Below are 72,089 nucleotides of genomic sequence, written 5' to 3'. Positions count from 1 at the left end.
AACAACCGGTACCGATTTTGCGCAGCGCAAAAAAAATTGTATTTCCGATTGTTAAAGAGCGTAAATCGTGTTCGGTCAATTAACATGGTTCCTTTAGTTTTCTTACAAAAATATTATCGAACAGTTGATGTGTAGAAAATATAAAGAGTGTATGGAGTAGAAAAATCACACAACTGATTTTTATCATGGTTCGAATCAAAAGATTATACGTCTAGTTGTTAATCACTATAAATAGTGATTAACCTTTTCACTAAAATACTGTTCACAGATTACAATAAGATAAAATACAAATAAGAACATAAAGAACCTTCCTTCGACAAACAAACCAGAAGTAAAACTACTCAGCCAACTTGAAGAGAATCGCTCCGACCTTAGACACACTAAGCGCGAGCTTCTCTTATTCACATAACTTGAGAAGAGCACAATATCACTTGGAACTTCCTCAGACAAACTGCATTATCGGAAGTGGCATAGATAATTAACTTTAGAGGGTTTGACAAACATATTAAAACCTACTGGTCTGAAACTGAAGAGACATATTACAACTGGCAGTGATAGTCGATTATTATAATTGAAAATCGATTATCTGCGGGACTTGGAACAGTTTGAATATTAACTCTTCGAACAATCAGCTTCAGTTCTTCAACTCCTTCTACCATTCAGCTCTATTTCTTACAGCCTTTCATCGTTCGGTTCCTTCTTCTTTCTTACAGCTTTCCACCATTCGATGCTCTTCTTCTTCTTTTTACCACTGTTCACCGTTTGGCTAAACTTCTCTCTGTCTTCCAATTCCTAACATTTTATGGTACAGTGTTAGTTGGACATAATATCATTCGGCTTGTGTTCAGCTAGTGTTCAACCTTCATCTGTTAGTGACCCTTCAATCTCGGTCATGCCTCTACTCGGTTGCCAGGACTCAATTCTTCCTACCATCATTTCACTATCCAACCGCTTTGTCTCGTTCATGCCTCGCTTTGTCTTGGTACCTTCCACTGCTCGGTCTTAGTCATGCCTCGCTTGGTCTCGGTCATGCCTTCCACTGCTTAGTCCTAACTACTCGGTCTTGGTCATACCTCGCTTGGTCTCAGTCCTGCCTTCCACTGCTCGGTCCTAACTACTCGGTCTTTGTCATACCTTCCACTGCTCGGTCCTAACTACTTGGTCCTAGTATCTTCTGTTATATAGGAATGCTTTTAAACTTAATACAACAAGGGTATTCATATTCTTCACTTTGTAACATCATCAAAATCATTATCTTCAAGACACCAATGCTTCCACATTGGTAACATATAGCTCTCAATGATCATGAGAGAGAATGCACTACAGGAAAAACGTTATTTTTCGAAGGAATAATACCGACGGCCTCTGTGGCCTTCGGTAAAGTTGATTTACCGAAGGATGTACCGACGGTCATGTAAGTGATTGATTACCGAAGGTTTTTTAAGTTTACCGAAGGCCCCATAGGCCGTCGGTATATTGATCGACCTAATGAAATGAATATTTGGGATTTCCCTCTCCGATTCTCTAAATTTTAGTTTGCACAGAAGCTTTCCCCCAATTTTTTGTCTCTGACCTCTGAACCCCAAGCATCTTCCTCTTTCGTTCTGAAATCAAACTTTACCCCTTTTTTGCTGCAATTGTTCTGTCGACATGAGGATAGGGCCGGTGAGGAGGGTGGTGTTTGAGGGAGTACATTATTCCGAGGGGGCTGTTCGAAGGTGGTGGTCGCGGCGTGACGACGGTGTTGTGGCGACCTCAGGACAGTGTGCTCAGAACTTGAAGGAACTAGGTTGAGGGACTTTGTTGGAGGGGTCGTTGTGGTCTTGTGTGGCTGTCATGCTGTACAAAGGTTGCCATCGTCATGGGCTTTCTTGGTTGAGGTAAGTTGTGCGTTTAATAATTCATTATGAGTTACAATGTTCTTGAATCTGTTTGATGTTCTTGTGGCATTAGTGTATGATGTTGTTCTGTTGCCTTTGCTTTTAATGCGTGCAACTGTGTGCTCTAACTACGCAAAACTTCAACTACGAAGTGAACCTTTCAACCTCTAACTTCCCCTTGACCTACTTCCAATCAACGTACACATAATGTTATATATTGTAAATGTTTGATACTATAACTTTCCTAATCAAAAGTAATTTCTAGGTTTCTGACTTGATAACCTCTAGATGCACCAAATTGTATGAATTCCATGATGATGAAAGAACCAACAGTAGGTAGCGGTCCAAACTACAACTCCTAGCAGCAAGTCACCTTATATGACTTAGGTACACAAATAGTCCCGGTTTCATACATAGCTCCTAAACCAAGAGCCTCTACTTCAAACATGGATGGTCCAATAGTCATGATATAGAGTTTGAACTTTCAACCACATAGAACTTGTCATATATAAGAATCAAAGGAATGAAGCTTTAAAAAACATTGAAATCCACCTGCAACACTCAGGTTTACATGTGTTAAAATTTGATGATCAAAAATTGAAAAGGAGGGAAGGAGATAGTAACACTGACCAATAGAGTTCTTCCAGAGACGTGAATCCCTCGAGAGATTGCAAAATGTCATTAGTCAAATAGTTCCAACTTATGTCAAGGACTTCTAATCTAAGAAACTTCGATGACAGAGTTTCAAAATCTAAAGGAATGCACATGTGTTAATACTCAAAGGTAGTAGAAGAAGCCAACCAATTTTGAAGTAAAAATTAAAAAGATGCTTATCACACATCATCATCATTATAATATATATCCTTACCGTTGAATACATTGAACCTGTTGTGTGATAAATACCTGTTGGATGATAAATATAAAGACTTGAGAGATGGAAGGAAATTCAAACAAACTAGGATAACAGTGAAACTATCCAGCTCTGTCTTCGCACTGAAGTCAAGGACTTCCAGATTTTCTAACCCTGCAAAGTATTAAAATTAAATGGAAATAATTATTAATGTTTAACATAGTGATCAAGAAATAGAATGTGTAGAATAACCTTCACTGTCTGCATAATCTAATGCCCAATCACTATAGCTCAAGTTGAGATTCTTGAAATCTTTGAAGACAACAAGATCAACCAAACTTAAACTTAAATTCTGATCTGTTTGGCCATCAAAATCACTATAGCTTCCCAAAATTTTGCTACTTAGACCTAAAAAGTGTACTTAGTAGGTTACAAAATGGGAATTGACCTAAAGTTACCTAAGACTATGTATTCTAAACATCCTAACAAGTTTAAAGTTGTTAAAGGAAGCTAAGAAACATGACACAATAGATGAATTAGTGAAAATTGATGGTTTAAGAAGTGATTTTGCATAATTGGCTGGAAAAAGACCAATTGAACAGTGCACAGAAGTTTCAAATGGTAAAATAGATGTGCACAAACATTGAAACTTCACAAAAATACATAGAATCAACAATTGATAGTGGCAGTTCCCATAAATATAGAAAATTTCACTAATAATTGTTGCAGAATGGAGAAACAGCAGAGTCAAGGCTGGGTGGTTCAATTAAATGCATAAGAAGGTCCTAATAAACTAGACCTAGCTACAGACTATCAACTAGGAGATATGAAGTGACCTAAAACCACTCAAAGACTAAAGCACGGTGCAAAGCTCTACAAAAAACATAAACAATGATAAAACTAGCAAAATGTTGAACTGAACTACTCTTTTTGAGATTCAGTGATAATTTCTGATTGTTAGCACTTCAAACATGTATGAATGTATCAAATACACTTGTCTCAAGCATTACAATCAATAAATTTTTGCGAAAAAGAGGGTGCTCAGGATGAAACCATTAGAGTAAATTCCTTTTAGCATCTGTATAATATTTCTTTTTCATATCACAACCTAGCTTTTGTTACAACCCAAACCAATTACAATTGCACAAATTCAAAAATCAGAGTTGGATTCAACTTTGCACTAGAAAAAATGAGCTGTAAATTGAGGTTTTGAGTTGTGAAATTGCACAACAGTGGTTATAAGTGAAATTAGAATTTTAGAACAACTTTAAATCATCAAAACAAAGTCTTTTGAGCTATTATTTGGCACATAAATAGTAGATTCCAAAATTTGACCTTATAACAGCTAATAATGTAACAAATTAAACAACTACACACCTCATTCTAAGTTATAATGATTAAAACAGGTAGCTATCAATGCAAATGACTGTAGAAAGTGTAAATACACTAAACTAAGCTTGAAAACAACAACTACGCATGATCAAATTCAAACTGGACATTGCAAGGACATTTAACACGGTGAAAACCATCACTTTTTGAGTTAAAATAGAAGTGGAGTAGTGATTTTGAGTTGCAGTCTGTTTATAACTCATTTTAGAGTTTAAAGACAATTAAAATCATCAAATAAAGTTACCTAAACATTCAGTTGTGTGTTTAAATCTGTTGCATATGTTTTTTAGTATCAAACCACCAAACTACGGACTTTTTATAGTGCATAATTTTTTTTCCAGCTAAGGTTTGATTCTTTTCTCTAGTTGCAGTGCATTTATAGTCAGCAGGGTGGTCCGTTAACATCATGGTGTGTGGACGTTGCTGTCAAGAGGGTGCTTGTTTTCGTCAAGGAAGGCTCTTGGGAGACCATTGCATCGAGGTATGTTCTCTGTGTTTGTCTAAGCCTTATATTTATTTTTACAATTAGATTCGATGAAGCGATTCTCCTAGATGTGCAAAATAGTTTACTACTGTCAGGAATTTGTTTTTCATTATGCTTATATGATGGAACCACTGTTAATAAATTGAAGTTAAAGAGGAACATTTTATATTTCATTGTGTGCATTTTCTGCCTTAAATAAGCATGGATATGAGTAATAATTTGTTAATTGTATTATAAGATAAGCATAGGTAGGGTAGTATTCTTCTACCTGATTCCTCTTTGGCAGATGTCGATTAGAACAAAGTTGGTATTGCAATGTAACTTGTTTTTGTCTCAATTCTCCTCAATTATTCACGTTGTTGGCTAGGCTAGTAGGTCGTCCTTCCTTCTCTAAATATTTATTTGAAGACTTCAAACTAACCAATGTTGGTCATCCCTCTAGTCATGGCTTGGCTTTCATTATTCCTTATAATCAATATTTTTTTTATGACTAATCCATGATTATAGACGGACCCAATTCAAAGTGGGCTTATGATCTAGAGAACTGTGGCCTCCTATTCTAGTTTTCACGTTAGATGGTTGAAGTTTGGGATAGCTTTGTCCTTGGTTTTGTCTCCACTCAAAAATGTATGGTGACCTTCCTCATTTGTCACTCTTATTAGTTGGTTCAGTTGTTTGAAGGAGCCTCCTTAGTCTGTATTTTTTCAGATATTTTCATAACGAAAACCAAGCTTTTCTACATTTCTCTTTTCTTTTAAAATCGTGGCCTTGTGAGCATGAATATACGTAGGAATTAGTTGGCACCAAAGACACCTTTGCTCATTAAATTGTATTCCAATCTGATGAGGGTGAATGAAGCCAAAACAGATTTATGAGATTTGAATCAGTAATTACAAAGCTTTAGTAGCCGAGAGTGAATTTGTTGTATTAAAATCCTTCTTCTCTTTTAGTGTGGATTTTTCATGGTTTTCCTTAATGAGCAGACTTGTTTTCGGCCTTGAGATGCAGAGCTATTACCCTTAGTCATTTTAAATCCATGAACATAATTGCTCATGAAATCAGTAGCTTAATCCAATGGAAACTAAAACAAGGACTCGCTGAACGTTTTAGTATTTCAACATTTGAATCTGGTTTTGATTTTTAATAATCTGATATATGCAAAGGAATTTTTGTTTGGACTATCTCCTGCATGAGCTTTGAGGTCATGAGTTACTCTTCCTTGTAGTATAATTGCACAAGAGTTGTAACTGGGATAGTTATGTTCCTTCTTTGATAGCTAACCTATTACATTCAAATTATAACCTTCTTTACCGGTTTAGAACTAGAACAATGATAATGTAACCGTAAAGGTTTACCTTTGGCCAAAATACTTAACATACTGATGTGCAAACATATTTAAGGTTGTATGCCCTCTATGTGTAGAGTCGTCGTTGCTATCATATCTCCTCCCTCTTGATTACGTTTCCACAGTACTAAGTCTTCTATTGGTATGATTTAGATTCTGAAATCTAATTAGAAATCTTTAAATAAATTGTGAAAATATTTATATCAATAAGTTGATGTTAAAAAGTGAAAAATGCTACACATAATGTATTTAAAATGAAATAATGAGGTGTGGTTAGAGTAAATAATGAGAAAATGCAGTATAGGTTAAAGAGCAAAAGAGCAAATGACTTAATGTCTCTGAATTGGACGTTATATGATTAAGTAAATGATTCATGGATAAAATATTAGAGGAAAGACCATCTTATCCTTATTTTGTTATTTCTCTTCCACAAATTATTAAAGTGTTTTATTTAATTAAAGGGCTTGATTAATTGGTTAACAATACAACATACTAGGAGCTAAATTCGAGACCTTTCAAAAAGTAGCTGAACTAGTTTTATTATCATTTGAAATGGTGGACTACAAGTCTCATTGTGTTGGTGTAGAAATCTCTGCATATGACAGTCAAGTAATATTAGCCACCATGGAATCTGAATAAATATATATAATATGAAGTGGTAATTGTGTATGATGAAGAAGTAAGTAGCTTTGTTTATAATCTGACCGTGAGTGGACAATAGAATTATGTTATATGACAAAACCAAATGGACAAGGCTCATGGACCAAATTAATTCACGGACAGAGTTAGTGGAAACACATGTTACTTTGCAAGTCAACTGTTTGCATAAGTAGATTCTGGTAAATATTGTCAGAAACCTTAAAGTTAAAGTTGTTTAGGTTTGGGATGGATATAGGGTGTTTGATGATTAATTTTTTGTTGTTGTTGCGTTTTGCTAATTAAAATTTTCCATTATTGTACAAGGTTTTGGGGTTTCAATTAGGAGCACATAACGTTTGGAAGCTTCAAACGGAGTAGGTTAAAGTTAGTTGCAAAAGTGTCATTGTTTAAGGGCTACACTCAAGTGTCGAAGACTTCATCATTTCCAGGTAGGTAAATGATGTCTTATTCTGTTTGCCTTGCTTTATTTTGCTCCTGATTGATCTGTCTAAAAGCCTATAGCCATGCAACAATTTGATAAATAAACATGTTGACCCCTCCTTATGGTAAATAAAATTTTGTTTGCCTTTTATCTCTCTTTCTCTTTTGCCTTTTGTCTTCTCTCTGTTGTGTTGTCTGTGTTGCATATTTTTCTTATATATAATCTCCACACCTTGTTCCCCACCCTTCAACCGAAATTCCCTCTTGGAAAAAGACCATGACAACACCCTTAAAAATTTCTTTCAATACAGGGTAAGACTTAAAATGAGTAACTATAAGGATGAAGTAGAGTACAAGGACAAACCAACATGCATATATGTTGGTTATACACTATCTTGAATCCTCCCAAGTTGCCAAACTAGAAGGAGGAACCAAAGTTATAACTTTGGCCTTCAACATGTTAAAAGATACGTCTCTTAAAGTCTCCAACAACCTGTACATGAATATGGACTTTAATTGTGAAAGTAAAGTCTAAAGTCGAAGTTCAACATATGATTTTGGACTTCAATTGTGAAGTCTCAAAATTGAAGTACTTAAAACATAAAAAGTGTTCTAAAAATAGGTGACAATTTCGAAATTCACCTAATATAACCAAAGAAAGTATATTGTTGTTATCCTAACAAGTTTAAAGTACTTAAATGAAGCTAATAGAGATGTCAAATTGGATCAAGTAGCAAAATCTCAAAATTTGAGTACCTATACCGTAAAAAGAGTACTACTATATTTAACATCATAATAAGTTTAAACTAGTAGAATGAAGCTAGAAAATTTGTCAAAAGCAAAGAATTACCTCAACTTCAAAGTTTGAGTATGTAGAACCTAAAAAAGTCTACTAAAAGGGTGAGAAAGAGGCAATTCACCTAAAGTAGACTAACAATAACTAATGTTAATATCCTAACAAGTCTAAAGTAGTGAAATGACACTAGGAAACTACTCAAAACCAAACAATTACCTAAAACTCAAATTTTGAGTAGTTAGAACCTAAAAAAGTGTACTAAAAAGGTGAGAAATTGGTTTAAATCGTCTTTGTACTTGTTGTGCTTGTACTTCCAGTGTTCCTTAGTTTTACTTCATCATTTTAATCAGTGAATTTGGTTTGCTTGAGTTGAATTCCAACTTGCATATTCATTTTCTAGTTTTGTCTAAAGTCATGTGCCTTATGTGTAGTGTTATTACTGTCATGAAGTGTTGATTCTGTTGTAGCCTTTATTTTCTGTGTTTTCTTTGCAAATCTATGTTTAGATGCATGTCTAGCAATATATCAATCCATAAAAGGCAATGTCTAGCTTGGATGATATAAGCTAAAGCATAAAAACAGTTCTGGTTTTCATAGTCTGCACATAATTTTCAAATTTGGTGCAATATTGAAAACCTATTCCAGGGCACATTTTGTTGTTCTCAAGATTTGAACACGTTCATTTGATGTTATTACACATGTCTCAAGTAGTGGCAACTTGTATTAATCCATAAAATGTAAAAAGCATATCTAAGTTGCTTCAAATCCATTACCAAAGTGCTGTCGCAGATTGTAATCAATCTTTTGACCGTGATTGATATCCTTGCATGTGTTTTGTGACTTTAAACATCTCGTACCTAATATTCTGCAGGTAGATGTAGTGAATTAAGACTTCCATAAGCTTTGTTTGTGCTGTCCAGTTTGATTGTAGTATTTGTTTTCAATTATGGTGCAAATATGGTGTACAAAATGCTGCATAATTGGCTGTAGAAGGGGTGATTTGATGAATCTGATTGTTTCAGCGCATTTTTACCATTAATGCAAGTTTATTTTGTCATTTGGAACTTGTATGAACTGTTCATTTGGTCAAATTTGAGCCATTGTGCAAAATCACTTCCTAAACCATAACTTTTGCCTCAAAATGGAAGTGAACTAGTGATTTTCTGCTGCAGTGTGTTTGTTGGTTGTTTCAGTGTTTAAACACATCCAAATTGATGATACAAAGTTGCTCAAAACATCAAATTATGTGTCCAAACGTGTTTGTGCAAAATCACCCTTTAAACCACCAAATTTTGCTAAAATTGGAAGTAGACCACTGATTTTCTGGTGTAGTCTTTATCTTTATTGTTTAAGTGATTGCACACCTTCAAATTGATGATATAAACTTGCTTGAAGCATCACTTTAGCTGTTGAAACACTTCCAAGAATTTTTGGCCTTGAAACCACCATTTTCAAAGTCATTTTCTGGTGCAGTGTGCATTTCATGTGTTGTTTGAAATTTGCCAAACATTATTCTTTATTTCTGGATTGCCAAAAGCTGGTATGATGTTTCCAGATGGAATTATATGATCGAAAACAGTATTGAACATCCATAAAGAAGTCTAACTACAAACTCACACTACAAAAACAACCTAGAACTCAAAATATGACACCCTATAACCTAAAAAGTGTACTAAATAGGTGACAATTTCGAAATTCACCTAAACTAACTTAAGAATGTGTAATGTTCTTATCCTAACAAGTTTAAAGTACTTAAATAAAGTTAATAAATATGTCAAATTGGATCAAGTACCAAAATCTCAAAATTTGGCTACTTAGACCTAAAAAGTGTACTAAGTATGTTACAAAATGGGAATTGACCTAAACTAACCTAAGACTGTGTATTCTACACATCCTAACAATTTTAAAGTTGTTAAAGGAAGCTAAGAAACATGACACAAGATGACCTAGCTATATGTCAAAGTTTGCGTACTTGACACCTAAAAAAGTAGATGAAATAGCTAAAAATCACTACTCAAACCTCTAAAAAATTGTACTACAATTGCAAACTGCACTAAAGTAGGAAAATATACTACAAGTAAACTATCCTAACAAGTTAAGAATGGTAGAACCTAGCTAATTAAGAACTCACACTACAAAAAATAACTAAAACTCTAAAATTTTCAACTTAAAAACCTAAAAGTAGTACCTAAAATACACTAAAAGTGCAAAGAATGCAAAGTCTATTAATGTACTCACCAAAACAGTAAACTAACTATCTGCACCACTTTTAAAAGATAAAAGAAAGATAAAAATGAAGTCTCAATTGAAAAATAAAAAGAAAAACAGAATTTGACTATTGAATACCTATAAATAGAGCAAAGTAGGTGAGAATTTTATTTCCTTGCAGAAATTTGTTATCAAACCTACATTTAGACCATGAGTGAATGTTCATGTATATGTTTTATGTTTATGTATATATTGTTTGTTCCTCCATATTCTATGCTCATTTATTAGGCTATAACTTGATTAAGTTAAGTAGTCTTTTAAAGTCCTATCGTACTACACACATTCTCAATGGAATGAGAAGGGTGAAAGTACCTTAAACACTTACAATGTACAAAATATGTGGAAGTACTCTATAAAAGAGAACTTCAGTAATGTCAGAAAATTGACTCCCCCAAATTTAATACACAACCACTTAGGATGTCAAAGACAGTTCAATACTGACGACTTTTCTTTGCATGCCCTTATTGAATGCCTATGACAATAGTGTTGAGAAATTGCCTTCCATGTTCGACTTGAGTAGTATTAGGTTTATTACTTATTTCACATGGAGTGTTGCTGTTTTGGCTAAGTTTTGATTTCTTTGGCTTGTCACAGAACATGGCCCATTTTCCCAACCATTGTGGATGGATGTACGACCGTTGTTATAGTGGAAGGAGAGGTTTGAAGGAATCTTTTGTCATCGGAGTTGAAGAGTTCGTGGAGACGGCCCGACGATATCAATATTATGCCCTTGATGGAGGGATTCGATGTCCATGCATCAAGTGCGAATGTACAAGGATTTTGAAAGATGAAGTCGTCAAACTTCACCTTTACCAAAAAGGTTTCATGCCTAATTACACGGTTTGGACATTTCATGGTGAAGAAATTCCTTCGACCTCCACTACAGCTGAAAAACGGCTTGCATCAGGTTCGAATGCTATTGTACATACATCTGAGATAGATCAATTTGCCTATATGCAAGAGATGGTCGACAATGCTCTTCGTCACCATGCTGAACAAGCAGACGATAGTCATGATGAAGAGCCTCCAAATGAAACGACGCAGAGGTTTTACAATTTACTGACAGAGGCAAATCTACCTGTATTTGAAGGTTCATCTGAGTCAAAATTGTCAGTGTGCATTAGACTCATGGCTGGGAAATCTAATTGGAACGTTCTCATTCAAGCAGTGGACTTCTATACAAAATTGATGTTAGATTTGACACCACCAAACAATTTCATGCCGAAGAATTATTACCAAGCCAAAAAATGTGTTTCAAAGTTGGGATTGGATGTCAAAAAGATTGATTGTTGTGTTAATGGATGTATGTTATTCTATGACAATGACAGTGGCAAAAATGATGCATTATTGGTTGAATGCAAGTTTTGTGGCTCACCTCGATATCATACAATGCCTGCTGGACAGAGGCAAAAAAAACCAATTCCCTTAAAGTCCATGTTCTACTTGCCTATAATTCCAAGATTACAAAGATTGTTTACTTCAATGCAAACATCAGAACACATGACATGGCATGATTGTAACAAAACTCCGGGATTTTTGCGTCATCCTTCTGATGGTGAAGCTTGGAAGCACTTCAATCGTAAACATCCATCCTTTGCTAGTGAACCACGTAACGTCAGACTTGGTCTATGGTCTGATGGGTTTACCCCGTACATTCAGGCGTCTGCATCACCATATTCATGTTGGCCCGTGATAGTTACCCCATACAATCTACTACCTAAGATGTGTATGACAAAGCCTTACATGTTTTTATCGTGTATAATACCAGGTCCATCCAATCCCAAATCATTGATTGATGTTTATTTGGAGCCTTTGATTGATGATTTTAAGAAGTTATGGAATGGTGTTTGGACGTATGACGTTTCAAGGAAGCAAAATTTCCTTATGATGGCAGCCTTGATGTGGACTATTAATGACTTTCCAGCGTACGGCATGTTATCTGGTTGGAGCACGCATGGTTGATTAGCTTGTGCACATTGCATGGAACATACAAAGTCATTCCAATTGACTTATGGCCGGAAAAGTAGTTGGTTTGACTGCCATCGATGGTTCTTGCCCATTGATCACCCCTTTAGAAGAAACAAAAAGGCATTTCGCAAAGGGCAAGTTGAAACGGATATGCTTCTGTCGAAGTTGACTGGATCACACGTTTGGAGAAGAGTGAAAGATTATCCAAAAGTCACTGAATCTGGTCAGAATAGGATAGAAGGGTTTGGAGAATGGCATAATTGGACTAAAAGAAGCATATTCTGGGAACTTCCCTATTGGAAAGACAACTTGCTAAGACACAACCTCGATGTCATGCACACAGAAAAAAATTTCTTTGACAATGTCTTCAACACAGTTATGAATGTTATAGGTAAGACAAAAGATAATGAGAAAGAAAGAAAAGATTTACCTTTGTATTGTGGACGAAAAGACTTAGAGTTGAAGGCGCAAGGTAACGACTGATTATTTAAACCAAAAGCAAATTACACCATGTCAAAAGACGAGGCAAGAATAGTGTGTGGATGGATCAAGGAGCTTAGAATGCCAGATGGATATGCTTCTAACTTGTCCAGATGTGCCAATGTTCAGAACGATACTATTCAAGGGTTGAAGAGTCATGATTGTCATGTATTCATGGAGACTTTCATCCCTCTTGCGTTCAGTTGTTTGCCAATGCACGTGTTAAATCCATTGATAGAAATCAGTAACTTCTTTAAAGATTTGTGTTGCACGACACTAAAGGAGAATTCCCTAAAAAAGATGGATGAAAATATCCCAATTATTCTCTGCAAATTAGAAAGAATATTCCCTCTTGCATTTTTTGATTCAATGGAGCATATTCCAATTCATCTTGCATATGAAGCTTGGCTTGGGGGACCTGTGCAATACAGGTGGATGTATCCATTTGAAAGGTTTATGGGAGAATCCAAACGTTCAGTTAAAAATAAAGCTAGAGTAGAAGGCTAAATTTGTGCAGCTTACTTGCACATAGAGACAACGTATTTATTTTCACATTATTTCAAAAACTTCATGTTGTCCCCCACTCATGTCAGAAATGAAATGCAATGGCAAGTTGAACCACGTGAAGGTGCATTATCAGTTTTCCGACAAACAAGCCGTCACGCAGGGAAAGAATTCACTCATTGGTTAACTGATGCTGAATTCAACTCTGCTCATGTCCATGTCTTGATCAATTGCAGTGAAGTAAAGTCGTACCTTGAGTATGTCATCATCCATCTCTTATCTTAGTAACTTCTTTAATTGTTATACAATAATGAATTTCATTTGTACCAGCTCATTTATTGTGGCTGAGCAAGTCGCAGAAGGAAATACTTCTGCTAGAATACACTCAGAGTTTCCCCATTGGTTTAGAAATCAGGTCCGTACTTTTTCCTACATTTAGAGCAAGGTTAATTTGACTCTTGCTTTTATAATTTTGTTAGTACCTTTGTAGGTTTTTAATCAGGCATTAACTCCCACGGTTCAAGAGTTAAGACATCTCTCGAATTGGCCAATGAGATGTGTCAAAGAATGGCACACTTACTTCACCAATGGTTACAAATTCCATACACATGAATGGTCTAAAGGAAAGAAAACATCAAATTGTGGTGTGTATGTGAAGGGCCTAACAGAGGGTTGTTATGATGATTTCTACGGCATCATTCATAAAATATATGAGTTAGAGTACAACAGCACTACTTCTCCAAACAGAGTAGTACTTTTTTATTGTGAATGGTTTGATCCTTCTAGAGCTGGTACTAGAGTCGATCCACGCTTTAATATTGTCGAACTCAACCAGAGATTAAGATATGGACCATTTGATCCTTTCATTCTACCAACTAATGTCAGACAAGTTTATTATGTGCCATATCCACCATTCCGCAATATTGACAAGTGTGGTTGGGCCGTAGCAATACAAACCAAGCCTAGAGGTCGCATTGACTCAAATGAGGTTGAGGAAGATGTTGCCTACCAACTTGACCAAATGTCACAACCACAAGAAGTTGTTGAAGTTGAACGTATAACCGCATTGGTCGACCATGATGGTGATGGAGATGAATTACAAGCAACGATACAAGGTGATGAAGAAGAAGAAGAAGAAGAAGAAGAAGAAGAAGATGATGATGATGATGATGATGATGATGATGATGATGACGACGAAGAAGAAGACGAAGATGATGATGATAAAGACGATGATGAAGAAGAAGATCAAGATGAAGATCATGATGACGACGATTGAATGTTGGACATCCATTGTAGCAAATTGAACTGTCATTTCAATAGAGTTATCTAAAATACCATCTTAAAAGTTGTATGCAATTATTTATACATTTACTTTAAAAACCATTGATCCTTCGTTAATCATTTCTATTTTTTCGCTTTATTTGTAACCATTTCAATGCAGTAATGACAGGACAAGGTTCAGAACGTCCTGATAAAGGAAAGGGGGTAGCAAGGCCTAGAAAGAGGCAACGGTAGGCACCAAAGTATGTACTTAGGGTGCCTGCTAGACTACCTACCACTGTTGCCGGCAGTACATCATCTGTGGGGCCTCCTCCTACCCCTACAGTACAACCTCCTACACCTGCAGTAGACCCTACTCCTACACCTTCAGTAGACCCTACTCCTACCCCTGTAGTACACCCTTCTACTACCCCTGCAACAGACCCTCTTCCTCCTCTTGTAATTATAACCCCCACTCCTCCCCCTGTGGTTATAACTCCCACTCCTGTCCCTGACCCTACTTCTATACCTTCCTCATCTGTTATACCGCCTTCTGACACTATCACACCATCTGCTGATCAAGATTCAAGTGGTGATGGTGAAGGTCTTGATCCGTCCCTCCATGATCGATCATGGATTGAGCCGTATGGTAAAGGGTAAGTTTTTAATCTCTTGATATAATTTGATGTTTAAACCCTACTGTAAGAGATGTTTGACTTTTATCCTGCAGGTTTATTCCATCTAGGGTTGCTTCCCAGGCCATCACACGTTCAATTAAGCAACAGTTTCTAAGTCCATGGCCTACTTGGGGAGCAATTCCTGATGACGACAAAAAGCCCTTCTAACAGCGCTTTCAGGTGAACAATCTATTTAACTAATTGTCCCTCTTATTTTACTATGTTCTGTAATCAATGTTTGTTCTCTTTAATGTTACAGATGAAGGTGTAGTGGAAACCTGAACATGAAAGTCAGATACACAGAAATTTCCACATGAAAGCATCTCATCGACTGTCAGAGATGTTTAGGGATGCCCACAATGCAGGACAGCGCCCTTACTGGCTGGGTGAAATAATTTGGAACTCTTTACTGGCTCATTGGAATACGGTAGAGTTTCGCAATAAATGTGCCAAAGCCCAGAGGAACAGAGCGTCTGAAAGGGGTGGCACCCTGCATACTGGTGGGTCGATCACCATTCATGAGCATGCCATTCGTATGGTATAATTTCATTACATAACTTTTTCTTTCATATATGAGTTATGTATTTATTTCATACGTACACTTCTAATTCTAAATTATGTTACAGGCACAAGCTCTAGGACGGGCGGTCCATGTTGATGAGGTCTTTGCACAGACTCATGTAAGGAAGGGCACTAATCAATTCGTTGATGAAAGATCTCGGAAGACTCATGTAAGCAAATAACACTATTACTATTACTATTACTATTACTAATTTTTCATTTAAGCTATTCTATCATTCCCTAACATTGCTTTTAATGTTTCAACAGGAAGAATTTTCTACGAGACTTTCACAGGTTAGATCTGAACATGAGTCAGCTCCTACACCGAATGATGCCAATAATGCAGAAGATGACATTCGTAGGACACAGTGCTGGATCGACATCGTTGGTGGAAAGAAAAAGGGACGAGTGTACGGTGCAGGACAACATGCTGCAAACTATACAGCATCGAGAGGAGGTCTGTATGTGCTTGAAAATTGTTATGCAGGTCTGTTTGTGTATGAAAATTGCTATGCAGGTTTGTTGTTGGTTTCATAATAAACAAAAATGTCTTTGACATTTTTGTCCGTCTTACTGAAGGCTTTCGCCCTTCGGTAAATACCAACGCTTGCTGATTACCGAAGGCTTTTGCCCTTCGGTAAATACCCATGTTGGCTGATTACCGAGGGCTCTCGCCCTTCGGTAATTACCGAAGGCTTCTGCCCTTCGGAAATTAGCGAAGGCTTTCACCCTTCGGTAATTAGCGAAGGCTTCTGCCCTTCGGAAATTAGCGAAAGCTTTCGCCCTTCGGTAATTAGCGAAGGCTTCTGCCCTTCGGTAATTAGCGAAGGCTTTTGCCCTTCGGAAATTACCGAAGGGCGAAAGCCCTCGGTAAATTACCGAAGGGCGAGAGCCCTCAGTAAATCTTAGCGACAAGCGAATTACCGAGGGCTTTTTGGTCGTCGATAAGCCGTTTGTAAATGTCTTCTACCGACGGTTTTGGGCTGTTTCCAAGGGCTTTTGGCCTTCGGTAATGCCCTTCTTTTTTGTAGTGACGCCTGAACCTTTTATGTTAATAGCAAGAATCATCTAGATGTTTGCTTAACCAAGATCAAAAAGCTTAAAAGACTTATGCTCAAAAGCGCCTTAGTGTTAATCTAATCTAAAAGTCTTATCATAAAAGAATAGTATTTTCAAACAACGTTTTCCTCAAAACCTATATCATCTATCATGATATCTAAACGGAGTGTCTAATTAACAAAGAAAAAGCCCACATGATCTAACATTGTGCTTAAATATTTATCCATGTAGTGATAAGATAAAGAGTGTATGTATGACTCTTGTAAAACAATGAGCTAAAAGATCTCTTCCAATAAAGAAGAATATTTTACAATAAGCATCATCTAAGAAAGATGAACAAAAAATTAGGATAAGTTCTTAAGCTTCAAAATTCTCATATCTATATTGTATATCCAATCAGTGTTGAATATGAAAATGTTTGGATATGGCCTAATGAAAAGTGCAGAAAATATAATATCTCAAGTAGCCTTTCATTTATAAGTGTTTAACACTCACAATGTCTAATGTCAATGAGCTTTAAATTGTCTTATAATATTTGAACATTATGATCAATTGATATATCTATTACTGACAAGAAGTATGACAATATTTTGAACATGCAATACAAGTTAACGTTCATAAATTATCACAACATTTAATGTCATTTAATGCATGTACTATTAAGTGTTATTTTGCTTGTATACTTTGTCCTTGTTATTTGTACAGAATAGGAATATACACGGGTTATTCAAAACAAATGCACACGTTGGATTAAGATGTTCGAAGAAGCAAAGAACATTTTAGGAATGTTTCTATTGAAGACTTCTACTCTGACATACTGTACAAGTAGTGCTTCAATCAAGATATGATAAAACACTATACCTCTGCATGAAAAGACAAGAGAGTGTGACCAACTACCAAAAAATGCTATATATGAAGCCTATCCAAGGTTCAACTACATCCAACGATAATCTCTTCAAAAGGTTATATAAAGAAGATTTAAAGAAGAGAGAAGACTGACGATGAGAGAAGTATAAGAAGGAATACAAGAGAGAGAAAGGAAATAAATGAGGTTAAATGGAATTGAGGTTGAAAACAAATCAAGTTGGGAGCATATTAAAACGAAAAGAAGAAAAGAAAGAGAGAATGCATAAAAGAGAATGAATGATTATTCATTCCGCTGCTCAAGCCTACATATCGTCTAATGCATTTCTATCCAAAAGGAATAGTAAAGAGAGAAAGCATATAGAAAGAAAAGAATGAACAATCACTTTACTTTTCTTCAAGCATACATCATTCAAAGCTCTTCCATCAAGGAAGAGAGAAAGCATACACAAGGAAAGTGATGGAATGTTCAGATGTTCTTCTACCAGATTAATAACTTCACTTAAGTAAAGAGAAGAAAGAAAGAACAAGTATTCGTCCTATTACTCTTCAAGCATACATTGTTTGATGCTTCCCCACTTAAGTTGAAATCAAACTCACTAAAGAGAAGAGATAAAGAGAAAGAAACAAAAATAAGATTAAAGATCAACTCTACTGCTCACTAAACTTACATCATCTAATGCTCTTCGTGCAAAGGAAGCAACCTTAAGAGTTACAAGATCGTACTTCATTATATTTATCTGTTCTATGAGAGTTAACTCTTTTTGTAACTATACAAGTGTCAAATTGTATTTGTAAACTTATCCTCTCAATGAGAGTTAAATATTTTTACCTTGTAATTCATATCGTAGTGGATTTGTTGTAAGTTCTTGAGAGAACTAAAATACTTGCAATCAAGAGTGGGTGATACTCACCTAGGTAGCGTATCCAATGGATACCAGAATTGTCTAGGGATGCCAGGAGTGACTAGAATACTTAATCAGGAGTGGGTGAAACTTAGAGACCACGAGTGGTGTTAATACTTAGTGTAACTAGGAGTGATGCTAATACTCAGATACCAGAAGTGGTGTTAATACTAAACCAAGAGTGGGTGAAACTTAGTTGCCAAGAGTGGTTAAGAAGAATACTCAACTAGGAGTGGGTGAAACTCAAATAACCAGCATATCAAGTGGATATTGTCTAGGAATACTAGGAGTGGTGAAGAATACTTCTCGACCAAGAATGGGATAAACTCAAGTAGTTTAGAGTCTAGGTTGTCAAGAGTGGTAAATAATACTACACAATTAGGAGTATGTTAAACTCAACTAGACGAAAGTTTAAGGATGTCAAGAGTGGCAAATATTATTACATAACTAAGAATGGGTTAAACTCACTTGTAATCTTTGATAAGATTAATAAAACCTCTTAAGAGTTCTTGAAAGAGACTAAATGTAACTAAGTTCAAGTGAATCAATATAAAAATATTGTGTGTTTTACTTTATCTATTAAGTAATTTTCTTAATGATTTCTTATAAAGGGATAGCATTATATTTAACTACATGTGTCATTACATCTTTTATTCAAACGTAAATTACTTGTGTATTTACTTAAAGACACACATCTTTCAATCATTACTATTCACAAGATATATACGTTACCTCTTGAAAAACCCCTTCCAAGCATTTCTTATGAATTGCAGCGTCTAGACAACTTATTCTATTATTCAACTAGGTTTGGGAAAATAATTTTAAAACACTATTCAACCTTTTTTTTTCTAATGTTTTTTTTAACTTTAACTTTTATTAAGTCAATCTTATAGCTCTTAAGTTCCCTTATAATTCTAATTTTACCTACATTCTTTATTTGGTCCCATTACATTTAACGAATTCTTAATCTAGTTTCTACATGCAAAGGATCAAATTAAGAATGTGTTACACACATAAGAACCAAATTAAGAATGCTCTGCTGGTATAACAACCAAATTAATAATGTACTTCATGTATAAGCACCAAAATAAGAATTGGCAAGGGTATTAACAGTGACAGATACTTTAAATTGATAATGTTTAAATTTAAAAGGATCAATGTATATTGAGTGTGTTTTTTTCTTACATATAGAGACCAATTTTAGAACTGACAACATATATGCGTACCTTGAAATGTTTTTGCATAAATTGATTAGAAATATGATTGACGTATTTTTCTTTTCTGTGTTCAACTGTTGAAGTTTGCATCAACTATAACTGTGTTAAAAAATTTCCCATCTGAATCACACACTTACCATTACATTATCTTTGATAAGCTGATATATATAAGGAGTCATGTAAGGAGTAGGATAGAAATCCTACGTTCTATCATCAACCTCTTTAATAGTAAAATCATAGTAAAATATGCCACTATCAAACTTACCATTAAATTTATCTTTGATAAGCTCAGGTATACATTAAAAATCCTAGTCAGAGTATTAACTTTTCAAAAAATTTACTTAATCACACTTCAAAATGATGACAAGGAGTCATGTCAGGAATAAGTTAGAAATCCTACATTCTATCCTCAACTTCTTTAATGTCAACATTCTACCTTTGCTCTTTAAACAGTATTCTTTTAAGGGTGGGAAGGGATCACAAAGTTCAGATTTTCTTGGTTTTAAAACATTCCAATTTAGATATAATTTTTCATTATTCTATATTTTATGCAATGATTGTTTACTACGCAATATATTTCTCTACTTTCCTTTCAGTTTTAAACTGCGAACTTATTCTATATTTTCATTTCCTTATTTTATTTTGAATATTTAACATGTATTGAATTTGAAATCATTGTTTTTCAATTTATATAGCAAATATTTACTCTCTGTAAGAAAGTTATATATATATATATATATATATATATATATATATATATATATATATATATATATAAGAAAAAAGTGAGTGAATTGTTAATAATATGTATGACAAACTATTTTTCATTACAAACACAATGCTTAATTATTTATAATTTAATGAAACCACTGCCTTGTCCAAGCATAACAATCTCAAAGATGGAGTCGTGCAAGAGGATGGGTTTCTCAAGTGCCTAAAAATTGAATATTAAAATGCAAAGAATATTAGTTCTCCGAAAATGTGTACATTAATTGAGGTTCAAATACTGTGGCAACTCCATCAACGACTTGTGGATCTCTCCACTCACATAACCTTCATTCATTTCATAATAGAAACCGGAATCATAAAACTCATAATAGCCTACATGAAACTGGAGGCCTATAATATGAGCGGTGAGGTTGGTGCAGCGAATCCCCTTGGCAGCAGCAAGGGGTGGTCCTGAGCATGCCATAGTGATCGACAATGACATCCTTGAATTTAGAGGACGTTTGAGTCACTTTTATTTATATATATATATATATATAATTATTAAATATGTATAATAATTATGTTAATTATATTTTATTAATCAACTTTATAAAGTAATTTAATTAAGTAAATATGAATAAGGTATATATGTCATTAAATATATATTGGGTAGAGATCAATAATAATTTTAACTTTTTGAAAGCTTAAATTATAATTATTAAAACTAAAGAAAAATAATTGTCAAAGGTTACATAAATAGTCATAGTCCCCACTGTGACCACATCATATATTTTTGTTTCTTTCTCTTCATCCCATTAGAAAAGAAAATCTACAAGAAACTAAAGGTACTCTAGATAGGGAAGATCAAAGATCAATTCAGGTTGTTTGTTATTTTAAGGAATATTGAGAACTGCTCAATTGTAATGGTTTATTACTCTTATAGTGGTTCATAAATTCTAACAAGGAGTGCTTCCCTCTCCTTTGGAAGGCCTCTCATTTATTGTTCTCCATCAACAATCTGTGACACCACACAGAGCATAAACATCACCAATCTTAAACCAACTGAACTCTTCTTTGACATGGTTATAGGTGCTATCATCACGCAAAAAAACTTATGGACAATGCATGAGTTCTCAGACTACATTGGTATTTATATATATACATTCAATGCATCCATGGTTCATAAATCACTAAACTAAAAACTATTGCTGCTAGAATTCTTTTTTCAAATTTATATTTAACAAAAGAGTTCAATAATTCCAACTTGTTGAGATTGTTGATAGGAGGAGCACAAGTTTAGCTTAACCCACAATCTCAATGATATATGAGTTTTTGATAATGACAACACATAATTAATAACATATGTGTATTATGTGTTCCATATTCTATGTTTACATGTTTTTTCTTAATGTGTTAAATCTGTTAAAGCATATCTTAGAACATGTTTGTGTTCTTCATTGCATATAATTGTGTTAAATATGTGATTTTATATGTGCACAAGATGTATACCTGTTGTATGCATTGCAAACAAGAACACACAAACTGGGCATCTGTAATCGGTGATTATATGAAGGTTGCAAAGCAGAATGAATATCATTTACCATACGCTGTCTTCATTAGCAAAATTCTGAGATTACAAAATGTGCACACCACAAATGAGATTATCATTAGCTATAACAAAAAGAATGTAATTGAAAAATTATTTCTAGATCACTTGGGGCTTAGAAAAAGTAAAGAAGGATGGATTTTCAAAGATGAGTATTGTCCTGATACTGATGAAGTTAATCCTATAAATATTGACACATCAAGATAAAAGTTCAGACCTCAAACAAGATTTGAAGAGTTTGTAGATGAAAGATTTAAAAGACTTGATGAGAAAATGTCAATGCTTCAAAGATCATTTACTGAGCTGCATAGGAAAATGGACTATGCATTAAGGCTAAATGCATTTGGTGACACCTCTGTAATTGATTCTGAAAGCGAGAAGAATAGTGCAGATGAGAAGATTGTAGAGTCATCTGGAACAGGATAAGGATCCTGTTGTTACAGTTTAGAGTTTTTGGTTGATGTGTTTTGATTGTGGTGTTTTCTGTGTTTTTTTTATTGCTGGCTTTATAAGCCACTTTTGTTTTGTTTTAATCTGAGTGATATTTGAGTTTTTGATGATGACAACACATAATTAATAACACATGTGTATTATGTGTTACATGTTCTATGTTTACATATCTTGAGAAACATGTAGAACTATATTTATTTCAATACATATTATTACAACATACTAATGTATTTATAGGAGTAAAAGTTAGGCACCTCCTTAAGTTAGGCACCTCTAAGTTAGGCACCTCCTATGTTAGGCACCCCTAAGTTAGGCACCTCATACCTAAATAATTATAGAAAAATACTTAGTAAGGTTTTCTCTAATTACAATACTCCCCCTCAAGTTGGTAAATGAATATCAATCATTCCCAACTTGCTTACAAGATCTTGAAATCTTCCCTGAGGTAGCCCTTTTGTAAAAATATCTGATAGCTGAAGACCTGTTGGAACATGAGTTGTAATCATAAAGCCTCTGTCTAGATTATCTTTTATAAAGTGTCTGTCAATCTCAATGTGCTTTGTCCTGTCATGTTGTACTGGATAATGAGCAATGCTTATGGCAGACTTATTGTCACAGTATAGTTGCACAGGACTGTCTATCTTAATTTTAAGATCATCCAAAATGATTTTCATCCAAAGTCCTTCACACATTCCTTGAGCAAGGGCTCGAAATTCAGCTTCTACACTAGAGCGAGATACTCTGTCTTGCTTTTTGCTCCTCCATGTTACCAGACTAATGTGTCTTCCCTTTTAAACAACAATCCCTTCCCTGGACTTGACTTCAAGTACTGGAGAATTTTATCAACTGCTTGCATGTGTCTATTTCTTGGATCATGCATGAATTGGCTTACTACACTAACTGCATAGGCAATGTCTGGTCTTGTGTGTGATAGATAGATTAGTTTTCCTACTAATCTTTGATACTGGGTCTTCTCTACAGGAGCACTTTCTTCACTTCCAATTCTATGATTCTGTTCTATAGGAATTGATGAAGTTCGACATCCCAGTTTTCCCGTTTCTTTGAGGAGATCAAGTACATATTTCCTTTGGGAGATGAATATTCCTTCCTTGGAGTAAGCAACCTCTATTCCAAGAAAGTATTTAAGTTTTCCTAGGTCTTTTATTTCAAATTGAGCTGCCAGTTTTTCTTTTAATGCCAACTTTTCTGCTTCGTCATCTCCTGCAATAATCATGTCATCCACATAGACAAGCAATAGGGTGAGTTTACCTGTAGATGAATGTTTTATGAACAGAGTGTGGTCTCCTTGGCTTTGTCTGTATCCCAAGGAAATCATTGCTTTTGTAAATCTTCCAAACCATGCTCTAGGAGATTGCTTAAGACCATACAATGCTTTCTTTAGGAGACAAACCTTGTTTCGTTCATTTTTCACTTCAAACCCTAGGGGAATATCCATGTAAACTTCCTCTTCCAGATCTCCGTGAAGAAAGGCATTCTTTACATCCAACTGGTGTAAGTCCCATCTAAAATGAGCCGCCAAAGCAAGAATAACTCGAACTGTATTCATCTTTGCCACAGGAGCAAATGTCTCCTCATAGTCAATCCCATAGGTTTGAGTATAGCCTTTTGCCACCAGTCTCGCTTTATATCTTTCTATTGTTCCATCCGCCTTATGTTTCACTGTGAATAGCCATCTACATCCTACTGCCTTCTTGTCTCTTGGCTTGTCAACAATTTCCCAAGTTGAATTTCTTTCTAATGCATTCATCTCTTCTTTCATGGCTTGAGTCCAATGTTCAAGTTTCATGGCTTCTTGGATTGAGGTAGGAATTTTTGTTGCATCAATGGCAGCAATAAAACTTTTATGCTTATCAGAGAGATTGTTAGTGCAAACATGTTGAGAAATGGGATATTTAGCACATGATCTCCTTTCTTTTCTCAATGCAATGGGCAAGTCATCAGTAATACTTACCTCTTCGATGTTGTCTTCAGGGATTCTCACCTCCGGATTAGACAATTTTTCTTGCTCTAGAGTCGAAGTGGGTTGTTTTCTTCTTTCATATTTTTGACCAAAAAATTTGTCTTCTTCTTCATCCTTATTATGGATCCTGATAGTTTCATTGCTCAGGTCTTGGGCATCCTGCGAAGACTGACATGGTAATGACAAGAAGGAGAGTTCATCCATTTCAAGTGTTTCCTCCCCCTGAAGTGGTGAACTGACATAAAAGGACTGTGTTTCATGAAATGTGACATCCATGCTGATAAAGATGCGACGACTCTGAGGATGATAACATTTGTACCCTTTTTTATTATAAGGATACCCTATAAAGATACATTTAAGGGCTTTTGGATCTAATTTGCTACGATTAGGGTGATGAGAGTGAACAAAAGCAATACATCCAAAAATTCTACTAGGCAGACTTGATATTAAAGGGGAAGAAGGAACAAAAGACAATAAAGACTCTATAGGACTAATGCCGTTTAAGACACGGGTAGGTAACCTATTGATGAGATATGTGGCAGTTAACACTGCTTCCCCCCAGTAAATTTTTGGAACAGACATTTGAAAAAGAAGAGCTCTAGTTACTTCAAGGAGATGACGATTCTTTCTCTCCGCAATCCCATTTTGTTGAGGAGTGTTTACACATGTAAGTTCATGAACAATACCATTATGAGAGAAAAAATTGAGGAATTCATGATTAACATATTCAGTACCATTATCAGACCGAATTCTTTTGATATTTCTTCCAAATTGATTTTGGACAAGATGAAAAAATTTAACAAAGATTTGGAAAACTTCAGATTTATTGCTCATAAGGTATGTCCATGTGACACGAGTGCAATCGTCAATAAAGGTAACAAACCATTTTGCTCCAGAAATAGATGCGACAACTGGTCCCCAAACATCAGTGTGAATTAAATCAAAAGGAGAAGTACTCTTTTTATTACTAATAGGATAAGATGTACGATGATGTTTTGATAATTGACAAATATCACAATTAAAAGACTCAACAGACTCATTGGTAAACAAATGGGGAAATAAAGACTTGATAATGTTAAATGAAGGATGTCCAAGCCTTTTATGATGAAGCCATATTTGAGAGTTTGCCCACGTCTCAGATGTAGCTTGTAGACTCAAAATATTTGTTGTGCTTTGGTCATTAGTCTCTAATAGATACAACCCACTTTGCTCCTTAGCAGTTAAAATCGTCTTCCCCGTGGCAAGATCCTGAAAAACACAATGAGTGGAGAAAAATATTACTGAACAATTTAAATCCTTTGTGAGTTTTTGCACAGAGATAAGATTATTGGCTAATTGTGGAACATGTAAAACGCCCTTTAATATAATGGATGATTCCAAAACTATATTCCCAAAGCCACATATAGGTATACCCTGACCATTCGCAACAGTAATAAGTTGTTCTTTACTGCTTTCATCATATGAGTTGAAAGACACACGACAAGGTGTCATATGATCAGTTGCTCCTGAATCAAGAATCCAAATACCTTGAGTCATATTACCAACAGTATTGAGACAAATCTTACCTTTCATGGACAGAGTACATGATCCAGAGGGCTTACTCATTGATTCAACCATTGCTTTCAAGCGGTCGAGTTCTTCCTTATAAGCTTTCATGTCAAGATCTGGTGGTGGAGAAACATTAGATTGATTGGTGGCTTCCTGTTCTGAGGTAGTGTGATTTACCCATTTTTGAGTAGGCCCTTTGTTATTCCTCATACGCTCTAGAACATTACTTTTCCCATGGAGTCTGAAGCATGTTTCTTTGGTATGTCCAGATCTTCTACAAAATGAACAATAATCTCCACGATTTCCTGTTTCAAATGACTTTCCTCCAGTATAATAATCTCCACGATTTCCTCTTTCAAATGACTTTCCTCCAGTGCTCGTTCCTTTGTGGAATCCCTTTCCGGTTGTCATGGCAGAGCCTGTGTTGGAGATCCCCCCATCAAGCATGAGAGCTCTTCGAGTTTCTTCTCCTCTTGCCATAAAAAATACTTCTGATAAGGAAGATAATTTTTCTCTTCCTAAGATCTGTACCCTAATTGGGTCATACTCTTGATTTAGGCCATGGAGAAATTTAAAGATTCTTCCTCTTTCCATGACTTCAGCATGTGCGGCAGCATCTGTCTTACACATCTTTATTGTTTGGTATTGATCTAATTCAATCCAAAGACCATTCAAAATTCCATGATATTCTGATACAGAATGTGAGCCCTGTTTTGTATTAAATATCCTGCTCTCAATGTCATAACATGCAGCAAAATCCTTTTTTAATGAAAAAGTATTTTGTAAATCATCCCATATCTCCTTGGCAGAAGAATGAAACATGTAATTTCGACTTATCTTAGGAACCATGGAATGCCACATCCAAGTCATAATTAGTGAATCTTCATTGTCCCACATTAGGAAGTTTGAGTCATCTGGTTCTGGTCCTCCACCATCTATGTGGTCTAGTCTTGAACGACCCTTGAGAATCCTTCGAATGTACTGGCTCCATTGTAAGAAATTCCGCCCATCCAACCGATAGGCACCTATCATATTTGGAAGATCATTAGGACCCAAAGGAATAAATTTTACCTCAGACATCCTTGGGAATGCAATCTGGGGACCCTATCTGCTGACGAAACAGTGGAAAACGGTGCCGGACAGCGGCAAATGGCGCCAGACAGCGGCAAACGGTGCCAGACAGCGGCAAACGGCGCCTGGACAGCGCCAAACAGTGTCGACAGCGACAAACGGCGCCTGGACAGCAACAAACGGTGTCTGGACAGCGACAAACGCGGCCTGGACAGCGACAAACGGTGCCGGACAGCGGCACAAGGCGTCGGACAGCGGCACAAGGCGTCGAACAGCGGCACAAGGCGTCGGACAGCGGCACAAGGCGTCGGACAGCGGAAAAACAGCCTGGGCAGTGGAAAACAGTGTGGGCTACACAGAATAATATGGAGCAGTACTTCAAAACTCAGATTTACTCCGATCTGAGCCAAAATGGGTTGTCACCGGCCCTTGTAACGGAATGAGGAGGCTCCGGCGACTCCTTCTGTGACGTCGGCGTCGAGTGGGTCTCGCCGGAACTAGGCGCGTGGGCTACACGCGCCGGCAAGGCTGGTTGTGCGTGGCGGCGCGTGGCGGCACGTGGCAACGTCTTCTCCGGAGCGATTTGCAATGTTGTGTTTGCTGCAGATAGGCGTCCCTTTCTATCCTATCAGTGATTCCAATAGTTTCTGCTACAGTTGAAGTGGCTGGATAGCTGCTGTTGCTGGTGGCTGGTAGCTTATCAGTGCAGCGGAAACAGAGCTCCCAAGATCGGGAGCTCTGATACCATCTTGAGAAACATGTAGAACTATATTTATTTCAATACATATTATTACAACATACTAATGTATTTATAGGAGTAAAAGTTAGGCACCTCCTTAAGTTAGGCACCTCTAAGTTAGGCACCTCCTATGTTAGGCACCTCCTATGTTAGGCACCCCTAAGTTAGGCACCTCATACCTAAATAATTATAGAAAAATACTTAGTAAGGTTTTCTCTAATTACAACAACATATTATATGTTTTTTCTTAATGTGTTAAATCTATTAAAGCATATCTGAGAACATGTTTTTGTTGTTCATTGCATATCACTGTGTTAAATATGTAATTTTATATATGTGTATTCATGACATGTTTTTGAAAAAGGAAATTACAAGCACTATAGTTGAACTTTAAATGTGTGGCAAAACAACAGTTTTAAGTCGATTACATTATGGGGTGAATCGATTAAAACTCGTGTGTTTGCACAATCTTTTTTGAAGTGTGCTGTGAGATTTTTCAAAGAGAAAAGTTTTCAAAATTGTGCAAAAAGATTTCACTTAATCAAATGCATGCTCTTTGTATTTGAATAAGTTAGTTGATGTTTTGAAAATTTGTTAAATGTTTGTAACAACTAACATAACGGTCATATATTAAATATGTTGACCAAGCATTAAATGATAGTCGATTGCATTAATTGTACATTCAATCATTTGTTTGACTGCTGCTAAATCTGTTATAACTGATTGTTATATTCGATTACGTTAGTAGCTCAATCGATTAAAATGTGTCTGATATGTTATACTATTATTTGATGCATATTTGAATTCTGTAAGAACTTGTGATTCTAACAATTTCATATCCTTTACAGAAAGTTGTGATCTTACAAAAAGAGAGGAAAAGCTCCAAGAAACAAGATTGATCGTGGTAATCAACAACTTGTGATTTCTTGAAGAGTAAGACTGATGTTTTTCAAAGACTGATTAATTTGCACATTTTGGTGTTACCGCGTGATCAGATTTTGTAATCTCTTGAAGATTGGTTTGAGTTCCCTATTTTGACTACAGGAAGAAGAACGTGTGTGTTCTTGACTTTGAGGGTGCCTCAAAGGGGTTAGACGACAAGAGAGGGGATTCTTGTTGTTGGTCTTATTGTGTATTGCCTATATTTTGATTAAAGGGTTAGAGAGGTGTTTTACATTTTTTACGTGAGGTCTTCTGTACAAAAATGCAGTGTTTGAATTTTTTGATTCCTACTCTCTTTTATTCAATCGATTACTTTTTATAGTTATTCAATTAAGTTTTCCCTGAATTGAAAATCTTTTACCTTACGATTCAAGAAAAGTATAAAGGCATCATTTTTTTGTGGAAAACATTTTAAAAGGTTTTGTTTTTAAACTTCAACAATTCACCTCCCTCCCCCCCCCCCCCCCCCCCCCCCCCCCCCCCCCCCCCCCCTCTCTTTCTCTTGGTGTGAGAAATTGAGCCATTCAATTTTAACACAATTGTTCAACCGATTTAGACATGGAGGAGGTGGAGATTAAGATGAAAAAGAATTTTTATTAGAAGAGTTAGAGGATACTAAGCTGGATTTATCAATGGTAGCCTCATGTGTTAGTTCGCTTGGTCCTCCATTGTCATCAATATGTGTGTCTTCTTTCTCCTTATCTTCATTTTCTTGGGCTCCCTCAAAGCCTTGTACTTGCTTACTCGTATTTAAAGTAATAGCAGTTACATTTTGCGGGTTAATAACTGTTTGTGCAGGTAGTTTATTTGATTCCTTAGCCTCTAACTTATCCACCCTCTGAGTCAACTCTGCAATTGATTTCTTGATTTCTGAATTTTGCTTAAGTATTTGTCTTCATGAAATCTTGCAATGACATTTCAGGTTGAGATTGCTGCCTTTGTTGAGGTGGAACATAAGGTTGCATGTTCTGCTGATACCTGTTGGAGGATGAATCATGATAATTCTGGTATGGTTTATTTCCTCCAAACATGTTTGCAGCAAAAACTTAAGATGGGTTTTCCACAGTAGTTTCTATTAAGCTATAGGACATTCATCAAAATAATGTTCTTTTGAAATGCAAATTCCACATTTCCTAGCAACTTGTGGAGTTGAAGTTTTAATCAAGCTCATAATTTCTTCGAGCTTCTTCTCTAGCCCATCTATTCTTGCATTTATCACTTTTATTGGACTAGCTTCCATCTCATGTACTCCCTTCAACAAGGTCACTGAATTTTCTCTTGTTCCATACTATTGATTGTCTACTGTCTTCCGTTCTATTAGATCTATATCATCTTTTGGTGACCTATCTAAGAAAGATCCTCCACTTGCAGCATTTGCCCATGACTTATCAGTTGGACTTAAGCCTTCATAAAAGCTTAGAATGAAATCTTCCATTTGGACTTGAGGGCATGAAGCACATAGTTTCTTGAATCTTTCCCAATACTCACTAAGATTCTCTTTATCTCTCTGTCTTATGTCTTGGATTTCTTTATGGATGGTAGATAATCTGGATGTAGGAAAATACTTTTCAAGAAAGATTCTTTCAAAAGTTTCCAATTTGTAATTTGTGCAAAGAGATAATACCACCAATCTTGAGTTGCTCCTTGAAGAGTAAAAGGAAAAGCTCCCATTTTAAGGCTCTCTATTGTGATCCTAGGAGATCTAAAAGTTTCACACATGTTTTTTGAGGTTAGCATCAGGTAAAGGATGAGATGATATATTTGTTATTGGGGATAAAGAAGGTGGTATGACTTCGATTGTAGGAAGTGTTCCCTCAATAGAACACCCAAATTTCAAACTTCTCCACAACTTACGCAAATTCCTTTCAACTTCCAAGTTAATTTAATAAAATTCTCCCAAATTAGCTCGGATCATGCACTACGCAGTCTGCTTGAAGTTGTTTCTCTGTCCTTGACTTCTCTTTTTCTTTTGTTCTTGCTTTAGAGAAAGATTTCAAATAAGAGATAAAAGAGACTTTGTTTGGGTCCACTCCCAAAAAAGAGAAGTGTGTCACAAAGGACAACTTAAGTACCAAGTCTTTCATAGTTAAAATATATTCAACTAGCCTCAAGTATTTCTCAAGAGAAATTCTTAATAAAACAAGAACAAAGATTTTTTCTAAAATAAGAATGACTAAAGACTATAAAATAACTCAAACTAAATTAAATTTATATGCGTTAAATTAAAAAAAACAAATAAAGATAAAAATATAAATGTAAATATAAATAAGAATCAAAATATTCAAAATACTAACCGTATTCTCCAGCAACGATGCCAAATTTGATACGCTGTCGTTGAAGCTATCAAATTAATACTACTTTTTAAGGCAACTTCAATATTGCCAAGTAGTATTCAAGAAAGTAGATATGGTTAAAGTAACCTCCCTCCACAGGACCGAAGTTCCTGTCTATACAACTAATGTAAAAACTCCTCCTCTAACAACAAAACAGAGTTCTATTTATACAATCATCTCTTCCTTCCTCCTACCATTCAACCAGAATTTGTTGCATCACATGTTCCCCAAGCTGTGTCTGTCTCCTATCCAATATCTGAAGGGGCCAAAAGGTTGGACCATCTACCTGGAGATCTGGTGGTAATTCCTTTTCATCATTCCTTGTACCCAATGCTTTCTTCAACTAGGATACATGAAACACCGGATGAATCCTGGCTATTTCAGGTAATTTGAGTTTAAAAGCAACCTCTCCTACTTGCTGGATGACTTTAAAGGGTCCAAAATATCTTGCTGCCAATTCTGGTTACAATCTAGAAGACATAGAAGTCTGACGATGTGGCCTTATTATTAAGTAGACCCAATCATCAATTTTTATATCTCGTGGTCTCCTTTTTCTATTTGCATACTCTATCATCATGTCATGAGCTCGAGTTAAGTGGAACCTTAGCTACTTCAGGGCTTCATCACGCGTTTGCAGCTCCTGGGCTACAACTTCTACTGGTGTTTCCCAAGGTATGAACTTGTTTAAGGAAGGAGGGGCTCTACCATTACTCAGCCCAAGGAGTACATTTTGCAGCACTTTGATAGCTAGTATTGTACCAATACTCAGCCCAAGGAAGTATTGAACTCCAACTCTTAGGTTGCTCCGAACAAAAACATCTCAAGTGTTGGAACAATTGGTACCGTTATAGAGTCACGCAGCGGAATAAAATACTCGTAAAGCGTGTTACGGTCACAAATCAAGTTATGATGGTCTGTTTTAGAAAAACAATTTTCTTAGAGAAAATTTATCAAACAGTTGATGTGCATAAAATAATAAAGAGAGTAGGGAGTAGAAAATTTGATACACTGGATTTTTATCCTGGTTCGATTCAAAAGAATCTACGTCCAGTTGTTAATCACTATAAAAAGTGATTAACGTTTTCACTAAAATCAGTTTCACCAATTACAATAAGAGTGAATAAAAAAACAGAGAGATAAAACCTTCCTTCGACGAACGAACCGGAAGATGACCACCTTGCCAACTCGAAGAGAACCGCTTCGACTATCGACACACGAAACGCGAGCTTCTCCTATTCACGAGACCAGGCAAAGCACTTGAACTAGCTTTTTAGAACTTCCTCAGACAAACTGTATTCTCAAAAAGCTCAGAGTTATTTCTAAGAGTTTTGGAACTCACCTATATAGCCAACTGGTCTGAGTTCGCAAAGATGAATTATAACTGATGCAGATAATCGATTATTGTTAGTGATAATCGATTATTTGAGTCCGTTACAGGATTTTTCAAAAAGTGATAATCGATTATCCTAAGGAATAATCGATTATTCCAGAGACTTTGGCAGTTCTCATCAGAACCAGTGATAATCGATTATTTGGAGTAATAATCGACCACACAAATTGTGCCTTCTTTAACAACTTAGTTAAGGGTTTGGCTATTTTTCCATAGTCCCTTATAAATTATCTATAATATCCAGTAAGACCCAAAAATCCCCTTAACACCTTGAGAGTCTTGGGCTCCTCCCATTCCATGACTGCCCTGACCTTTTCTTGATCCATTTCCATGCCTTTCTCAGATATTGGATGCCCAGATATCTTATCTCCTTTTTCCCAAACTCACATTTCTTTTTGTTAACTACCCAACTACTCTCTGTAAGACCCAAAAATAAATTAATACTATAAGATAATTTATTTTGCAACTAATATTTAGTTAGTAAGAATTTCTTATTTTCTTGTGATGGTAATTGTGTATTTAAGTGTTTAAGATGTAATTCTATTATATTACTTACTTTGTTAAATTATCATGGTTATTGAATTAAATGACTTTAGGACTCTGTAAAACTTGATCTTTAGTTATGAGTAAATTGTTTTTGTGCTTTCTTGAACAAGTGACTTTCAATCACTTTGAATTTCTTTATCACTTGATGTGTCACCGAAATGGTATGATGATTTCTTTGTGTATTATTATTTGCGTATTTTGCTTGGAATTCTTTTACAATTCTATCTTGACTTCTCTGCAAAACCGTTAACATATTTGTTTTTCTTTTCAAAGTTTCATAATTTTCTTTATTTTGTTTGATTGTCTTTTATCATTATAATTAATTCTTCATATATTTTTTTAGTTCTAAAAGCTTGAATTATGATGTATATACATTGGCCACGTGAAGGACTTATCTTCGTGTATACTAAGGGCCATATTGAGTAGCATGAATCTTTTCTCCTTCAACCATGACCAATCTTTTCCCCCACTTAATCTGATAATAATTTTGATTTTTGTTGTTTTCTCCACTCTGCACACGGTTCTGGTCCATTTTCCTTATCATGGGGTCACTTTTTTGTGTAAACATAGCACAACATCTTCTTAAGTGCACACAATAAGACAAAACTTTCATCATGAAACGACTCTGTGAGAAACATTGAACGAAATCTTGACCTTAAGAACCAATATTATCCTTTTCTAGTGACTAACATGATTCCTATCTGGAAATGAAGGGACCGTCTGATTGCTAATAAATCGTAGGATTTCATTAGGAAAAGAAAATAAAAATAGCAAGAACTGAAAGAGTGAACGGGAGAGATATCTGAAATTGGAATGCTGCCAGAGAAGTTGAGAAACTAAGGAAGAAGGAGACTTAGATCAACAAAGTAAGGGCTGAAAAACAACCAACCAACATTTGCTGGAGAAAGAGGTAGGAGAGCTAATTCATTTCTTTACTTATGTTGAAAAGTAGAAGAGTTAATCTTGATATATATATATATATATATATATATATATATATATATATATATATATATATATATATATATATATATATATATATATATGACACCTTGCAATATTTATACTGAAAGATGAGCTATGGTTTCTCTTTCTGGATCCTTGTAGCTGTATAACCATATAATCTGCAAACTCTGTGTCTCTGCACGAAATTTTGTTGAAATGAAGAAAGACCATACCTCATGCATGGGTCTCATTTATTTAATAAAACTTCTCTCACTAGTCATACCTTGTAGTGAATCTTTGTTGCTGTCATAAAATAGTTTAACCGTGGCATGTTGTCTAATTATCAATTCTTTAATAAGAAAAGTTGTACCATGTCATTTCTTTTGCTCTATCCTAAATCAGAGAGTATGGCTATGATGAAGATATTCGTGGAGTAGTTAAACCAACATGTTAGATTCTTAGGATGTTTATCTACTCCACGGGTATCTTCATCATAGTCATACTCTCTGATTTAGGAGAGAGCAAAAAAAATGACATGCTACAACTTTTCTTATTAAAAAATTGATAATTAGACAACATGTCACGGTTAAAATATTTTATGGCAGCAACAAAGATTCATTACAAGGTATGGTTAGTGAGAGAAGTTTTATTAAATAAATGAGACTCATGCATGAGGTATGGTCTTTCTTCATTTCAACAAAATTTCAAAGACATAGAGTTTGCAGATTATATTGTTATACAGCTACAAGGATCCAGAACAGAGAAATCATAGCTCATCTTTCAATTTAAATATTTCAAGGTGTCATAATATATATATATATATAATTAACTCTTCTACTTTTCAACATAAGTAAAGAAATGAATTAGCTCTCATACCTCTTTCTCCAGCAAAGGTTGGTTGGTTCTTTAAGTTTTTCAGCCCTTACTTTGTTGATCTAAGTCTCCTTCTTCCTTAGTTTCTCAACTTCTCCGACAACCTCCAATTTCAGATATCTCTCCCGTTCACTCTATCAGTTCTTGCTATTTTTATTTTCTTTTTTTTTCCTAATGAAATCCTACGATTTATTAGCAAACAGATCATCCCTCCATTTCCAGATAGGAATGATGTTAGTCACTAGAAAAGGATAATATTGGTTCTTAAGGTCAAAATTTCGTTCAATGTTTCCCAGAGTCATTTCATGATAAAAGTTTTGTCTTATTGTGTGCACTTAAGAAGATATTGTGCTATGTTTACACAAAAAGTGACCCCATGATAAGGAAAAATAGTCTAGAACCGTGAAGAGTGGAGAAAGCAACAAAAATCAAAATTATTATCAGATTAAGTGGGGGAAAAGATTGGTTATGATTGAAGGAAAAAAAATGCATGCTACTTAATATGGCCCTTAGTATACACGAAGATAAGTTCTTCACGTGACCAATGTATATACATCATAATTCTAGCTTTTAGAACTAGAAAAAATATATGAAGAATTAATTATAATGATAAAAGACAAACAAACAAAATAAAGAAAATTATGAAACTTTGAAAAGAAAAAAAATGTTAACGGTTTTTGTAGAGAAGTCAAGATGGAATTGTAAAAGAATTACAAGCAAAATACTCAAATAATAATACACAAAGAAATCATCATACCATTTTGGTGACACATATCAAGTGATAAAAAAATTCAAAGTGATTGAAAGTCACTTGTTCAAGAAAGCACAAAATAGATCAAGTTTTACAGAGTCCTAAAGCCATTTAATTCAATAACCATGATAATTTAACAAAGTAATATAATAGAATTACATCTTAAACACTTAAATACACAATTACCATCACAAAAAAATAAGAAATTCTTACTAACTAAATATTAGTTGCAAAATAAATTATCTTATAGTATTAATTTATTTTTGGGTCTTACAGCGCCACTATCTATGAGTATCAACACGGTCCTCTCCCCACTCTCCCCTACAGCTTCATAGTCTTAGGTTGGGTGAGTCCTCCAACCGAAAAGGCTGATAATTCCATATGTCTTTGATCAACCTCAACCAATTCCATATTGTTTGAAAACAATTTAAGGAAATTCATTACAGTTTTTGATTTCTGATTGAGTGAAGACACAAAAGACACATCTCACAGTCCCCATATTAACATAAGTTGCTTGGTCAGCCACACATTTAAAAAATAAAAGACTACGGCATACCCAATTCAATCTCATACAATACAACAATAACATATCAACTTTGGCAATCAGCATATGGGTACGTCGTGACTTGTCACTTCATACTTGGAACAAGTGCCTTCAAAACCGATACACTTATATCACTACGCCACTTACACAACCCAAAAAGAAATTAATTGAGTCAAAACCATTTATAAATAGAAGGAATTAATTTACAACCGCTTTACATCAACAACCCAACTGCTAACATGACAACATGCCTTTCTCATTATTTGTAAACAATCAACAGAATCCATGAATCCAAAGAAGTATCAAAATATATACGCACAACCAAAACTGACAGTTTTTATCTCATTACTACTTTAATTCTAATTTCTACATGTTCAGACATCCAAACACATTTGGTTCCAGCCCATAGGAAGACATTGTAGGTATCAGATCATCTCTTTGCAGTTAACCATTCATATACACTATCTTATTACTTGTTAAGCATGCACTTACAATTTTGATGTACTTTTAATCACTTGTAAACTTTCAAATAAGCGTACATCCAAAAACAAGGAATAAAATCTGTATATCATGCACGAACATGTTTATTAAGCAATTCAACTGCACACACACTTAACAAACCATTTTAAATTCACATTCCATCAACGTATATATCAACATATATCCTACAGTACGTCCGGCACCATTTTTATTCAACCACGGTCTATTACCTACTGTCACAATTTTTTCCATCTAGCTAGTTCCTAGTAAACCCAAATTTAACCATTTGTCTCATATCATATTTCACATAATTTCAATCAATCAAAACGACAGAAATGAAGTGCAGTATGTTCCATTACTAATACAACCAGTTTTGAAAAAATCATAACCATTGGTATCACTCAACTAAAGATTCACAACCAGATTAAAGACCCTGTTCTCCACTCATTTTACCTTAATTACCCAATTGCAGAATATTTACAATTAAGAATGCAGCCCAGTACAACGTTTTACCTAGCAGAATATGTTATTTCAATATTCACATATTTGAACATCTAGTTTTCACACCTAATTGAGAAGTTACAGCTAAGTTATTCAATTCTCTCAAATAACCCGTACAGCCAAGTGTTTATCAGGTTTACAGACCCATACCAAACCTTTATTTCATACATTACACTACCCATATCATACTAAGACGCAGGTTTCGGTTATTCAAGTTAATTATACTTAAAGTCACTTCAACTATACTAGTTCAGCGTTTTTCAAGCAACAGATTTACCTATTGGCATGTTTCTAATTACCCCTAATCCCATTCAAACACTTGAAACCTATTTATCAACTAATTTCTTACCGCCACCGTATTAACAATTAACTTTCCAATCCAATTTCAATCACAATAAAGCATTGATCAATTATAACCATACTCGAACAGAGAACCAAATTTAACAACACAGAATTATTCTCTGTATCAATTACTCTTAAAAATTATAACACTTCTGCTCAACTAACCTGCACATTTAATCACAACATGTACCCAATTGCATATAGTTCATACCAGCCAGTTATACATAAATAGAATGCCCAATTAACAAACTCCAGTCATCCGTCAACCACACACAGAGTTAACTTCAAGTATTGACAGAACATAACATTCAGTATTCGAATTCAATAAAAAAAAAACATATTTCTAGAAATGTGATAACTCAACCATGTAAGATTGTCCATACATTACTAGTTCAAGCATAATACACCAAAGAAGCCACAATATTTTCAGAAAGAAAACGACATGACCAGACATAGGTAAACCCCCCATACCTGAATGCGTCTCTTTTCTCTTCTTAGCCTCTCGCGACCCACTCATTCTCTCCTTGTCACTTCAATTCACTCGCTGCTTCTCACAATTTCTCTTTTCTTCGTGTCCTTCTCCAACATTCCCAAATTCCTCGAATAGCCTTCACAATGAACCCCAAACCAACCCTAAACCCCCGCTCACCATCATCGGATTCCCTTTCTCCTTCTCTCTCGCGCCACCAAAACGAGATACTCCCTCCATTACTCTCATTCACTCGCCTAAACCATTCCTACCTGATGCTCTTCCCTCCCCTAGCCGCACCAACACACTTCCCCTTTTCCCTAGGGTTTACGGCTTTGACGAAGAGAAAACGAAATTGAATAAGAACGAAGAAGCAGAAGAGAAATGAGTGTTTCGAAGATTTCAAGAAGGTTGGAGACCATGTCTTCAAGCCACACACCTTGGACACAACAGTCAATCACCAAATTAATTCATTTTCGATGTTAAAATATGCATTTATTATCCTTTTATATAATTTTTTTTTTTATTTTATATTTTATCCCTTTCTAATTCAAATCAATTATTTTTCACACAACATAGATAATGTTTACGAAACTTTTATCCCACCACAACCGGTTCTGACTGAGTAATAAATCACACGATACTTGCATAAAAATATTCTTTATTTTATAAATAAATAATTTCGGTAGGAATTTGTATACGGATGAGAGATGTACCTTTATGACGTAATCTTCCTATCCTCTGATGCCTGAATTGCCTATATCGCTCAGTTGCACTATTGACGGGGAGGGAGTTACCTCCAAAAAGGCATTCTGATACTCAAGTTACTCATAAACGGCTTTAGTGAATTATTTATCACAATTGAGTATTTGAGTTCTGATCGAACTTACCTGACTTTTGGCCATGTCATTATATTTATAAGTGTTTCATAGATCAAATAAAAACAAATTTACCTTGAGATTCGGTTAGTTACTCATAAACGGCTTATCAATATCTCAAATCAGATATCTTTGATTATTTTATCGTCTGCTAGACTATTGGCATAATAATAACTTAAACGTTGGCCCAATTATGGCCCAACATTGTTGATGTAACGGATGGACCAAACTGTCATGCATGTTAACTATTCAGTAGGTATTATATACCATACATATGCCCCCTAAGTCCGAGTTAATCGTTCGGCTTTAGCCAAGATTAACTACAGGACTTATATGAGCTTGAGAGAGGTCGTTCTCGTGGTGTTGGGGAGCTTGTTTTCAACGTGCTTTTAGTCATTCCTCATCTCTGAACGGTATGCTCCTGATTGGCCAAGTGATTTGCGTGCAAGATCCTTGTGAGGCTGAATGGCCGAATACTTGTGAGGCCGAATACCTGTGAGGCCGAATGACCGAATACCTGTGAGCCGAATGGTTGAATACTTGTGAGGCCGAATGGTCGATTACTTGTGAAGGCGAGTGGCCAAATGATTGAATGGTTGAATATGTTCGAATGAGAATGACTATTCCTCAGCTCTTGGTTTTCGACTTAGGAATTTCTGAAAAACTTCTGATGAGTGCATATTTATGTCCACGTTTATGTTTTAAAATTCAAATTTTGATGAGATTCTCATGCTTAAATGATTGATTTAAAATAAGATTTGTGATGATTAACTTTATCGGGTTTGGGAATTAAAGAGGCCTAAAATGTTATTTTAGTTGCATAAATTATTTTGGATAGTCTAATGTTTGTTTATGCAACTAGAATTAATGTTTGAATTGCAATTCTAAATAGAAAGAAAAGGCTAAATTGCAATTCGAGGAAATTTCTAGACTTCTATGCAATTTTGAATAAAATAAAAAGCGTTGAAATGTAATTTTGGACAAGTTTATTTTAAAAGATAATTTGGAGAAAATATATCTTAAGATATTTTATTTGATATTGTTAAATAATTACCTTATTTATCTATATCAATAAAAATCAAAACATAGTATTTGTCAAATCTTTTTGTATCTAGAAAAGATATTATCAAATATTCTAAAAAACCGATTAAATCTGTTGAATATTTGAAAGATATTAGATATAAGATAAAAGATCTTATAACAGAAGATTCAGAGTCCAAGCCCAATGAAGCCTATATAAAGAGACCCAGGGGAGGCAGAAAACATAACTCATTCATACTTAGACGCATCCACCACTCATCCCACTTTTATTTTATCATGTGTTTTACTCCATTCATGGAGGACTAAGCTTCACTAGTGCAGAAATGACCTTTAACATCACCCCATAGACGTCCGTCCACAACAACCCCAACGTAAATAATTGACCGGTGGCATATCCGTAAATAAGTGAAACTCTAGACGTCCGTTGTGGGGGGGACGGACGTCTATAATATTATAGACGTCCGGGCTCCTTCCAGCGACGTCTAAGAGGCTGGAACAATCATCTCTTCAACTCCCCTGTCAGCCCCTTAAACGTCCGTTGTGGAGGGGGCCAGACGTCTATAATATTATATACGTTCGTCCCCCGATATAGGACGTTTCGGGTGCTGACAGGGTGGTTGAAGAATTAATTGTCTTCAGCCCCTTAAATGTCCGTTGTGGAGGGGGCCGGACGTTTATAATATTATAGATGTCCGGCCCCCTCCACAACGAGCGTTTAAGGGGCTGACAAGGGGAGTTGAAGAGGTGATTGTTCCAGCCTCTTAGACGTCCGTGGGATGGGCCCGGACGTCTATAATATTATAGACGTCTGACCCCTCCACAACGGACGTTTAAGGGACTGACAAGGAAGTTGAAGCATTCATTTGTTCAGCCTCTTAGACGTCCGTCCTGGGGGGACGGACGTATATAATATTATAGACATCCGGGCCCCTCCAACGGACGTCTAAAACTCCCGCGAATATCAATTTTAAATCCCCAAAGACGTCATATTAGTGACGGCCTCGACGTCTATAATATTATAAACGTCGGGGCCCCAAAGTACCGGACGTCTAATAGTATTAATACTAAAATGCAAACCTGCGAGTAGTTGTGCTCACTGTTCATCGTCTTCCCCGCGAACTTTCTCTGTGACATTGTTTTTCCAGGTGCGTTTTCTCTCTTTTAGACCGTTTAAATTTACTTTCAATCCGGTTACATTGCTCTGTGATGAAATATCTTTGATTTGAACTGATTAAAAATCATTTTTGGTGCGTTTTGGTGCAGTTTGTTGTGTGCTCTTGGGCGACTTTTTTGACTGTTTTTGGCCTACGTTTTAGGCCGTGCCCTCCTCGATTTCCCTCCCTTTGATTTGGAATCTACTTTTCAGGTTAGCTTGTTCGTTGATAAAGGTTTTATGTATGCATGTTATTGATTTTTGTGTATGCATGTTTTTTACTCTAAGGTATGCATGTGTTATTGGCTTTTGAATATGCATGTATTAGTTGTGTTATTGGCTTTTAATCGTTTCTGTTAAATTTTGAATTGTCCGATTGGACAGTTTGAGAAAATTAATTTTCATAATTTGCAATAACATGTCAATTAGAGTTTATGGATAAGATTGATAAAATTTCGGTTCAGTATTTGTTTTGTTCTCCGGATGCATATTTGATTGTGGTCATCGTTGACTACTCTCATATCGTGTATTTCGGAGACCAATGCGAAATGCTGCCGAAATCTTATCAATTTTATCATGTAGACTTCTTTGCACGTGTCTTAGCAAATTATGGAAATTAATTTTTTTGAATGGGTAGGGCCTAACCTTGTGAGAGTTAAAAAACTTATACTGATGATTTTACGAACATAGTATGGATCGAAGCTGGATGAATGAACGTCGCATTAGTGAAGAATATGATAAGGGTGTTTCGGAGTTCTTGCAATATGTTGAACAAAATGCTAAGGCTGTGAGCGGGACATATTTTTGTCCTTGTGTTCGTTGTCTTAATCAAATACGACAAGACTTAGGCAATGTGCGTGACCATCTATTCATGTACGGCATAATGAGGACTTATAGCGTTTGGACTTGGCATGGAGAAGTACTGGACCAGCCTACCACGTCACGCGAAACGGATTATGTGGAAGAATGGATGAGTGACCATTTACAGGACATGATACGTGATGTTGGTGAAGATAATTTTGGAAGAGCTAATTTGTATGATTCTCTTATTAATGATTCAGAGCAACCGTTGTTCCAGGGATGCTCGAACTTTACACGTCTGTCTACAACTTTAAAGTTGTTTAGTTTAAAAGCAAGGAATGGATGGACCGATAAAAGTTTCACCGAGTTGTTGGAGTTGTTGAAGGAGATGCTTCCAAAAAATAATACTCTACCTATTCGTAATTACGAGGCCAAAAATTTTTTATGTACAATGGGTCTTGAATTTCAAAAGATGCATGTTTGTCCTAATGATTGTGTTTTGTACACAAAGGAGTTTGCTTCGCTAAAGTATTGTCCAACATGTGGTTTATACCGTTTTAAAAAGAAATCTGACAGAGTCACTACTAATGAAGGTAATGATGGTGCACCTGCTAAGGTGATGTGGTATTTGCCTATAATACCTAGGTTCAAACGTATGTTCTCTGTAAAAGAAGATGCAGAGAACCTTAAATGGCACTCTGACGAAAGAAAGTGCGCTAATCTTCTTCGACACCCTACTGATTCACCACAATGGAAAAAGATAGATGACAAATTCCCAGAATTTGGTGCAGATCCAAGAAACTTAAGGCTTGCACTTGTAACTGATGGTATGAATCCTTATGGAAACTTAAGTAGCAAACATAGTTCGTGACCATTTATGTTGATGATTTACAATCTTTCTCCTTTGTTGTGCATGAAGAGAAAATATGTGATGTTGTCCATGATGATATCGGGTCCTAGACAACCTGGAAATGACATTGATGTTTACTTAAAACCTTTAATTGATGATTTGAAATTGTTGTGGGAAGAAGGGGTCGACGTGTTTGATTCACATGTTCAGGAACAGTTCTGTTTGCGTGCTAAGGATGAGGTTGTGTGCAGACCCCGGAATGGTGAAGTGGTGTACAACGAAGTCAAAAACATTGACATTGTGTTTGGAAAATATCGTAAAAGTACCTCTGCAAAAAACATTTGGAAGAAACGGTCAATATTTTTTAAGCTTCCATATTGGTTTGAACTTGATGTTAGACATTGTATTGATGTGATGCACCTTGAAAAAAATGTTTGTGATAGTGTCATTGGAACTTTATTAAACGTCAAAGGGAAGAGCAAAGACGAAATAAAAGCAGGACAAGATTTGGCTGACATGGGAATCCGATCTGAGTTACATCCACAGATAATAGGAAGACGCATCTATCTGCCCCCACCTTGTCACACACTTTCTGAAAAAGAAAAACAAAGTTTTTGTAACTGTTTAAGAAGTATGAAGGTTCCACAAGGTTATTCTTCAAATATTAGTAACCTTATGTCTATGCAAGACTTAAAGCTATTTGGTTTAAAGTCTCACGATTATCATGTATTAATGCAACAATTGTTACCTGTTGTTATTCGAGGCATATTACCTCCTTCTGTTAGGGGTATTCTGACACGTCTGAGTTTTTTCTTTAATGCCATTTCCAAGAAAGTTGTTGACCCTCGAGGTTTAGATGAATTGGAAAATGAGGGAATAAGACTATTATGTCAATTGGAGATGTATTTTCCACCTTCCTTTTTTGACACATGGGACATTTGATTGTTCATCTAGTTAGAGAAATTCGAATATGTGGGCTGGTCTTCTTAAGGTGGATGTACCCAATTGAAAGATACATGAGGATCTTATGTGATAACGGTAATTTTTACCATTATCTTTGAACCAATTCTTGTACCAAATCTACCCTTTTTAAGCTTGAAACATGTTTAATCCTCCCTTTTCATCTAAGTTTGCGAATAAGTCTAGCTTAAGCGTTACATACAAGTTTTCTTCATTAATTCCTCAAATTTGTAGGCGAATTGCAAGCTGTTAGAGAAGTACTGTATTTACCAAGAATGGGAGCAAGAAAAGGATTCAAAAGCAGGATCTGATGGAGCAGGAAAGGAAGTTCACGCCTAAGAGCCCAAGAAGAAGGAAGCAGGATACATTTTCTGCGCAAGCCTCGCGCCTGGGCGCGGCCAAAAGGGCGCTTGGGCGCAACCATCTGCGCGAGCTCCGCGCCTGGGCGCGACCAAGAGGGCGCCCGGGCGCGACCATCTGCGCGAGCTCTGCGCCTGGGCGCGAGAAAGAGGGCGCCCGGGCGCGAGAAAGAGGGCGCCCGGGCGCGACCTCCTGCGAGAGCTTCGCGCCTGGGCGCGACTGAGGAGGGGCGCCCGGGCGCGAACTCTGCTGACCTGGAACCCTAGATCTATTTAAAGCATTCTGTAACTGAGGGTGGCATCTTCTTGGCGGCTGAAGCTTGGAACACCATTTTCGGACCTAAGGGAGCTGGTTTTGGGCAGTGGAAACTCTCCATCCTTCCTCCTTGAATCCCCATTCTTCCATTTTTCTCCATTGTAAGCTCAAGTTCTCCATGACTATGGAGAACTAATTTCATTTTGTTGGGGAATGATGTAGTTACGAAACTTTCATGTAAATGCACTTGAGTTTAATGAATTTAAGCTTCCTTCAATTGATTGTGAGTGTTTAATTTCCTTCTCTTAAAGCTTGTTGTGACTTGATCAACCATAACATGATTCTAAGATTTGCTAGATATTGGAAAGTATTGTGTGGATCTTGAACTGGAATTAACACCTAAGGGAGATTGTATCTAGGAATGGAGCTTGATGCTTTAGTTGTCTTAAAACCTCTAATCGTAATGCAGATGAACTTTCTAGGTTACCAAGGAATTGGGACTGAAAGAAGTGAGTCTAGGCTTTTTCTACCAAGGAATTGGGTCTAAGTATAATAGGAAGGTTGACAAACGCAATTAATTGATGAAGTAGTGATGTGCATTTGCATGATAGCGTAGTAATTACAATCATTCTCCAACATCTCATCCATATTGTTTTATTATCCATCAACCATTTTCAATCTTTTAGCCTCTAAGACGTTCATTTTATCACATATATTTGAATTGGAATTTTATTACACTTGAATCATACCAAAATGATGTATTCTTAGTCTAAGTTAGTTAACTTATTATACGGTTTTAAAGTATTACACGAGTCTCTTGGGAAACGATATCCGGTCTTACCGGTTTTATTACTTTGAACGATTTGGTACACTTGCCAAAGAGTTAACAGATATGTCAAGAATCAGTATAGACCAAAAGCTTCAATCATAGAGCGATACGTTGTAGAAGAAGCCATTGAATTTTGTTCAAGTTATATGCCATCTTGTGAACCCGTGGGTCTTCCCAAGAGCAGACATGAAGGAAAATGTGAAGGTAAGGGTGTTCGAGGTGTGAGAATTCAAAGTGTTAGCAGAAAAGAAATTGACCAAGCTCATTTGTACGTCTTAAACAACATTGTTGATGTGATTCCTTACATTTCTGACCACGTTAATGAAATAAAGGCAACAAACCCAAAAATGAGTGAAAAATGGCATCTTAATGAAGATGTGAAAACCTTCTTACAATGGTTTAAGAAAAAGATTTATGTGACTCCACATGTTTCTGAAACTTTATTGCGGTTATCTTGTGGGTCGAACACAGATGTCATTACATATGGTGGGTACTATATAAATAATATTTCTTTTCAGACAAAGGTAGAAGATGACAAAAGCAGAGTTCAAAATAGTGGCGTCACACTACAAGTTGAGGCTGTGCACTTTGCTAGTTCTAAAGACAAAAATCCAATCACAGCATCCATTAGTTATTTTGGAATAATACAAGAAATATGGGAAGTTGATTACGTCACTTTTAGAGTCCCAATTTTCAAGTGTAAATGGGTTGATATAAATCCTGGTGTCATGACAGATGACCTTGGTTTCACATTGGTAGACTTGAACAAGATGAATTACACTGATGAACCATTTATCATGGCTAGTCAAGCAAGACAAATATTCTACGTAAATGATCCAGCGAATAACAAATGGTCAGTGGTTTTAGAAGAAAAAAACATGCATGGACATGATGATGACGATTATCTTGATATACTTGAGACAACATCTGTTGCATCTAGACCCACTGAAGACCCGGTTGATGACGTTGCCGATGTCATCCAGGCAAATCGTAGTGATCACAATGAAGGGATTTGGGAAAAAACAATATCTTAATAGGTTGATATTTTGTTTTTTTATTGACTTTATATGTATGTTCATCATAATTGAATTATTACTAACCTTGTATAATTTTTCAAGTATGACGGCCTCAGACTTAGGATCGAGAAAGATCAGACGTGGTCGAGGCGTCACCCGAGTGGCAGATGTGACATCCGGACGTGTGGATGGTCAGAGGAGACATGTTGACATTGACCCCAGATCAGGTCATCCATCAAGGCCAAATGCTGATAGGTTTAGGAGTTATTTGGGTAAGTTAGCAAAAAGTCATGTCTCTATCCTTCATGCATGTTGGGATGACGCCCCAGAGGTTGACAAGAACCTCTTATGACAAGATATTCAGGTATGTTTATACTTCATGCAATTTGTGATATACTTATCTTTCATGTTTTATTATCAATAACATGTTTTTATTTTTGACAGCAACATTTTGATATTCCAAACACAATATAAATTAGAAAGAAAGTGTTATCGCATATAGCGATAAGATGGAGGGATTTCAAGACAAGGCTGACACGACTCTATGTGTTTGGAGACAGGCAATATGAAAATCCCTGTCAGCAATATACATTCACAGAGGAGGATTGGATGCAGTTTCGTGCATCTAGAGAGTCTGAGGAATGGAAGGTATGTTTCTTAACATCTGAAAATGTATTCATTGAGTTTTTATGATTTTAGACTTATTTCTATACATGGTTTCACAGGGTAAAAGGTTATCTGCCCAAGAAAGACAAAGGCTAAACGATGCACCACACTTGTTATCACGAGGTGGTTATGCAAAACTGGAAAAGAAACTTAGAAAGTCTAGAGCGGATGCCTTAGGACTTGAGTCGCCGGACCTAGCACCTGCACCTGCTAAGTATGAGCTGTGGAAGGCTGCTCGGACTAAATCTGATGGGAACATGACATCTTCCTCAGCTGCCTTGATCTCACAAAGAATTGTAAGTTCAAATTATAAGCAGTTGTTTGATTGTGTATCTATCACAGCATCTCTTCTAAGTAACGATTGTTTTTTTATGTGTAGGATGAGTTGGTTGAGCAGCAGACTTAGGGCACATTTGTTGGCCAAGGTAGGGACAACATTCTAACAACGGCCATTGGAAGGCCCGAGCACCCAAGACGTGTACGTGGAGTTCCTGGAGCGATTGGTCTTCGTGACTACTTTGGCCCTACACAGAAAACCCCCCATCAATGAGTCAGGAGACACTGAAGCAGATGAATCTTCAGTGGGAGGAAAGACTCAACCAAAGCATGAGATCAATGGAGCAACGATTCATGGAGTAGCTACAAGAACAAAAAGAAATACAAAGAGCGCTTGAAGAAAAGTTGCATTCCATGACGCAAGGCAACATGGGGGCCGCTGAAACTCCCACACCACCTCGTGTCAGCACTAGAGGATCATGCTCTGCTGTAGAACCCACTCAGTATAGTGGTCAGTATGAGCTATTGGTTGATGGGGATCCCCCACGCATTGTGGCTGTCAGACGAGTGCTTGAGGGAGGGCAAACTATTCATGGTGTTGTCATATTACCCCAGCACGTGCGTGTGATGATTGACTAGGTTTGGGATCCCCAGGCTCAGGTGCCTGTACCCACTCCAGAAATTAACTTTGTGGGGAAGGCCATAGGATCATTTATTTCCTGGCCTAGAGCATTGATCATGTCACACATCGCTACTCCACAGGTATAATGTCTTTTTCCTTAGTATTTCTATGTTTATTCTTCAAATATTTGTTGATAACTCTTTGACGTAAATTCTTATCTTCAGTTCACACGTGCTCAGAAGCAGCCAATTCATGATACAATCATACATGAAGATGATGACATGGCTGAAGCGGAGGATGATCCTCTATCAAAGCTAATGACAAGATTACCCAGGTTGAAGAAAGCACCATTAGAACTATACTGGGATTTGAGAGTATTTGGTCTTCCCCCACATATGCCCATTTATATCACATTCTCTAATGCATTGGAGGTGATTGGGGGAAACAGGATGTTGAATATTTCCATCATTCAGCTGTGGTGCATGTAAGATAGTCAATTTGGTCTTTCCTATCACTTTATTTAGATTCTTATAGTTTCTAACAACTTAACTTTGTTGTTTTAGGTACATGGACACAATCGTTGTAGACCAAGGTCGGTCTTCCATGTACGGATTTGTTGAACCTCAGACCATTCAACCGTCTGGTAAAACACTTCAAAACAGACAACAGTATTTGCAAACATGGATGGATGAGTAAAAAAGAGACGTATACCTTGTGCCATACATTGAGGGGTAGGTGTTGTTATATGTGGTCAATTCATTATTATAGTTTCCTTAATTAGTTGAATAACTATTTGTCCTTCGTGATAGGTCGCACTAGCAGCTGATGGTCATCATTCCCAAACAATGTAAAATTATATGGTTTTGTTCGTTGCACAGGAGGATGAAAAATGACTTGAGAACCATGCTTCAAGGGTAAGTGTTTCTCCAAAAATGACTTTGAATTTGATGTTCACCTTCAACTTTTATGATAAATATAGTCATATTAATTATACTTTGTGTTTTCAATCTGTACAGAGTTATTGGTAAATCCCGTGGTCAAGTGGTTCAAATTTTGTATCCAAAGGTTGTAAGTCATTTATAGTTCTAATTCATTTTCTATGTTATTGAATGATCTAAATTCTTAACTATTTAGTTTGTCATTTTAGTGTAACCAACAGCTAGATTCATGGGAATGTGGCTTCTATGTGATGTGTTGGATTAAGACCATCATTCGAGCTGTCATTACAGATGACTGGAATGAGGTAATGATGTATACCTTGAATACATTACAAATCAAATTCATCTTCAAACATATATATGAAACCATAATGAATCTTTCTTGAATTTTACAGCGCTTCAAGAGTACATCTCCTATACCAGAGGACACAATTAGGCACATAAGGTAGGAATGGATCACTTATCTTCTGCAAAGATGGAGTTAGGAATAGTTTTATTTGTTGTTGAACATTGCTTAGTTTTAGTTTAAGTTTTATCTTGATAGTTTTGGTAGTGGATTATATTTTACATTAAGTAGAACTTTGTTTATTTCAAAAGCATATATATATTGTTGCAAAATTGTTCTGGGACAATTTTCTGCTTTTCAGGTGTGGTTTTATTGCAAAAATAAATTGATTTTTTAAAAAAATACGCCCATCAGACATCGGTTAATGCACTGTCAGACGTCTATAGACGTCCGACAGTGCACAAACGAACGTCCAACCCCAGCCCTACTGATTTGGGCTGTCGCGGCCCATCAAATTTGATTGCATAAAAGAATGCAGTACAGTGCTAGGAAGTGACTCCTAGGTCGTCTCTCAAGGACCAAATGTGGTTCGAGTCTTAGGTCAAACACGTAGTGGGGGTTTTGAAAGTGTTTTTGTGCTTAAAAATGAACTAAATTAAAACCGGAAATTAAATATAACCAAACATTGAAATAAATGAACAAAGCATGAAGACCGAACGGTCCTACAGATGACCGAACTGTTGTACATTGAGACCAGACGGTCTCTAATGAGTAAATTGGAAATGCAGGAAGATAAAGGATCCGAATAAAATAGACAACATAGTGACTGAAAAAAAGTAAACTGAATGGTCCAAAAGCAAAATTGTTAGTTAACATTAGGAGCAATTGAAATGCAACGAAACTTGAAATGAAATCGCTAAATCAGAATTTAAATGTAAATTGTAGCTTTGAATAAAAGAAACAACGTTTAGCTAATAGTCAAAATGCTCATTGCAGCAGAAGTAAAAATTTAAAGAAGACATTGAAATGCAGCGGCTAAACTAAATAAATGAAATGCGGATTGTAGTCTTCTATCAATGCAAATCCATAAATGAAGAAAGCGTCAGCCATGGGAAGCATACAACAATAAAAAAAATGCAACATCATCACTAAAACGGTATTTAAATAACGCGTGAACAGTAAAGTAAAATAATTATAAATGATTCAGCTGCTTGCTTTCCAATGCATATGTAGAATATAAAAAATATGTTTCAGTTCATGCGTGAAGAAAGAAAAAAATGAGGAGACCTCGTGAGCAAACCGTGTGCTGCTTCTGCTTTCTAAACAAAAACTAAAACGTTTTAACAAAAACTATGAGGGTGGCGGCTCTGCTCACACGCCTCTGCACACCACGTTCTCCACTAGAATACGCTACATTTTTCTCTTCCAAACAAAGATAAAAAATTCACAGCCTCCTTCTCCCTATCCTAGACTTGAAAGCAGCTGGAAAAACTTCTGTTCCATTCTCAAGAAAAGCCAAAAAAAATTTCCTCCGTGCGCTACATCCCTTTAAGCCAAAGAATCTCCCATAGGTGGCAGCTGCTCCCTGCTCTCCTTTGTGTGAAAGATGAATCTCCAAATTCCACGTTTTGATGCCCTAATGAACCAGCGCCCTCTGCTGCCAATTTCTCTCCAAGCCCTCCCCAAGCTGCTGGACTGCTTCTTTGCTGGACACAAGGCTGCTGGGTGCACCGCTGCCTTCCTTGTGCACCTCCTAAGACGCTGCTGTCCGTGTGCATCCAACTCCATTGCTGCTGGACATGGATCAGCTGTTGGACTGAGTGCACCCCTTCACTTGCTGGACCTAAAGCCTCTCTGTAGTGCCAAGTTGCTGGACGCGCAACTGCTTCTGCTTTGTGGGCCGTGTTGGACGAACATGAGCTCCCTCATAGGCCGTGTGGTGTGTTGCTGCTGTGGGCCACCAAGCTGCTGTGTTGGACCGCTGCACCTCCATTCTCGGTGGCAGCTGCTGTGATGGACGTGATGGACTCTTCCACATTGGACACCACCCGCTGCTGCACCTCCCTTTCTCTCCAAGCACACACCTCCCAAGATGTTGTTTCTTCCTTTGGGCCGTGAGCGTGAGTGTGCTACTGGGATGCTACTTCGTTCTTCACGTGTTGGATGAAGAAATAAATGGGTGCAAACCGTGATGAATGAAGAACGGAAGCTGTTGTTCGTGGTGCTTATTTCCAGCCCAAATGCGTGAGTGCTGCTGCTGGGCGTGTTGGACGAAGCTTTCACTCTGCTGGACGCAACCCCTGGACCGTGAAGGCTGCTGTGTTGGGCCGTGACCTCTTCCAATTGAGTTCGCGTGCACCACTTCTCCGCAGGATGTCACCATGCAGCCTTCCAAGTGCAGATCAAGCAGTGTGCGTGGTCCTCCCTTGCTGTGACAGCACCTTCTTCACCATCCAGCTAGAATGAGAAAAGGAAATCAAGCAACGTCACCCTCCATTCCAGCCGTGACAGTGTGCTTTCTTCCGTGGTGGCTCTCCTTCACACGTCCCCCCTTGAATTGAATGTTAAATTCTTATATATGGTGCCTGCTGGAGCTAGGTTCTGCTGGATGCCTTGCTGGACCAGGGTTGTTGGGTGCACCGCTGCCTTCCTTGTGCACCTCCCAAGACGCTGCTACCGCATGAATCCAAGCTGGATGCTGAAGCTGTTGGAGGTCTGGGCCGTGATGCTTGCTGGACCGCTTCCCTCTGGCTTCTGCTGGAACGCCCCCTTTGCTTCCCATTCTCCGCGTGAAGCCCCCCTTTCCAGCATGAAAAGTGAATTCTTCTTCCTCCTGCATTGGGCCGTGTGCTCTTCATCCGCGCCACCTCTTCTTCTAATTGAATTCAGTGTGGACGCTGCTTTCCACTCTGATGGACGTGCCTCACCTCTTTTCTGGGCCAGCTTGGTGCTGCTTGAAGGCTTCTGGACGCTGGATGCTCCATGTGCACACCCGCTGCTGCCACTGGGCCGTGAACTGCTGCTAGAAAATTCACTTCTTAATTGCCGAAGTCCTTTTGATGTCCGTGGCTTAGTGTGGCAGCTGGACTTCTCCATGGAGTGTGCTGTCAGTTAAGAGAATGTGAAGTGCTGCTTCCTCCAAAAGAAAGGAAACGTGTGCTCTTTAGGTTCATTTTGCTGTCAAAAATTTCTTCTCATGGGCCCTCTCTTCTTTCAAGAACGTGGCAGCTACTTAAGGACGTGGATGTGTGCCACTTATTCAATTGAATGTGTCTTTTCTTAATAACCCAAAAATGAATCCAGCCATGAATATCAAGTGCATTCTCCAAAATAAAGTCTTGTGTTTGGACCTCAAAAATAAACCTCCACCTTTGGGTTCAATTATCATTTCTCTTTTAACTTTCAAATGTCCCAAATTATATTTACAAAATTTTCGTGCAATTACTAATGCAAATAATTAACTCAAATAATTCAAATTAATTAAAATTAGAATTTCTGGTCAAATTAAGCACAATTAGCAAAAACGGAAAAATACCAGACATTTAAGCACAATTCCCCGATTAATTCTAGCACAATAAACTAAGTGAAGTGAATAAAATATCGACTCATTACCTACCACAAAACAATTCAGGCAGCTGGATGTCGGGGGAAGGAGAGACGGACGTTTGTGTAGACGTCGGGGGAAGGAGGAGACGGACGTCTATGTGGATGTCAGACGGGCACATGAGACGTCTATATGGACGTCCGAGGGTGTACATCGGACGTCTAGATAGGCGTCGGGCCTGACACATCGGACGTCTATATACACGTCCAATGTGGACCCCCCGACGTCTGAGTAATGTCACCCACAAAGACGTCGGGGGAAGGTCAGACGTCAAAAGGCCAAAAGAACGGACGTCTAAAGCCCTTTCTGCACTAGTGGATCATGAATTCAAGGGAAAAAATGAGTTATGTTTATATGAGTGGATTGCTTCTATGATTTCCTGATTGAGTTGACTCGAGAATTTCTTGATTAAATCTTTTATGAAAGAAATTTGAACCATGTGAGTTTTGGGCTTTATATTAAGGATGAACCACCATGTGGCATACCTATTTTTATTAAGTGATTTGCCCATGTTTTGTTGATTCTCTAATATTTAGCTTGATTCTGTGTTGTGCAACTGAGGTAAATATGCATGATTTGATATTATTGAGACATTTCTTGTTTTAGCTACTTGGACAAATAAATTTGTCCTAACATTAATCCATTGAAAACCCCTTTGAGCCTTAAGACTATTTTTCTTATTTTCAGTCATTGTCAAATGAGAAAATCAGAAAAATCATGTGTTCCTTACCTTAGGAAAGAAGAAGGAGTGATGGATTATGATAGAAGTAAGTGATGAATAAGTGTGAGCCACAAAATAATAAAAAGGGCAAAAAGGAAGATGAAAAGTTCGAGTTTTGAAAAAAAAGGGAAATAACATCTTCCTTAAAAGAGCAAGTCTTAAAGTTGTTTTTGAAATAAAGTGTCATTACTCTTTCTATATCAATTTCAAAAACTCAGAAATTCCAAAAAAAAAAGCTCCTACCTTTGCCTTGACCTCAATAGAACCTTTAAAAAGCCCTCATGATCAATAATTGCATGTTTTCTAAAGTATGTGAATGTTAGAGTTGTTGAGATTGCTGATGGGGGGAACTGGTTTAGCTGAACCCACAATCTCAGCAATATTTGAGTTTTTGATGATGACAACACATAATTAATAACACATGTGTATTTTGTGTTACTTGTTCTATGCTTACATGTTATATGAGTATACGAGAACATGATTGTGTTGATTGTTGTGTTGTTCATTGCATTTCACTGAGTTATATATGTGATTTTATACATAAATGCATGACACATGTTTTTGGATGAAAAACCACAAGTACTAATGTTGAACTTTAAAATGTGTGGCAAAACAACAATTTGAAATCGATTACATTGTGGGGTGAATCGATTAAAACTCGTGTATTTACACAAACTTTTTTAAGTGTGTTGTGAGAGTTTTTCAAAGAAAAAAGTTTTCAAATCTTTGCATAACATTGTTGCATAATCGATTGCATGCTATATGTATTCAATTAAGTTTGTTATTGTTTTGAAATCTGTTAATGCTTGATATAGCTGTTACAACGGCTATATTTTTAAATATGTTGACCAAACATTAAATGTTATTCGACTACATTAATTTTGAATTCAATTAATGAATTCGACTGCATTAGTAGCTTTCATTAAATGCTTTCATTGCTACTATCTGTTATAACTGAATTGGTGTATTCGACTACATTAGTAGCTCAGTCGATTAAAATACGTCAAAGATGTGTTATACTACAAATTGACGCAAATTTGATTTCTGTAAAGACTTTTTGTGATTCTAACATTTTCATATTCTTTTGCAGAAAAGTGCAAAGCTTACAGAAAGAGAAAGAGGTCCATGAAACCAGTTTGATCGTGGTGATCAACTAGGTGTGATTTCTTAAAGAGCAAGATTGCTGAGTTTTCAAAGTCTGATCTATCTGCATATTTGGTTCATTTCAATTAAGTAATTTTTGCATAGGATGAGTAGCAAGTCAGTTTTAACAATTTTTAAATACACACAAACTTTTTACTTTCACAGAGCTTTTACAATTTTAGTTTCTGAGCATAATAGAAAGTAGTTCTAGGTTTATCGCTTTCATAGATTAGGGTTTACATTTTCTTTTGGATTTCGCCAAGACAATTGCGAGGGTGACAGGCCGCGAGAATCTTGGTGACATTCGGTAGTGTGTAATTCTTTTTTCATGATTAATAAAGTTTTGTTTTGTGTTCTTATTCGATTCTTGTTTGCGTTTCGATTTTGTTCTTTGCTTTTGATTTCTGCAATTTTTTTTCATTGAAAATGATTTGGACTCTAGAACTCTGCATTCTATGATTCCTTTTGGAATTATATGACTCCACAGCGAGCATGTTTTATCGAGATGTCTTCTCGAGTCAGAGATGAGTCTATTGCATAAAGATTGATTCAAATTTGTGTTTCTTTTATCAGATATAGATTAGCATTGATTGAGAATGAGTAGAAATTACCACTATAAGTTCTGAAATATGAACTATAAGACCCTGTGATGGGCTTACTTTAGTCAGAATGTCTTTTTGAGTATAATTGAAACTTTAGCCTCAATCATTTGCACATTTAAATTCTGTTTGTGAATTTTAGATTGATGAATAGGCAAATGAACATTGGTTGGACAAATTAGAGGAAAGCATCAAATGAGGTTCTGAAAAATGACCTAGAATACCCTGTATTGGGATTCACATTATCATGATGTTTTCCTGAGAACTCTAAGCACTCTTTTATTCGTTCCAATGTGCATTTCACCTATGACTTCAATTCTGCTTTTGAGATTGTTATATTGCTTTTGACTAATGAGGATTTAGGTATTGACTTTGCTTTGTTTCAATTCTAATTTTTGTTCTCATTTACTTTCTGATGATAGTTGGACTAGGTTAGATTTAATTTTTGGTACTGCTTTATTCTAATTGATTTCATTTATGATATTATTGAGAGTTTAGCATAATCCAATGTATTTCAGATTCATATTGTAGTGTAGCATATGCATACTGTTCATTTGTAGGTTTAGTTGCATCATTTAGATTTTTCATTTATAATTTTTAGGTTCTGTTATTAGGCAGTAGCAATGTTCAGTCGTTTAGGTTCTTTCGTTTACATTAGTTTCTTAGTCTAGTTTAGGTTTCATATTAGAGTTTTATTTTCTTTAGTTCAGCTTAAATTCTTTAATTCTTTACTGATAATTTCATTGTTTTCATTCCTTTTCCCCACCTGTTAGTTAGTAATTAATAAATAAATACAAGACTTAACTCTACATTTTGAAACTTAATTCTGTTGAGTCCTAGGATTGGTGTTCTGATTGCCCTATTCTACATTAGTGGGGACCAGACTTTGTTCTGCCTTAGGCGACTAAAAGGCAGTTTAATAGTCAACTCATGTGTGAAGAATAGAGTGATTTCATTTGCATGTCCATGACAAAGTGATATCTTGATGATTAATCTATGTCCGATGTTGTTCATTATTTTGATCCAAATGCAAATATGGAATAAAATGACCGCGAACAAAGTCTTGAAATTAGTCAATTTTGCCAAGAGTGCAAAAGGATAAGTGTGGAGGTGTGATAAGTGCATATTTATGCCCACATTTATGTATTACAATTCAAATTTTTTATGAGATTCTTGTGCTTAAATGATTGATTTAAAATAAGATTTGTGATGATTGACTTTATCGGGTTTGGGAATTAAAGAGGCCTAAAATGTGATTTTAGTTGCATAAATTATTTTGGATAGTCTAATGTTTGTTGATGCAACTAGAATTAAAGTTTGAATTGCAATTCTAAAAAGAAAGAAAAGACTAAAGTGCAATTAGAGGAAATTTCTAGTCTTCTATGCAATTTTGAATAAAATAAAAAGGGTTGAATGTAATTTTGGTCAAGTTTATTTTAAAAGATAATTTGAAGAAAATATATCTTAAGATATTTTATTTGATATTGTTAAATAATTACCTTATTTAACTATATCAATAAAAATCAAAAGATAATATTTTCCAAATCTTTTTGTATTTAGAAAAGATGTTATCAAATATTCTCAAAAACCAATTAAATCTATTGAATATTTGAAAGATATTAGATATAAGATGAAAGATCTTATCAACAGAATATTCTGAGTTCAAGCCCAATCAAGCCTATATAAAGAAACCCAGGGGAGGCAGAAAACATAACTCATTCATTCTCAGACTCCTCCACTGGAAGCAAGCATCCACCACTCCTCCCACTTTTATTTTATCATGTGTTTCACTCTATTCATGGAGGGCTAAGCTTCTAGAGTTATTCCATTGTAATTTCATTATGGATTCTAAGGTTAAGTTCAATTATTGCAATTGTTTATTTTGATTATTGATTTAAGTTATTCTTTTTCCACGTCTTTCATTTCTCAATCTTATTAAAAGCAATGATTTTTGCATCATAAAGTATTTGAATCTACATGCATATTAATCATATGAGTTCAAGGGTTTATAAGTTTTGTTGAGAATCTACTTTGATTAAATTTAGGAATTTTCATATGATTAAATGTGTTTTTGCTACTAATTGAGAATGTACTTTGATTGAAGGTAATAATTTCAACTATAATTATTTGAGTATTTGTAAGACCCAAAAATAAATTAATACTATACGATAATTTATTTTGCAACTAATATTTAGTTAGCAAGAATTTCTTTTTTTTTATGGTAATTGTGTATTTAAGTGTTTAATATGTAATTCTATTATATTACTTACTTTGTTAAATTATCATGGTTATTGAATTAAATGGTTTTAGGACTCTGTAAAACTTGATCTTTAGTTATGAGTAAATTGTTTTTGTGCTTTCTTGAACAAGTGACTTTCAATCACTTTGAATTTCTTTATCACTGGATATGTGTCACCGAAATGGTATGATGATTTCTTTGTGAATTATTATTTGAGTATTTTGCTTGGAATTCTTTTACAATTCCATCTTGACTTCTCTGCAAAACCGTTAACATATTTTTTTTCTTTTCAAAGTTTCATAATTTTCTTTATTTTGTTTGATTGTCTTTTATCATAATAATTAATTCTCCATATATTATATTTAGTTCTAAAAGCTTGAATTGTGATGTATATACATTGGCCACGTGAAGAACTTATCTTCGTGTATACTAAGGGCCATATTGAGTAGCATGAATCTTTTCTCCTTCAACCATGACCAATCTTTTCCCCAACTTAATCTGATAATAATTTTGATTTTTGTTGCTTTCTCCACTCTTCACGGTTCTGGTCCATTTTCCTTACCATTGGGTCACTTTTTGTGTAAACATAGCACAATATCTTCTTAAGTGCACACAATACACTAGTACAATAACAAGAAAAGGCACCGGTTATTTTTTATTATTGGCATCGGTTTTGCAACCGAAGCATATGCGGACGAGGAAAAAATGACAGATTTTATGCCTCGGGTCATGGACTGAGATAAAAAACAGACAGAAATATGCCTCGGTTCTTACATAACCGAGGCAATATCCTTTTTTTTTTCAGATGCAACCTGTTTACATTAGGCAACCAGAAATTGTTTCAACAACCAAAAATTTTTTCAGCAACAAGAAACTGTTTCAGCAACAAGAAACGGAGTGGTGCAAGTCAATGTTTTTCACAAAACCGGAAAATCCCAATCCCAATCCCAAATCAAAACAGACCTAACATTTTACAATTTCAGAAACCCAGAGTGCTTGTGGTTGTGAGTCTTCACTGACTTGGCCTCAAAAGCAGAAGAAAAAAAGTAGATGAACCTCTTCTGCAACGAACCAGGAAGCTCCCTTAGGGTTTCCCATCACACAGGGCTGCGACGGTTGGAGAAAGATTGTCGGTCTAGGGCGGCGGCGACAACGGAGGGGAAGAATGGTGGAGGCAGCAATGACGGAGGGCTCGCCGATCTGGAGTGGCTTGGCGACGGCGATCTGGAGCGGTGGATCAAGAGCGACAGAGGCAGGCAGCAACGACGGAGGGCTCGTCGATCTGGAGCGGCTTGGCGACGTCGATCTGGAGCGGTGGATCGAGAGCGGCGGAGGCAGGAAGCAACGACGGAGGGCTCGCCGATCTGGAGCGGTGGATCTAGAGAGGCGGAGGCAGCGACGATGGAGGCAGTAATGGCGGAGGCAGCAACGACGGAGGGCTCGCTGATCTGGAGCGGCTTGGCGATGGCGATCTGGAGCGGTGGATCTAGAGCGGCGGAGGCAGTAGTGGCGGAGGCAGCAGCGGAGGACATACAACGGCGAAGGATGTACAGCGGTGGAGGCACAAACAGAGAAGAGTGAGAGCACGAGGGGAGTGAGAGCACGAAGAAGAGAAGAAGAATGAGAGACCACAGACAGAGAGAAGAAGTAAAAATGAAGAGTTAATGTGAGAACTGAGTTAGGTGGCAGGAGTTGTATGCCTCGGTTTCGCCTAAAACCGAGTTAGTAGTGTCCTTTAGCCATCGGTTGCTGGGCAACCGAGTTAGTAGCTCTTATAAGACCCAACAACTATCAGTGGAGCAGGTTTGGGCAGAGTTTTATGCCTCGGTTTTACATAGAACCGAGTTAGTACCATGCTTTAGGCACCGGTCATGGAACAACCGAGGCATATATTTAAGCTATTATTATGACTCTGCCACCGCACTATTATACACTTTGGGTTCGCTTAAACCGAAGCGTATATTGTGCTTCCTAATCCCATTTTTTTACTAGTGATAAGACAAAACTTTCATCATGAAACGACTCTGTGAAAAACATTGAACGAAATTTTGACCTTAAAAACCAATATTATCCTTTTTTTAGTGACCAACATGATTCCTATCTGGAAAAGGAGGACCATCTGATTCCTAATAAATCGTAAGATTTCATTAGGAAAAGAAAAGAAATCGTAGGATTTCATTAGTACACGTAGAATCAACGTATTTTTATTTTGGATATATAAACTTAGTTCTTACATTATATTCTAATACCAATAATTATATATTCATATCATCTCTCAAATTTAACCAATCTTATAATGTTAAGGAACAAGTTTGCTTTCAATAATTAAGATACTAACATCTACATGCAAGTAATGTTTATCTCTCCAATCCAATGATATAATAGATTAATTGCCAGAAAAAAAAAATCAACATGAAGGCATAAACTATACAAGAAAATGAACATAAAAAATCAACGGAAAATAATTTACATACGAAAAAAGCTAAAGATTCCATTCTTAGCTGTAAGCTTTCACATAAATCGATCCCCATGTCAATATCCACTAAAATAAGTTCAGTGACTCCTAAAAACAATCATAATTGATATTGGAAAAATAGCTATGTATAAGAGTGAAAATTAATTTGATTCTGATTTAAAATAAATATAATTTATCAGACAATTTGCCCATTTCAAAACGTACACATATCAAAGCGCCTTAAGGCTAATCGTTATTATTGAAATTGTAAAAGCGTTGAGATTGAGTTAGAGTGAATAAAAATTAGAGAGTAGCTTAATGAGAGAAAAAAGAAATTGTGGAATAATAATAAAAAAAAAAGATACTGAGTGTGTTTGATTTATTTTTGTTTATTAGGTTTAAAACCTTAATTGTAAAAAGTATAGTATTTAAAAAGTCAAAGAATGGAATGTAAAGAGAGAAAAAAAACTACCAATAGAAGATTAAAAATAGTAAACCAGAGTAACTTGGAGATGTCATCGTTTGTTTAGAAACTAAAAAAAACATTACCTTTTTTAAACACTTTTAGAAACGTAAAGGGAAAACAATTTTGAAAAACAGGAATTGAATTGTTATTTCAGGTCTTAAAGTGAGTAAAAAAAGTACTATTTTAGTTTACATACGACGACCATATAAATAAGATCTATAGCGACACTCACTAACAATTGAAACAACAATCATTTGTTAATTCTATTTTAATCGATGAAAAATTATAAAGGTAGGAGTAATAAATTTGGATGTGTGAAAATATTTAGGTAACGTACATAAAAATTGTATGGAGATAAAAAACATGCGTAAAGCAAAAACAATTATATAGTGAAGGGTTACAATAATATCACCTGTCAACCTTCCCCTTCAATATCCATTTGGGGAATGTTGGACCAAGGATGCATGATTGCAATCCTACTTTCCTTAATTGAAAAGGTGGGACCCAATTTTGAGTAAATGTCAAGGATAATAAAGAATTTCCAGATAAGTCTAATGAATTTAACTTTGACAAATTGGAAAATTGGTAATCACTTAGCACACCCTTTAAGGAGTTTGATTGCATATACAGTTCTTCCAATTGCTGTGGAAATTGAATATCATTAGGAAACTCCCCATTCAACTTGTTTTCATCAAGAGATAGACCTTTTAAAGACGGGAAAATTGAGAGATCAGGTATTGTACCATTGATTTGATTTCTGCCAAGATATAAGTTTTCCAATGAATATCTAGCACACCCAGATAAGTGATTGACTATCAATGGAAATTCTTCACTCAAGCTATTGTTAATCATATTCAACAACCGCAAAGCACATGCATTGCCAAATGATTTTGGAATTCCACCTTCTAAAGTATTTGATCCAATTGAGAGAGACTCCAACTGAGATGGCAATTGGTTACCTTCTGGTAGCTCTCCACTTTACTGATTTTCTGAAAGATCCAATATTTTCAGATATGAAAATCTTGAAAGATCAGGGAATGTGCCATTGATATTATTTCTTCCCAACTTCAAATCTTGTAGCACGTTTTTAGCACATCCAGACAAGTGCTGGAATATCAATGAAAACTCTCCACTCAATCTATTATAAGACATGTCCAATGAGCGTAAGGTGCATGTATTTCCAAATGATTTTGGAATTTCACCTTCTAAAAAGTTGAATGGGAGTGACAATGACTCCAATCGAGATGGTAATACGCCTTCAGGTATTCCAGATAATTGATTATCAGCAAGTTGTAATCTTTTCAAAGTTGTGAACATGGAGAAATCCGGTAAAGAACTGTGAATTTGGCTAAGTGACAGATCTAATTCTTGTAGTGAATTTCTAGCACAAGCATTAGACAAATTATGAAGAATTGATGAAAGACTTTGGTTCAAACTGTTTTGACCCATGTTTAAAGATTTTAAGGTGCATATATTCATGAAAAATTGCAAAACCTCAACCTTGAATCTGTTAAACAAGAGGTTAAGGTGCTCAAGTGAATTCATTGCAAGACCAAAGTGATTTGGTACAGAACCCTCTATGAGATTATCCCTAAGGTGAAGCTCAACAAGGTTGGGAGTGAAGTTTGCCACCCATTGGAATATCATTGTTGACATGAGGGTGTTATAGGATAGATCAAGGACCGTGAGGGAAGTAGAAAAATTGAATATAGATGGCCTCAAAGAGAGGAAAAAATTATCAGTAAGGCTACAATCTAATAAACTTAGTTCCCTTAATTTTTGTAGCTTACCAATCATTTGCGGAGAATGATAAAGATTTGATATGGATGATTAGTAAAGATGGGTTAAAGAAATGAGATTAGATAACCACTGACCTCCATCACCAATTTTGAGAGCGCCACCTCCAATATAAAGCTCATGTAAGTTTGACAGGTTTCCAAGTTGACTTGGTATATTCCCTTCCAAATCATTGCCGCGGAGATCAAGATATTGTAAGTGACAGAGAGTTCCGAGTTGACGAGGGATTGGACCCTCCAAAAAATTATGAGCGAGATTTAAGTATTTTCAAATGAGAAAGAGACCCAAATTGGATTGGAATTTTTCCGTCAAAATTACATGATGAAAGATCGAGGTATCTCAAGTTGCTAAGAGAGCCAAGAAACTCTGGAATATTGCTGTCTGGGAAAGAATTAGAACTGAGGTTCAAATACTGTAATTGTGACAACTCCATCAACGACTGGTGGATCTCTCCGCTGATAAAACGTTCTGACATAAATTCAATGTAAAAATCGAAAGAAATTTCTTCATGAACTTCTCCGTGCAGATCGAGCATTAGAATTTGTCCAGTGAGGTTGGAGCAGCGAATTCCCTGCCATTGGCAACAGTGGGGAGTGGTCCAAGAAGAGAGCATGCCATAGCGATCTACAATGGCAGCCTTGAATCGGAGGAGTGCTTCCCTCTCTCTCTATGCATCTTACTTCCTTTTCACCATAAACAACATCCGTCACCAAACACACCATAAGCATCATCAACATAAACATCATGAATTTGATAGCAAGAGGATTCCTCATCATCATGAATTTTTATTATTTTGTTACTATCCAAGATTTGTCTTTTTGGAAGAGGCAACCTTGTTTGTTTTTCATATTGTAAAGTTGTGCATACGGATGATTTCTCTTCTAGTTTAGGAAGTCCTTGTACCTGTATATTGTCTTTAACCTTGTGCACAGCAAATTGTTCTTTATCAAACAAATTCAAAGCAAAGCTCTTGCCTTTCATTCGAACTTTGAATAATTCTTTATTATATGAATCTTTTTATCTTCAAATAGAACTTTATAGCCTTTCTCTAGAAGTTGGCCAACACTCAACAAGTTTTGATCAATTTTAGGAATGTATAGAACATCAGTAATTAATTTCAAACCTGATCAACCTTTGATTGCGATGGTTCCTTTGCCTTTCACTACTATTTTTGCTCCATTTTCAATTCTGACATTTGTGTTGTAGGTTGCATCAAGATCTTTGAATAATTCTCGATTGTTAGTCATATGGTTCGTGCAACCACTATCAATTAGCCAACTTTTTGTTGATCTTGCAGTGGTAAAGCAAGAAACAACAAAAAGATCTTCTTCTTCACCCTCCTCAACCAGAGCTTGTACATTCTCTTGTGTTTTTGATGACTTGCAGATTTTCTCCACATGCCCTAATTGTCCACATTTATGACATTTCACATCTGGCCTCCACCAACACTTCGTTTCTGGATGATTGTTTTTCTTACAAAAAGGACATGATGGAAAAACATGAGAGGATTTGCTATTATTACCCTTTTTTTTTTCAGAAATTTAGCTATCAAAGCCCCTTCAATATGACCTTCTTCTCTCATGAGTCTTCTTTGTTCTGGAGCCTGAAGTGCGGTCAAAAATTCTGCCAAGGTAATAGTAGAAAGATCTTTTGAGTTCTCCAAGGAAGTCAATGTGGCTTCATATCTTTTAGGAATTGTTACAAGTATTTTTTGAACAATTCGAGAATCAGGAATATCAGTGCCAAGAAGCCGTATTTTATTTGCAATGCCGAGAAGCTTGTCCGCATAATCTTTGATTGTCTCTGAATCTTTCATCCTTTGCATCTCAAGTTCTCGAACTAGATTCAAAGCTTGCATTCCTTTGATTCTCTCACTTCCTTCATACTCTTCCTTCAAAAACTTCCGAATTTCATATGTCGTTTTCAACGTCATTATTCTATTGAAAATGACGGGAGATACGGCTGTGAACAAAATTGATTTGGCTTTGGATTTTCGAAGCCTCCTTTCTTTGTGATTTTTCATTTGAGAAACCGCAGGATTATCTGGCAAGGGAGACACTTCATAGTCCTCTTCCACCGCTTCCCACACATCGTTAGCATCTAGATATGCTTCCATTTTGACAACCCACATTTGATAGTTTTGTCCATCAAATATAGGTACAGAAACGATAGTAAAGGATGTTTGAGATTTCATCTTATGTGTGGTGGCTATTTTGTGGTTGTAGGTGTTTGTGGGTTATATCACATATCTCGTAAGATCCTTTTTGCTCTTGATACCAATTGTTGTGGTTTTAAAGTATAAGAGACAAAAGAGTAAAAGGGAAACTGATAATTTTATTGAGCATATGCAGTAAATATTTATACTACATAATTTGTAACCAACTTTGAAAAAATATCTCCTAAACTAATTAATTATGTCAACACCCAATTTCGTCCGGGTAAATATAATTCATCACAAAAATAAAAAAACCAAAATGAAAAATACTATTTATTTTACTTTTTGCACCCCGAATTTTCTTTTAAACACTTAATCCAATGGCCCAAAATAATCTCACTTTTTACTTCCTCACCACCCATCTTTTCTTATCACACCACATTCTCCACATCACCATCCACCTCACCCTCCACATCATCTACCTCTTTCATTTACTTTTTCCACATCATTTCCATATTAATTTTATATATCAACTTTTCTAATTATTCCACTTACATTTTTTAATTATATCTTCTCCATCAACATTTTTTATTATCCATTTTTCTCCACCTTATTTTTCCACCAACTTTTTATATTATTTCTTTCACTTATTTTCCACATTAACTTTTACTATTTACTATATTTTATTTCACCTAATTTCTCCACCAACTTTTTATATTATTTCTTCCACTTAATTTCCACACCTAATTTCTCCACCAACTTTTTATATTATTTCTTTCACTTATTTTCCACATTAACTTTTACTATTCACTATATTTTATTTTACCTAATTTCTCCACCAACTTTTTATATTATTTCTTTCACTTAATTTCCACACCTAATTTCTCCACCACCTTTTTATATTATTTCTTTCACTTATTTTCCACATTAACTTTTACTATTTACTATATTTTGTTTCACCTACTTTCTCCACCAACTTTTTATATTATTTCTTTCACTTATTTTCCACATTAACTTTTTCTATTCACCTTTTTTTAATTCATCTAAATTTTCCACCAACTTATTATATTATTTTTATTCATCAACTTTCTTCATCCTTAACTCTATAAATACCTACATTCTCTTCACTTCACACACAAAAAAAAAAATTACATAATACTCATCTCTTCTCTCTCAAAACCTCTTCATTCCATCCCAAAACTCTACTTCATTTTTCTCTCACATTTTACTATTTCCTAATCCCTCTATACATAGTAAATCTCATACCACATTTCTACTATAAATTCATCTTCTTCGCCATCAACCTATCTCTCCTTACAACTTATTACAAGCAAAGTTTTGCTTCATCTTTCAAATCTTCAATGAGGTACACATTTTCTTTTCATTCTATTTATATGCATTTTGATCATTTTTTTTAAATTTATCCAATTTTCTACCACAATTTTATCTTATGTTTTTTTTTTCACAATTTTATGTCATAGACATTTCAACTCGTCTCTCTTCTTAATAAAAAGAAAACTAAAATATAAAAATTAAAGATAAAAAGAAAAATACAAAATAAAAAAATTAAAAATTACCAAAATATGTTTTAAAGGTTTAAGCACATGTGTGATCGCACGCATCGTCCTTGTGCCAAAAACCTTTTCTCTTTCTTCAAAATCCCAAAAATATGTTTTAAAGGTTTAGGCACATGTGTGATCGCACGCATCGTCCTTGTGCCAAAAACCTTTTCTCTTTTATCTTTCGTCAAAAAAATGTCAAAAATACGTTTCAAAGGTTTAAGCACATGTGTGATCGCACACATCGTCCTTGTGCTAAAAACCTTTTCTCTCTTTTAAATAAAATTACAAAATTATGTTTTAAAGGTTTAGGCACATGTGTGATCGCACGCATCGTCCTTGTGCTAAAAACCTTTTCATTCTCCTAAATAAAAAATACCAAAAAATATAAAATCTTCAAAAACTAAAAAACATCTATGTTTCAAACTTCAAACCATATCGCCTCGCGAGAACTACGTGATCCTTGATTCTCCATCAAAAGTGGAGATACGTAGGAGCAAGGCCAGTGATACGACTGTCGCGGTCATACAAATTTGATGTGCACGAAATTATGCAGTATAACTAGGAAGTGACTCCTAGGTCGTCTCTCAAGGACCAATATTTGTGGTTAGGTTTAAGATTTTTTTACACGAAGTGGGGGGGGGTTTGTGAAATGGTTTTGTGCGGTAAAATTTAAATTTAAAATTGGAAATTAAATACAACTGAATTTAAAACACTGAAATAAATTTTAACGACGGTAAAAATTAAACGGTAAAATACGGTGAAAATAGAAAACATCTGAAAATAAAACGAACGGTAAAACAAAATTACAATATTTAACAGTGCAGAAAATCATTAACGGTAAATTTAACAGATAAAAACATTTAACTGGAAATAGAATAAATACAATAAAAATAAAAACGTTTGAGTGAAAATGAAATTCATCAAAGCTTCCAAATCTTAAATTAAAATCAACAGTACAAATAAAAATAACACGAGCAAAGGTGACACACTGCTACGGTTCATAAATGAAAACTGAGAGGGAAGAGGAAGAGGCGTGAGCCTCCTCCCAGAGGTGGGTTTCCTAAACTAGCAATCCTAAAATCTACTCTAAAATCTGATGTCCCTCTCCTCTCTGCCTGCTGCCATTTTTATAGGGAATTCTCTGACCACCTCCCGCATAGTCTCCTCCCGTGACTTCTCTTTCATTTGTTTGTGCCATCTTCTTTTTTGCTAGCTGCCAAATTCTTTTGGAATGTGGTGCCCACATTCCATGCTGGATGTGCTGATCGTGAAGTATGGATGTTGCTCATGGAAGTGGCTGGATCAAGATGCTTCTGCTTGCTCTCGGTGAAGTGTTGGTGTTGTTGGATGCAAATGCTGCTGCTGTGTTGCTAGACCAGGCCGTGAACTTCATCTCCTCTCCAAGGTGGCTGCTGGTTTCTCGCTGCTACCAAGCTGCTGGACCGTGATGTGCTCCAGCGTGTTCCAGCTTTCTCTGAAACACTACTTCATCTTCCAGCCGTGGTAGCTCCTCTTTCTTACTTACTGCACCGTCTCTTCCAAGTGCAGATCCGTGATTCAAACTCACGTTCCTCTGGATGTGCTGGACCGAGAGTTGGACGTGGGCAGCTGCTGCTCTTGCTCAATGAAATCTGCAGTATGCTTCCTCTCCTCCTTCTCACGTTGCAGCTGCTTCCAAAAACTGTGCTCACCAATTCATTCTCTCCCAATCAATCCAGCAGGCTGTGTGTTGGCTTCTTCTAAGCTACTGGATGTTGTGTGCAGCTGCTGCCATGCCTCTCATCCCCCAGCTGAACCGGGAAGGTCTTCTTCAAGGTGCTGAACGTGTTGTACCTTCATTCTTCATCATCCATTAACGTGTGTGTGCTGCCCATTGCTGGACCGTGTGAACGCTACTGCTGGTGCTGGTCCAAGCTGCTGCCATGGCTTTGTTGGAACGTTGTGTGTTTCCTGCAGGCCGTGTTCTTCTCTGTTGCCAGCTGCTGGATGCGGAGGACCGTGTGTCATCTCTGCTGGACCAGCTGCTTCCAATATCTTCTCCTTCAATGCTGGGCGTGAGCTGCTGGATGGTGCAGCACTTCCTTGCTGCCAAGATTGTGAAGACTCCTTTCCATTCAGCCATGGCCTCCTCTTCTTTTATAGACCAGGCCGTGTTGGATGGTTGCTGGAACGTGAAATTTCTGCTGCTGGCCATGAAGAAGATGGAGCTGGACTTGCTGGTGGGACGTTGATGAGAGGGCAGCTGCATCTATTTTTTTCTGTAAGACCGTGAGCTTCTCTCATCCGGTGATGGCTTCAAGCTTGTTGTGGGTGTGTTGCTTCTTTCCCTCAACGTGATGGCTTTGCTGGAATGAATGGGTACATGTGCTTTTGTTATCAATTGAAGACTCAAAACCGTGTAGTGGAAAAACATGGGAATTAAAATCTGCACATGTAGTCAAAGTGGGCCGTCCACTTCCCTCTTCCTTCTTTATGTGAGTTGCAGCCAAAATGTATAGAAAGTGGTGAAGTGCCCCCTTGTTTCAGCAAGCTTCACGTTAATTATTGGATGTGCAATATGGAAAGCAACGTGGTCCCCTCTCTTTACTCTTACTTCAAATAAAATTCAGAACTTCTTGGTGCTCCCTAGCCATTAACTAAATGCCAAAATAACCTTGAATAGGGAATAAAACGTGAGTGGTGGCTTTTTTTTCTTCAATTAATGGCCAAGAAGCCACTTAAAAATCACGTTCAACTAAGAAAAAGTGTGCTTCCATTATTCTTTCCAAAACCGTGAGTGATGTATTGTTTCTTTCTCCAATTTTTCAAGCTAGCGGGGCCATGAAACCACTTCCCTTAATAAATTCCATGAACTCACGTGAACTTTCATTTGGTGGCCCTTCTTCATTCCAAATTCTTTCCAATTGCAAAATTCTTCATTTGGGAACAACGAGTTGTCATAGCCTTTTCTTAAAGAATGTGGTTTCCTCCAAAATAAAATTGTTATCTTCCAAAAGAATTATAAAACCGTGAGAGTGGTCTCCTCTTTTATTTCATGTGCTTTTCAACATGGTTTGGCCGTGTCATGCTCCTAATTAATTTCTTCCACAAAATTTAATCCCCAATAATTTTCCTGCAATCATTAATGAAAATAATAAGCTCAGATAATTCAAATTAATTAAAATAAAAATTTCTGATCAAATTACGCATAATTAACGAAAACGGAATAATATCGGACATTTAAGCACAATTCCCCGATTAATTTTAGCACAATAAACTAAGTGAAGTGAAGAAAATAATGATTTATCAGCCCGTCCTTGTCAGGTTCACCTTCCCAAAAATCCAAAATCATTTCAAAACAAATTTTCAATCAATTTCCAAACAAACTTCTCAAGCACTTTCAAATGAACTACGGAACCCTGATTTCTCATTCTGAATGGGAATACGTAGGAGCAAGGTCAATCCTTGTCGGGCTCAAAAAAAACTAAAAAATATTGTTTGTTTCTTTAGAGTTTTATTTTAAGGGAAAGTTAAACATTTTGAAAATCACATCCATATTCGCGCATTTAGTTAAAGGTACTGCCTTAGGGCAGACGTTGTAGGGTGCTAATACCTTCCCTACACGTAACCGACTCCCGAACTTAGAATCTCGATTTCGCAGACCATGCCTTATCATTTTATGGTTTTTCCGTAGTTTTCCAGAATAAACTATGGTGACGACTCCAAAATCTATTTTTTCATATTTATTTATCTTTTTTCGGATCGCCGTCCCGTCGCGATTTTTTCCGGTTGCGACAAATTAAATAATGCATAAAAGCTTCCTAGAAAAGAGGATAGAGATATATTTTTATTTAACTGTTTTGACTCCTTCAACCAAATGTTGTTTGAGTCACAAAATCCCAAGAGTGACATGATCCCTTATACGACTTTGTAGGAACAAAACAAAAAAAAATACGTTGAAAATTCAATGCAATAAAAGTCTAAATTGATATTTCATTAGTGTTGTATAAACAAAATAGTAAGCACATATATTGATTGCTCTGCATGTCGAGTTTACAGTGCTCTGCATGTCGAGTTTACAGGTAAGGATTTATATTTTAGATATTATGTTTTGTTTTTTTAACCGATATTATGTTTTGATTCGAAATATATTCATATAAGATAAAAATATATAATATTAGGCTTTGATTCAAAATTGAGGTCTATTATTTACTTTATGCTTCATATATTTTTTGAACCGAAACCTCTTCTTATATTTTAAAAAAAAAAATCAATTTCTTCTCATTCTCACTATTTTCCATCATAGAACCACCATGCTCTTATCAACAAACAAAGTTATCATTACCTTTTCCACCTCCACATTGAATAAAAGAAATTAAAAAAATATTTGCATTAAGAAAAAATAATTATGAAATAGAAAAAGATATATATACAAGATGAAAGAACAAACCTCTAACAGCTTTCGAAATGGGAAGAAACAAGATGTTTGTAGTGACAACGCGTCAACATACTTCATGTTGGCTACGAGAAATGAAAGGAAGGAAAGTGAAGGAGTGATGGCGAAGGTGGTAGTTTGGTTTGTGTTTGGTGACGAAGAAGGGAGCAAAGTAACTCTTGTACTAGACAACTGATGCAGCGGGGCAAATGAAAAAACTTTGGTAAAAATATAATTTTAACCCTGACACACGAATAGGCCTCAATTCTTTAACCAAAACGTATAATTTTCTAAATAATATCAACTAAGACCTATAGTTGTGCCAATATTTACAAAAATGTCACCAATGACATTTTTGAAATTATTTGTAAAACTATAGATCTTGGTTATTATAGGTAAGGAGACTGGACAGTTTCTTATCGACCTAATTGGTGATTCTACTGTTAAGACCACAAAAGTAAGATAAGGAGGTAGGAGATTGCATTTATTGTGAATTTAAGACTTTACTATGATAACCTATCTGACACATCCAACTGACTTGGGCGTTAAAGTGTCTTTGACAGGTACCCCACCTATTCGGCTTGAAGACTGAAGAAGGAAGACCAGGAATATTGTGATAAAGACCTAGGATAATGTTAAAAAGACTAAGAAAAAAGTGTGAAGAAATAGTTCTCGACCCCATGTCTAAAACATTTTGACACTCACTGTGAGGTCTAAAGACAAACAAAGAAACTCAATGGTGACCACAAGAAATATGACTTTCAATTATTTTAGAATCAAAACCTATAATTGTACAAAATTTCAAAAATACTATCTTGATTTTGTTTTTTCTTAAAACCGAAACATATTAAATGATTTTAAAAACTTCTTTTTACAGTGGTGGTTTATTATTATATAAAATATTTTTAAGATCACATTGAAATTATTTAAAAGTAAATTTGATAATAGAAAAATATTTATATTAATTAATGATATGCATAAAAATTAAATTCATTTGTATTTCATGTCGACATTGGCTGCAATAGTTTTAATATCTTTTCATCTTATTTTTAAGGCATGTTATACATATTCAGTTCTTGTTGATAATAGTTCATAAAGTAGATATAAAGTACTTTTTTACAATATAAGTACAACTAAAATTTTAAACATTGAAAACGAAAAACTAAAAGACTTATGCGTTAAAAAAAAAAGAAAAGAAGAAAGTAGTCAAAGTTTTGTGGAAGACTGGGAAAAGTATTCGTCAACCCTTATCAGAAATATCTTATATATGGCTAATACTAAAAGCTATTAGTACATCGATAGGAAAATGAAACTAAAAAATAATAAATTTGAATAATCGAATAAAAAATGTAAAGAAAAAAAAACTATGGCTACATTGAGAAACTAGGTAAGGAAAGTTAGTAAATTTTTATGCATATTGGAATTGAATATATTGATGTGTGTAATATAAAGAATTGGTGAAATATTGGTTGAATTGGTTTAAATACGATGGTTAGAATATTGTATGAGCGTGCAGTCAACATTTTCAAAATTGATGGCTCGATTAACATTTTCAAAAGAATATTGAAGATTTTTCTAATCTCAAATTTTTGTAGATCCAACGGTTTGTCGTCGACCTAATTGCTGATTCGACTATTAAGACCATCATCACAAATCCAACATGTTCAAAAAGTAGAAACAGGTAAAACATATTTATTGACTTTTGGGCCGTAATTAGGTCAACTTTAATTAAAATCTCACTTCGAAACCTATAAATACAAAGATAAGGTAAGAAGGTAAGTGATTGCATTTATTATGAATTTAAGACTTTACTATGATAACTAATCAGACACATTTGACTGACTTGAGCGTCGGAGTGCCTTTGACAGGTACTCACTCGTTCGGCTTGGAGACTGAAGGAGGAAGACCAGGAATATTGTGATAGAGACCTAGGATAATGTTAAAGAGACTAACAAAAAGGTGTGAAGGAATATTTCTCGACCCCACATCTAACATATTTTGGCGCCCACTGTGGGACCCAAGGACAAACGAAGAAACCCAATAGTGACCACGAGAAATATGGGCGATCAGTAGGATCCTATGGAGTTGATAAGGGAGATACAGAGACAAATGCAAGAGATGCAAAGAAGACACGAGACTAAAATAGTCGTGTTGAGGATTAAGCATGTTGTCGGTCGCCAAGAGTAGTCCGCCTAAC

General features: G+C 36.0%; 1 protein-coding gene and 1 long non-coding RNA gene across 4 annotated transcripts; both read right to left on the bottom strand.

Annotated features, from left to right (window-relative positions):
• Window positions 1–25,267: 25,267 nt before the first annotated feature.
• Window positions 25,268–27,845, bottom strand: LOC128193503 (uncharacterized). 3 transcript variants are annotated; one of them, XM_052867098.1, is made up of 3 exons: window positions 25,934–27,845; window positions 25,745–25,837; window positions 25,442–25,580 (listed from the first exon to the last, which is right to left on the bottom strand). In XM_052867098.1, the coding sequence occupies exons 1-3, from the start codon at window positions 26,958–26,960 to the stop codon at window positions 25,546–25,548; spliced, it is 1,155 nt and encodes a 384-aa protein (XP_052723058.1). In that variant the 5' UTR covers window positions 26,961–27,845; the 3' UTR covers window positions 25,442–25,545. The 3 variants fall into 3 exon arrangements, with proteins under 3 accessions (XP_052723059.1, XP_052723058.1, XP_052723060.1); XM_052867099.1 differs by lacking the exon at window positions 25,745–25,837 and having other exon boundaries at window positions 25,268–25,580; window positions 25,898–27,841; XM_052867100.1 differs by lacking the exon at window positions 25,745–25,837 and having other exon boundaries at window positions 25,458–25,580; window positions 25,934–27,844.
• An 8,125-nt stretch (window positions 27,846–35,970) lies between these two features.
• Window positions 35,971–38,278, bottom strand: LOC128193504 (uncharacterized). Its single transcript, XR_008244797.1, has 2 exons — window positions 37,809–38,278; window positions 35,971–36,123 (listed from the first exon to the last, which is right to left on the bottom strand). It is a non-coding gene; the product is annotated as an uncharacterized LOC128193504 (long non-coding RNA).
• Window positions 38,279–72,089: the final 33,811 nt, after the last annotated feature.

This window comes from Vigna angularis, chromosome 8 (genome assembly GCF_016808095.1).
Source record: "Vigna angularis cultivar LongXiaoDou No.4 chromosome 8, ASM1680809v1, whole genome shotgun sequence".
Taxonomy (NCBI): Eukaryota; Viridiplantae; Streptophyta; class Magnoliopsida; order Fabales; family Fabaceae; genus Vigna; species Vigna angularis.
The sequence above is the reverse complement of the archived record's forward strand: the minus strand, read 5'-3'. Positions and strand labels throughout refer to the sequence as shown.

Excerpts from the sequence above, each read along its gene's own strand:
- LOC128193503 (XM_052867098.1), bottom strand. The coding sequence starts at position 26,960 with ATGTCTGAGGTAAAATTTATTCCTTTGGGTCCTAATGATCTTCCAAAT. Across the intron at positions 25,838-25,933 it reads AGCAATGGTTGAATCAATGA|GAGCAACTGATCATATGACA; the intron begins GTAAGCCCTCTG and ends TTCTTGATTCAG. Across the intron at positions 25,581-25,744 it reads TACTGTTGCGAATGGTCAGG|GATCTTGCCACGGGGAAGAC; the intron begins GTATACCTATAT and ends TGTGTTTTTCAG.